This window comes from Coregonus lavaretus (assembly GCF_964263955.1).
Source record: "Coregonus lavaretus genome assembly, chromosome: 37".
Taxonomy (NCBI): Eukaryota; Metazoa; Chordata; class Actinopteri; order Salmoniformes; family Salmonidae; genus Coregonus; species Coregonus lavaretus.
Window position 1 is genome coordinate 28,840,479 of NC_140024.1, and position 58,357 is coordinate 28,898,835.

Genomic DNA, 58,357 nt, shown 5'->3' on the forward strand with positions numbered 1-58,357 from the left:
GGTCTAATGTCCATTGCTCGTGTTTCTTGGCCCAAGCAAGTCTCTTCTTCTTATTGGTGTCCTTTAGTACTGGTTTCTTTGCAGCAATTCGACCATGAAGGCCTGATTCACACAGTCCCCTCTGAACAGTTGATGTTGAGATGTGTCTGTGAAGCATTTATTTGGGCTGCAATTTCTGAGGCTGGTTACTCTAATTAACTTATCCTCTGCAGCAGCGGTAACTCTGGGTCTTCCATTCCTGTGGCGGTCCTGATGAGAGCCAGTTTCATCATAGCGCTTGATGGTTTTTGCGACTGCACTTGAAGAAACGCTCAAAGTTCTTGAAATGTTCCGTATTGACTGACCTTCATGTCTTAAAGTAATGATGGACTGTCGTTTCTCTTTGCTTATTTGAGTTGTTCTTGCCATAATAAGGACTTGGTCTTTTACCAAATAGGGCTATCTTCTGTATACCCCCCTACCTTGTCACAACACAACTGATTGGCTCAAACGCATTAAGAAGGAAATAAATTCCACAAATTAACTTTTAAGAAGGCACACCTGTTAATTGAAATGCATTCCAGGTGACTACCTCATGAAGCTGGTTGAGAGAATGCCAAGAGTGTGCAAAGCTGTCATCAAGGCAAAGGGTGGCTATTTGAAGAATCTTAAATATAAAATATATGTTGATTTGTTTAACACTTTTTTGGTTACTACATGATTCCGTATGTGTTATTTCATAGTTTTGATGTATTCACTATTATTCTACAATGTAGAAAATAGTACAAATAAAGAAAAACCCTTGAATGAGTAGGTGTTCTAAAACTTTTGACCGGTAGTGTATATTTCTCTAATATAAATAAATTAGTGTTAGATACTGTTTTTTGTTTTAAGCCTTTCCCAAACCTTAACCCTTAAGTTAACCACTCGGAATTAATGCCTGAACTATCCCTTTAATCCTATCCCTAACCATTCGAAATGAATACCTACATTTAAGTTTTAGTTTCACCTTTGGATAGTTTGACTGACAGCTAAGATATGGCACCACATAGCAAAATTAAAACGTCATTCTGTTGACGAATTCTGTTGCAGCAGTTTTGCCACCAAGTATCATTTTATTTGGAGATTGTGCTCAATTTTTTTACACACACACACACAATTACAGTACATGTGCATTCCTGAAAATAAAGGATTTACTACACAGCCATTATTTGTTGTTTTTTCATCGACTTTAAGGAATAATTTCTGTAATCTATTTCTTTGTAATCTACTGTATGTTATGTTGCTGCAATAAAATGTTTCATTGTCAAATAAGATATTTATTTCATTAAAACATAAGTAAAAGTGAAACCAGAAAGAACACGCGATCTATATCTACAGCAGCCTACAGATTTGTTCCTTCTTTGGTGGCCAGCAGCAATGGCAGAAGCATACTCATTCTCTCTGCTTGTTGAGCTAGGAAACACTGATGTCCCCAAAGTACAAAACAAGTTGATAAAATATTTCCAGAGTAAAAAGTCCAACGGTGGTGATTGTCTAGTTGAAGTCTCAAATGGACAAAGAGCAGTTGTGCGGTTCCAGACAGAGGAAGGTGAGTTGTTATAAAAGTTCACTTGTTTTTCCACTAATTATAAAGGTTATGTGCATATTGAAATCAGTGTAACTTGGTCACAATAATGTTTTTATTTCACACTTTTTTCACATTCTTTCATAAAGAGCACATGTTCAACTAAAAGAACAAACATGTTTTCCCATCTCAAGAGGTTAAATAAACGACTATAGTAAGTTCCTATTATGCGCCAAAAAAAGTAACAGGGTTGACGATTTCATCTTAAGTCAGCCATGAATGACAGAAGGAATGGAAGGTTGTTATGTGCACAGGGAGGGTTCACCCAAAAAATGTAAATTGTTAAAACATTTCTAGCCTGTCTATCAATGGGTAACAGGGTTGACGTGTTATGCTCGACCTGCACATTTTTTCCACCACAAAACAACCAGGTCACCTGCTTTTACACTTTGATTTGACTATTAGATGTTCAATGGTTCTTTAGATTGGATCACTAATCACATGAAATAAATATGAAATTAACAATAATCTTCAGAAATGACTGTCAAATTAACAAAATAACTAGGGCTTTACAATGATGGTGAAAACCTGGAGAAATGTTGGGGTAAAGGGGTTGAAAATCTTCCTAGAAGTCACAGAGGGTGCACAGAGGGCCATGTCAAAATGCTGAGTTTTGGCTGTTGTAAGTCGTATAAAAAAATCTGATCTATAGAATGTTCCATGTGGTCTATATATTAAAGGGCCCTTCGTTTAATATAACAGGCTTTATTTGTGCACAATTTCTACTTCAAATATCAAAGGGATACATTTCGTGGAATGACCCATTTGCTGTAGAATAAAAAGTTCCATTGTCATATAAAGATAACAACAGTATACAATGTATTGTTATAAAAACATTGTCTACAGATGCAATCAAACATATTGGCACCCTTGCATGAAAACATATTTTCATGGAACACTGGTAACTGGGTGATAAAACATATTTTAGGTTTATACATGTATTTGTTTGATTTACAATTGAACAGGACCAAGTAAAAAAAAGTATAATCTAAACTGAAATGTAGATCTTTTACTTCAAAGTAAAAAATGGCCTGGACTTAATTATTCAGAATTCAAATTAATTTGGTTGGAGGCAACGATTCTCCTTAACTGTGCAATTTATCTCACCTGTGGTAAGTTGCAGCTGCCTACAGGGTAAAAATAGTTTGGAACCCCCCCCCCCTCCCCCCCACCCGGAAGATTCTGCTCCATTGCACTCCATTGTAAAGTGCAAGGGTGCCAACATATTTGACCGCATCTGTGTGTCCAAAATGGCACCCTATTCTCAAGTGCTACTGTTGGACAGAGACTTCAAAATGGCACCTACAGTTTTCCCTCTATATAGTGCACTCAGATTTGCCATTTATTCTAAAATACGACCATTTGCAAAATTAGGTAGTGTTTTTTGTCTTAGTAACATACTATGCTATTATTATATTTGGTTAAGTTATGTAGAATAAAATCATTATGTGATCTTGAAGACATTGATTCAGCTTTGATCTAACTTTATTAAAGGTCCAATGCAGCCGTTTTTATCTCGAAAAGTCAAAAAGAAACAAAAATAGCTTTTTGGATGTCACCATGCTGGCCAAAACTTCACCCCACCTAAACAATTTCAGGCGGTTTTTTCAAACAGCTCTTACACCAAAAAGTTTTTCACAATTTCAAATTAAATCTAATCACATTTTATTGGTCACATACACATATTTAGTAGATGTTATTGCAGGTGTAGCAAAATTCTTGTGTTCCTAGCCCCAACACTGCAGTAATATGTAACAATACACACCAATCTAAAAAGTTAAATAATGGAATGAAGAAATTTAGAAATATTAGGACGAGCAATGTCAAAGTCCGGAGTATATACTGTATATATACAGTAAATCAAATCAAATGTTATTTGCCAAATGAGCCAAATTCAACAGCTGTAGACCTCACAGTGAAATGCTTACTTACAAGACCTTAACCAACAATGCAGTTTTAAGAAAAATAAGTGTTAAGTAAAAAATAGATAAGTAAAAAATAACAAGTAACAAATAATTAGAGCAGCAGTAAAATAAAATAACAGTAGTGAGGCAATTGTGGTGTCCAAGACAACTATGCTGATAATGCTGTGATGATAAGAAGTCCGCTTACACTGTTCTTTGATTATAAAGATTTATTGTATCAAAGTTCACAGTATTAATTTACAGATATCTGCAGTTATATCTGGAGAGAAACGGCCAATCTGTTGATCCAATATGTTGTCTCTCCCCTTCTTTGTTTAAGACATGGTATTTATATCCTATGTGACATAGTATGGCGTGATTTTAATAAACCAATCCCCGGCTTTCACATATCTCCAAATGTCCTCTATTCCAAGAAACCTATGTAGCAATGCTTTTCCAAATGCTTCAGCAAAGCAGAGTAAAGTTCATCTATTACACCATTTGCAAACATCAGCAAAATCAATAGACCTTCATACACTACACTATATACAGGGGGTACCGGTAGAGAGTCAACGTGCGGGGGCACCGGTTAGTCAAGGTAATTGAGGTAATGTGGGTAGAGTTAAAGTGACTACGCATAGATAATAAACAGAGTAGCAGCAGCGTAAAAGAGGGGGTGGGGTGGGGGGGACAATGCAAATAGTCTGGGTAGCCATGATTAGCTGTTCAGGAGTCTTATGGCTTGGGGGTAGAAGCTGTTAAAAAGCCTTTTGGACCTAGACTTGGCGCTCCGGTACCACTTGCTGTGCGGTAGAAGAGAGAACAGTCTATGACTAGGGTGGCTGGAGTCTTCGGCAATTTTTAGGGCCTTCCTCTGACACCGCCTGGTATCGAGGTCCTGGATGGCAGGAAGCTTGGCCCCAGTGATGTACTGGGCCGTACGCATTACCCTCTGTAGTGCCTTGCGGTCAGAGGCTGAGCAGTTGCCATACCAGGCGGTGACGCAACCAATCAGGTTGCTCTCGATGGTGCAGCTGTATAACTTTTTGAGGATCTGAGGACCCATGCCAAATCTTTTTAGTCTCCTGAGGGGGAGAATAGGCTTTGTCGTGTCCTCTTCACGACTGTCTTGGTGTGTTTGGACCATGATAGTTTGTTGGTGATGTGGACACCAAGGAACTTGAAGCTCTCAACCTGTTCCACTACAGCCCCGTCGATGAGAATGGGGGCGTGCTCAGTCCTCTTTTTTTTCCTGTAGTCCACAATCATCTCCTTTGTCTTGATCACATTGAGGGAGAGGTTGTTATCCTGGCACCACACGGTCAGGTCTCTGACCTCCTCCCTATAGGCTGTCTCATCGTTGTCGGTGATCAGGCCTACCACTGTTGTGTCGTCGGCAAACTTAATGATGGTGTTGGAGTCGTGCCTGGCCATGCAGTCATGGGTGAACAGGGAGTACAGGATGGGACTGAACACGCACCCCTGAGGGGCCCCGTGTTGAGGATCAGTGTTGCAGATGTGTTGTTACCTACCCTTACCACCTGGGGGCGGCCCATCAGGAAGTCCAGGATCCAGTTGCAGAGGGAGGTGTTTAGTCCCAGGGTCCTTAGCTTGGTGGTGAGCTTTGAGGGCACTATGGTGTTGAACGCTGAGCTGTAGTCAATGAATATAATTCTCATGTAGGTGTTCCTCTTGTCCAGGTGGGAAAGGGCAGTGTGGAGTGCAATAGAGATTGCACCATCTGTGGATCTGTTGGGGCGGTATGAAAATTGGAATGGGTCTAGGGTTTCTGGGATAATGGTGTTGATGTGAGCTTTGACCAGCCTTTCAAAGCACTTCATGGTTACAGACGTGAGTGCTACGGATCGGTAGTCATTTAGGCAGGTTATTTTAATGTTCTTGGGCACAGGGACTATGGTGGTCTGCTTGAAACATGTTGGCATTACAGTGAAGACACTTGCCAGTTGGTCAGCGCATGCTCGGAGTACACGTCCTGGTAATCCGTCTGGCCCTGCAGCCTTGTGAATGTTGACCTGCTTAAAAGTCTTACTCACATCGGCTACGGAGAGCGTGATCACATAGTCATCCGGAACAGCTGATGCTCTCATGCATGCTTCAGTGTTGCTTGCCTCAAAGTGAGCATAGAAGTGATTTAGCTCGTCTGGTAGGCTCTAGTCACTGGGCAGCTCGCGGCTGGGCTTCCCTTTGTAGTCTGTAATAGTTTGCAAGCCCTGCCACATCCGACGAGCATCGGAGCCGGTGTAGTACAATTCAGTCTTAGTCCTCTATTGACTATTTGCCTGTTTGATGGTTTGTCGGAGGGCATAGCGGGAGTTCTTATAAGCGTCCGGGTTAGAGTCCCGCTCCTTGAAAGCGGCAGCTCTACCCTTTAGCTCAGTGCGGATGTTGCCTGTAATCCATGGCTTCTGGTTGGGGTATGTGCATACGGTCACTGTGGGGACGACGTCATCGATGCACTAATTGATGAAGCCAGTGACTGATGTGGTATACTCCTCAATGCCATATTCCAGTCTGTGCTAGCAAAACAGTCCTGTAGCTTAGCATCTGCGTCATCTGACCACTTCCTTATTAACCTAGTCACTGGTACTTCCTGCTTTAGTTTTTGCTTATAAGCAGGAATCAGGAGGATAGAATTATGGTCAGATTTGCCAAATGGAGGGCGAGGGAGAGCTTTGTCCGTGTCTCTGTGTGTGGAGTAAAGGCGGTCTAGAGTATTTTTCCCTCTGGTTGCACATTTAACATGCTGGTAGAAATTAGGTAGAACGGATTTAAGTTTCCCTGCATTAAAGTCCCCGGCCACTAGGAGCGCCGCCTCTGGATGAGAGTTTTCCTGTTTGTTTATGGCCTTATACAGCTCATTGAGTACAATCTTAGTGCCAGCATCGGTTTGTGGTGGTAAATAGACAGCTACAAAAAATATACGCCGATGTAGCGTATATCTCGCCAGCTGTTTGTTATCCATGTCGTCGTTCAGCCACATTAATGTCACGTTTGTAGGATATCCTTGATCTTAGGTCGTCCATTTTGTTTACCAATGATTGTACGTTGGCTAATAGGACTGATGGAAGAGGCAGATTACTCGCTCGCCGTCGGATCCTTACAAGGCACCCCAACCTAAGTCCACCATATCTCCGTCTCTTTCTCATGCGAATGACGGGAATTTGGGCCTAGTCGGGTGTTTGTAGAATATCCTTTGCGGCCGACTCGTTGAAGAAAAAATCTTGGTCCAATACGAGGTGAGTAATTGCTGTCCTGATATCCAGAAGCTCTTTTTGGTCATACGAGACAGTGGCAGAAACATTATGTACAGAATACCAGTCAAAAGTTTGGACACACCTACTCATTCAAGGGTTTTTCTTTATTGTTACTATTTTCTACATTGTAGAATAATAGTGAACACATCAAAACTATAAAATAACAAATATGGAATCATGTAGTAACCAAAAAAAGTGTTAAACAAATCAAATTATATTTTATGTTTGAGATTCTTCAAATAGCCACCCTTTGCCTTGATGTCACGATCGTCAGGGAGAGAAGTAGACCAATGCGCAGCGTGTTGAACGAACATTGTATATTTATTATCTTCAGTGATAATGTATACAACAAACAAAACAACAAACGACTCGTAACGTCCTTGGTAACAATGACCAACACGGAACAAAAACCCACAAACCCAAAGGGAAAACATACAGTTTAAATATGGCTCCCAATCAGAGACAACCAGCCAACAGCTGACACTCGTTGCCTCTGATTGGGAGTCACTCAGGCAAAACATAGCAATAGACGAACTAGAACCCCCAACATAGAAACACACCACATAGAACAAACACACCCTGGCTCAACAACTAGAGTCCCATAGCCAGGGTGTGACAGTACCCCCCCCTAAAGGCGCGGACTGCGACCGCGCCTCAAAAAGAGCAAAACAGGGGAGGGCTGGGTGGGCATACCTCCTCGGCGGCGGTTCTGGCTCCGGGCTTGACCCCCACTCCTTCTCTAACCCCCCAAAGTACCCCTGGTCCGGTCTGGCCCTGCTGACCAGAGCTGAACTGAACACTGGTGGAGCGGATTGCTCTAGCTCCGGCGTGATGCAGCACCTGACCGGTGCCAGACCCGCCACTGGTGGAACAGGCACGGGCCGTGCCGGACTGACGACGCACACCACTGGCTTGGTGTGGGGAGCAGGAGCGGGCCGAGCCGGGCTGACGAAATGCACCACTGACTTGGTGCGGGGAGCAGGAGCGGGCCGAACCGGGCTGACGAAGTGCACCACTGACTTGGTGCGGGGAGCAGGAATGGACCGTGCCGGGCTGACGACGCGCACCACTGACTTGGTGCGGGAAGCAGGAACGGGCCGGACAGGGCTGACGAAAAGCACCACTGACTTGGTGCGGGGAGCAGGAATGGGCCGGACTGGGCTGGCGACGCGCACCACAGGCTTGGTGCGGAGAGCAGGAACGGGCCGGACAGGGCTGACGAAACGCACCACAGACTTGGTGCGGGGAGCAGGAATGGGCCGGACTGGGCTGGCGACGCGCACCACAGACTTGGTGCGGAGAGCAGGAACGGGCCGGACAGGGCTGACGAAACGCACCACAGACTTGGTGCGGGGAGCAGGAATGGGCCGGGCCGAGCTGGCGATGCGCACCGTAGACTTGGTGCGAGTGGCAGGAACGGGCCGGACAGGGCTGACGAAATGCACCACAGACTTGGTGCGGGGAGCAGGAATGGGCCGGGCCGAGCTGGCGATGCGCACCGTAGACTTGGTGCGAGTGGCAGGAACAGGCCGGACCGTACTGGGAACACACACCACTGGCCCTACGTGGGGATCAGGAACAGGCCGGACCGGACTGGCAACACACGCCAGTACCTCTCGCCGTGCCTCTACATCTTCCACCCCCTCTTCGACCAGTGGCCCCCGTAACCTGGCGGCCTCCTCTGCCAATCCGCTGGGCCGCTCTGCCGCGGTCTCCTGCTGGCCCGTCGTCCACGGCGTTAGCCCCCCCCTAAAAAATTTCTGGGGGTCTCTCTTCCCCGTGGGCCAGGCCTCTATATTTCTCGCCCAACTCTCGCTCTCCTGCTTCCAACTCCAGCCATTCTGCTCCTCCTTTGGCTTGACCCAGTCGAGACTCTTCCTCAACTGTTCCCAAGTCCATCCACTCTGCTCTTTACAAGGCTGGACCCAGTCGAGGTTGCCACGGAGATCTGCAAGCGATTCCCCTGGCGATGGCTCCTGGACACGCTGCTTGGTCCAGTTTTGGTGGGTTTTTCTGTCACGATCGTCAGGGAGAGAAGTAGACCAATGCGCAGCGTGTTGAACGAACATTGTATATTTATTATCTTCAGTGATAATGTATACAACAAACAAAACAACAAAGGACTCGTAACGTCCTTGGTAACAATGACCAACACGGAACAAAAACCCACAAACCCAAAGGGAAAACATACAGTTTAAATATGGCTCCCAATCAGAGACAACCAGCCAACAGCTGACACTCGTTGCCTCTGATTGGGAGTCACTCAGGCAAAACATAGCAATAGACGAACTAGAACCCCCAACATAGAAACACACCACATAGAACAAACACACCCTGGCTCAACAACTAGAGTCCCATAGCCAGGGTGTGACACTTGATGACAGCTTTGCACACTCTTGGAATTCTCTCAACCTCATGAGGTAGTCACCTGGAATGCTAGGGTGATGTATAGATGATTAAAATCATATGATCCACACCAGATGAGGTTATGTGCATATTGGAATCAAATGCAAAAGTCTGTTTATAAGGTACATTATAGTAGTAGTAGAAGTAGTAGTAGTAGTAGTGTGTTGCTAGGTAATGACGTAAACTATGGCACTTTTAATGAATGTACTGGCCACGTGTATGTTGCCTAGTATATCATGGGCAGGATAGGCTCTAACAATGGGAATTCCAAGCCACCCTTTGTATAAAATAGTTTCACATATGAAGATTGAAGATTCAACAAAAGCACATTTGAATTCTGCAATTTAAATGTAAAAATATTAAATCATGTCGGGTTTCTAATATGTTTTCTGTAAATTATTGTAGGCTACAATATTTGCTGTCGAATAAAAAATGACATTGTCCTATAAAGCCCACTACACAATGTATTGTTATAAGAACCTTGCCTATGTCCAAAAAAGGCACCCTATTCCCAAGTGCTATTCTTGGACAGAGCCTTTGAAATGCCACCCTATGTACTGCACGCAGATTGGCCATTTATTCCAATCACGTAAAACTAGCCAGAGGAAAAAGCGAAAGTTAAAAGAACTCATCACACCCTGCAGTAAGATTCTACACTGAGTGTACAAAACATTAAGGACACCTGCTCTTTCCATGACATAGACTGACCAGGTGAATCCATGTGAAAGCTGTGATCCCTTATTGATCTCACTTGCTAAATCCACTTCAAATCAGTGTAGATGAAGGGGAGGATTTTTAAGCCTTGAGACAATTGAGACGAATTGTGTATGTGTGCCATTCAGAGGGTGAATGGGCAAGACAAAATACTACGAAGATGTTTTTAATGTTTTATACACTCAGTGTATATCTGCTTTTATTACTTTATGCCCCCAATGTTCTTACTAAATTAACCTTTGCCTACTTAAAGTTTCCTGCAGTCAACTACCAAAAGCACCCTCTTTGGACTCAAGAGTTTGGCCTTTTATATATATATATATATATATATATATATATATATATATATATACACAGTCCCAGTCAAAAGTTTGGACACACCTACTCATTCCAGTTTTTTTTTAAATATTTACTATTTTCTACATAAAATAACACATATGGAATCATTAAGTAACCAAAAAAGTGTTAAACAAAACAAATATTTTATATTTGAGAGCCCACACGCACAGGCACACAATATAGTTTTTACATTAGTGTTGTAATGATTCTCTTATTTGGTTACATACACTACCGGTCAAAGGTTTTAGAACACCTACTCATTCAAGGGTTTTTCTTTATTTTTACTATTTTCTACATTGTAGAATAATAGTGAAGACATCAAAACTATGAAATAACACATATGGAATCATGTAGTAACCAAAAAAGTGTTAAACAAATCAACATATATTTTATATTTGAGATTCTTCAAATAGCCACCCTTTGCCTTGAAGACAGCTTTGCACACTCTTGGCATTCTCTCAACCAGCTTCATGAGGTAGTCACCTGGAATGCATTTCAATTAACAGGTGTGCCTTGTTAAAAGTTAATTTGTGGAATTTCTTTCTTTCTTAATGTGTTTGAGCCAATCAATTGTGTTGTGACAAGGTAGGGGTAGCATACAGAAGATAGCCCTATTTGGTAAAAGACCAAGTCCATATTATGGCAAGAACAGCTCAAATAAGCAAAGAGAAACAACAGTCCATTGATACTTTAAGACATGAAGGTCAGTCAATCCGGAACATTTCAAGAACTTTGAACGTTTCTTCAAGTGCAGTCGAAAAAACCATGAAGCGCTATGATGAAACTGGCTCTCATGAGGACCGCCACAGGAAAGGAAGACCCAGAGTTAATTAGCGTTACCAGCCTCAGATTGCAGCCCTTTTGCAGTTCAATTAACAGACACATCTCAACATCAACTGTTCAGAGGAGATTGCGTGAATCAGGCCTTCATGGTTGAATTGCTGCAAAGAAACCAGTACTAAAGGACACCAATAAGAAGAGACTTGCTTGGGCCAAGAAACACAAGCAATGTACATGTACATTAGACCGGTGAAAATCAGTCCTTTGGTCTGATGAGTCCAAATTTTTTATTTTTGGTTCCAACCGCCGTGTCTTTGTGAGACGCGGAGTAGGTGAACGGATGATCCAGCCTCTCTCAGCCTATTGCGGACAGTCTGAGCACTGATGTAGGGATTGTGCCTTCCTGGTGTAACTCAGGCAGTTGTTGCCATCCTGTCCCGCACGTGTGATGTTTGGATGTACCTATCCTGTGCAGGTGTTGTTACACGTGGTCTGCCACTGCGAGGACGATCAGCTGTCCGTCCTGTCTCCCTGTAGCGCTGTCTTAGGTGTCTCACAGTATGGATATTGCAATTTATTGCCCTGGCCACATCTGCAGTCCTCATGCCTCCTTGCAGCATGCCTAAGGCACGTTCACGCAGATGAGCAGGGAGGGACCCTGGGCATCTTTCTTTTGGTGTTTTTCAGAGTCAGTAGAAAGGCCTCTTTACTGTCCTAAGTTTTCATAACTGTGACCTTAATTGCCTACCATCTATAAGCTGTTAGTGTCTTAACGACCGTTCCACAGGTACATGTTAATTAATTGTTTATGGTTCATTGAACAAGCATGGGAAACAGTGTTTAAACCCTTTACAATGTAGATCTTTTAAGTTATTTAAATTTTTACAAATTATCTTTGAAAGACAGGGTCCTGAAAAAGGGACGTTTCTTTTTTTGCTGAGTTTATATAAAAGTGTAATATTGGGATGCAAACTCAAAATGTTATACATTTTAACTCTTTTTCTGACATGGTACAGGGGTTTTATTTTTGTAAAGCCCAAAACCATGTGTGTGAGGTGTATACTTTTGTTTCGAAGCAGATTTGTTAAGACTACCAAGAAACACTCTGTGTGACCCTGATTTAGCCCACTCCAGTATTAAAATCACATGATGCACACTAGAAGATGACAAAAGTGTTTCTGTCATTGGCAACACCTATCTTCTTCTATGTTTTTGACTGCAATAAATAAAAACCTGCCGTTTACACCTGTTGATGTTGGGGGTGATGGTGCTGGTGCTGGAGATTATGAATATGACGTTGAAAAGCAGTGACAGTTCCCTTGTTAGGGTTAGTGGCTATTTAGCTGAAATGTTGGTGTCAGTTAGTTGATTATGTACTGAACACCTACAAAGCACCTGTTTGGTAATATACAAATAAAGTGATACCCAAGCTCAAGTATAGAGAAAAGGAATACTTTATTCTGTAGGAAACAAGTGTTGCTACAAAAAGTCCCATGGCTGCTATTTCAGTTGCTGGTTTCAAACTTTGAAGCTTTATAAATTGGTAAGAGTGTGTCATTTCTGTCCCATTCACAGCCAGGCAGAAGGTTCTTGGGAAGCAAGTGCACGAGATAAAGTTGGATCAAGGAGTGCTGAAACTGACCGTTCGACTGCCACCTGATGGGGTCACAAGTTCACAGGTCAGTGGTCCCTGAAAATGTCCAATCATGATCCTTTTACAGCCACAAGACACTGTTGATGTCTTTTGTTTCAAAATCTTATATACAGTACCATGATTTTAAGGGACAGATCAACATTTTCTGGGGGGCAGGGGCTGGTCCAACTCAAGGTGTAATAAAATAGAAATGCACCCCCCTCCCCAAACTAAAAAATATTTTCACATGACCCTCCCCTTGCACTGTCAAATAAATTGAACACCCTCCCCACTCATTAAATTAACTCAAAATAATGTTCACGACCAAAAATAACAATAACTGATTTTCAACAATTTGATGCCATTTTTATAATTATATAAAATATAAGCAACGAATTTTCAACCAACAGGTTTTTGTGACAATGCACCACACAACCAGTAAACAAACATACTGACTTCGGGCACTTCAATATCATGGTTTGCGTTTTCTACACCACAATAAATAGACTATGTCAATCTGGACAAACAGAACATACATCCCACCCTACCTTGTAGTCTTACCCAGTATCGAAGGCTTGGCTTGACAATTTCTGAATGTCATTAAGGTTTTTGGTGTTTTGTAACAGATGTCACTTTCCATTCATCAATTGGCTGCTGCACAGTTTGGATTGATTGATTGATTTTATTTATCAGTAAAAAAAAATACATATATTTACAAAGAATTTTGAAAGTGACCGAATTGCACAATAAAGTCGGGGACTTATTTCCATTGTGGTCCCTATTTTTAACATAAATACAAAAACAATTACAGAGATACAGACACATTACATAGATACAGACACATTACATAGATACAGACACATTACATAGATACAGACACATTACATAGATACAGACACATTACATAGATACAGACACATTACAGAGATACAGACACATTACATAGATACAGACACATTACATAGATACAGACACATTACATAGATACAGACACATTACATAGATACAGACACATTACATAGATACAGACACATTACATAGATACAGACACATTACATAGATACAGACACATTACAGAGATACAGACACATTACATAGATACAGACACATTACAGAGATACAGACACATTACAGAGATAGAGATGAAAAAATGCTCAACCTCCAGATGAGTATGAGGGGGGAAGTTAAGTACAATTCTTACAAGCTTGTTTGGCTGGTAGCTTATTCTTTAGATGTTTGGGGCTGCTGGTAAACCGTGATGTATCAGGCATAATCAAAGTGACACTGGACTAGCACACTTGCCAGAGTCTTAGGGGTGTTTATAGCTAAGTTTCCATCCAATTGACGACAGATTTTAATGTGAATATTCTGAAATATTCATAAAACAATATACCATTTCAGAGTTTCCTTTAGGAAAATTTGCCACTGGACAACATGACAGGGAAGATTTTAATTTACTGGACATTTGTGAAATTTTATGGACATCCATATGCATTCAGATCCGACTTGGCGCAACCAGTGCCATCAATAAACTAGGGTTGTTGGCCAAAGGAGCAACATTTACGTGTCCTTAAAAACAGCTATAACAAAAACACTATTGCTTGTGTTTTGATGTGTAGCATATGCAAAAGTATGTACCCAATTTTTTTAATTTGTTTTTTAGGCTACTTTCCTAAAATAATAATTGTCCACCTCAGGGTTCAGCTGTCAGAGATTTGAGCACTAAACGTGTTGCATGCATAGACCTATAGGCTTTGGTAACCACTGTATGATATTACTATTTTAATAATTTATTAATAATTTAATATAAAGGAAGAGAAGCTTAGAGATGGAGAGAGAGATAGGCCAGTGGCATGCTACGACACCGACATGCATTTCTTTATGTCAGATGGCTACTGCGTCTGCTATACAGATATAGCAACACTGAAGGAGGCTAATTCGTTAATTTTCTATCAGAATAATTTGTATCAAAATAAGCATTATATTGTTAGATTATAGGAGTAACTCTGGTAGGCCTGAAACAAACTTCCTCACCTCAAGTTCAACTGTCGGAGTCAGTTGGAGCTCCGGGGTGCACTGACTTCATATCATAGCCCTGCAGTAGCTAAAGCTTAATAATAGCCACACCACACCAAACCTTTACAAACGTTTCTAAACTTTATTAGGGTAATATCAAAAGTACAGTGCATTCGGAAAGTATTCAGACCTCTTCCCTTTTTCCACATTTTGTTATGTTATAGCCTTATTCTAAAGGATTAAATAAATGTTGTTCCTCAATCTACACACAATACCCCATAATGACAAAGCGAAAACAGGTTTTTAGAAATGTTTGCTAATTTATCAAAAATAAAAAACAGAAATACCTTATTTAAATAAGTATTAACACCCTTTGCTATGAGACTCGAAATTGAGCTCAGGTGCATCCTGTTTCCATTGATCATCCTTGAGATGTTTCTACAACTTGATTGGAGTCCACCTGTGGTAAATTCAATTGATTGGACATGATTTGGAAAGGCACACACCTGTCTATATAAGGTCCCACAGTTGACAGTGCATGTCAGAGCAAAAACAAAGCCATGAGGTCGAAGGAATTGTCCGTAGAGCTCCAAGACAGGACTGTGTCTAGGCACAGATCTGGGGAAGGGTACCAAAACATTTCTGCAACATTGACGGCCCCCAAGAACACTGGGGCCTCCATCATTCTTAAATGGAAGAAGTTGGGAACCACCAAGACTCTTCCTAGAGCTGTTTTTGCTTTGTCATTATGGGGTGTTGTGTGTAGATTAATGAGGAAAACAACAACAATGGAATCCATTTTAGAATAAGGCTGTAATGTAACAAAATGTGGAAAAAGACAAGGGTCTGAATACTTTCCGAATGCACTGTAAGTCAAGCCATTGTATAGAGAAAATATGAATATAAACCAGGGAAAACACACACTACCCTCCCCTGTGTCCAATAAAAAAAACACAGCCCTCCCCAAAGCAAAAAAAAAAAAGTTTGACACCACTCCCCTATTTTGGACCACCCCTTCCCCCAGTACATTTCAATCTGTCCCTAATAGTACATGTGTTTTAAGAAAGAGTAGTTTGGTCAAGCCTAAACATCTCTTCATTTTATTTATGCATAGTCACTTTAACTCTACCCACATGTACATATTAACTAAATTACCTCGACTAGCCGGTGCCCCCGCACATTGACTCTGCACCGGTACCCACCTGTATATAGCCTCCCTACTGTTATTTTATTTTACTACTGCTCTTTAGTTATTAGCTTATTTTTTTTACTTGACACCTTTTAAAAAAAAAATGCATTGTTGGTTAAGGGCTTGTAAGTAAGCATTTCACTGTAAGGTCTACACCTGTTGTATTCGGCGCATGTGGCAAATCAAATTTGACTTGATTTGATTTGATTAAATAGTAAAATACAAAAAACAAGAAAAATAGGAATAACACTTTTTTTTTAGGAAACACCATCTGCTGTCAACTCAGGCAAATCAACTACTGGTAAGTGGATTAAATTACATTTTGTTCCATATGGGAGGGGTTGTTTTGGTAGTGATGGAAAAATGTCTGTAAAGCTGTGCTAAGAACTCTACGCTTAACATAAGGCCTACGCACAAATGTATATTGCTCATGATTCATAGACTAGGTCCAATGTTTGTGAAAGGAATGTTTTGTGTTCAATATCTTGTAATGGTTCACAAACATTTTTTATCATACACTGTTTCATGATAATCAGATTATTGTAAACAATTCCTGTAAAATTGGGATCTGCCAGTCTTGATGTAGTTACCTGCCACTACCACTAGTCTAGCCAGGGTGCTGTTGATCTAGTCCAGCTGCAGGCCCGCAGCAGATGGCCTGTCACTAATCTACTGGCCGTAGTTATTCCCTACCACATACATGTGAACTCATCCTTTTCTTTCCTAGATCCCTTTCCTCCTTTCCTCCTAACCTAGATCCCTTTCCTCCTTTCCTCCTAACCTAGATCCCTTTCCTCCTTTCCTCCTTACCTAGATCCTTCCTCCTTTCCTCCTAACCTAGATCCCTTTCCCTTCCTCCTTTCCTAGATTCCTTTCCTCCTTTCCTCCTAACCTAGATCCCTTTCCCTTCCTCCTTTCCTAGATTCCTTTCCTCCTTTTCTCTTAACCTAGCTCCCTTTTCTTCCCAGCTTTCCCTTTCTTCCTCTCCTTTCCTATCTTTCCTCCTTTCCTTTCCTAGCTCCCCCCTTTCCTAGCTTCCTTTTATCCTTCCCTATAGCCCTTTCCTTAAGTTATTAACTTTCCTAGCTTCCTTTCCTCCTTTCCTAGCTCCCTTTCCTTTTTTACTTTCCTAGCTCTCTTTCCGACTTTCCTTTCCTAGTTTCTTAATTTTTCCAAAATTCAGTTTGGGATTTTCCCGAATTCCATTTTCTTGGTAAATGCCTCCTGGTTTGGTTTTTTTTCTTCTGTTTTTCACTCTCACAATTATGTTCATAGAGAAACAACAACATTGGATGTTCTGAGTCCCTGTCAAAGCCTAAAAGCGCCAACATGGTTCAATTTTGACACCAAGGGGTCATAAACGTCGTAATTTCATAACCTTTTTTTGATCCTTCTGAAATTTTAGGACAACTAGTTTCCGACAGAAAAACACACAATTTACTATGATTTCTGTTAATAGGGAGGAATGAAGCTTTTTCCTTTTTTTTTTTTTCTTGCTTTGTTTTCTTTCCTGACTTCCTTTCCTCCTTTCCTAGCTCCCTTTCCTCCTTTCCTAGCTCTCTTGCCTTTCCTAGTTCCCATTCCTTATCTCCTTTCCTAGTCCCTTTTCCTCCGATCCTTTCTGAGCTTCCTTTCCTAATTTCCTAGCTCTCTTTCCCCCTTTACTTTCCTAGCTCTCTTGCCTTTCCTAGCTCCTGTTCCTTATCTCCTTTCCTAGCCCCCTTTCCTCCTATCCTTTCGGAGGTTCATTTCCTCCTTTCCTAGCTCTCTTTCCTTCTTATCTTCCCTTTCCTAGGTCCCTTTTCTCCTCGAATTTCCCAGCTCATTTCCTTTCCTCCTATCCTTTGAGCTTCCTTTCCGTCTTTTCCTAGACCGCTTTCCCTATTTTATTTTCCTAGCTCCCTTTCATTCTTTCCTAGCTTCATTTCTTCCTATCCTTGCCCCCTTTCCTTAATTAGCTTATTTTCCACTCCTTTCCTAGGAAAGGGAGCTGGGAAAGAAGAAAATGAGTCTAGGAATCGAGAAAATGAAAGAAAGGAATGGGGAACAAGGAAAGGAAGCTTGGAATGGAGGAAAGGAAACAGAAGTAGGAATGGAGGAGGGGAAAGGAAGCTAGGGAAGGAAAGGGAGCAAGGAAACAAGGAAAGTAAAGGGAGTTAAGAAAAGGATTGGAGGAAAGGGAGCTAGGAAAATAGAGGGAAGCAGTGGCGATTTTAGCATGTACATCTTGGTGGGGCAAAAAACTTAGTATTACTTTCTCAGCTACAGTATACATATCTCCCTGGCATATTACATCATTTATGCAGCAGCATACAATACATTTTTGGACTCACCTTTTTGTGCTGTGCTCACTTGAACAGGAAGGTGTTGCGGCGGTCCTTCGTGGGCAAATTCTGTCATCAAACTTTGTCATCAAAGTCTGGCATTCTCTGGATTTATGGTGCTTTCAAGACAACTGGGAACTCAAGAAAAAAAAGGTAGAATCATGATGACGTCAGAGATCTTCAAGTCGTAGCTCTAGAAAGAGGACCGAGTTTCCGAATGTATAATTCCCAGTTGGATGAAAGTACAAAACTTATTTTCCCAGTCGTAGCTTGTTTTTCCTGAATTCCCAGTTGTCTTGAACTCACTAAAGTCCGATTTTGCAGTTCCGAGTTAAGTTCATTGACAGCATGGCTAATGTTGAATGTTTATCATTTTAAACTAGGAAAAGAGACCCTTAATCTTAGACTTGGGACCACACAGACACTCGACTGAATAGCAGGCTAATGATTTATTTTTTATTTGTATTTTATTTCACCTTTATTTAACCAGGTAAGCCAGTTGAGAACAAGTTCTCATTTACAACTGCGACCTGGCCAAGATAAAGTAAAGCAGTGCGATAAAAACAACAACAGGGTTACATATGGGGTAAAACAAAACATAAAGTCAAAAATACAACAGAAAATATACACTGCTCAAAAAAATAAAGGGAACACTTAAAAAACACAATGTAACTCCAAGTCAATCACACTTCTGTGAAATCAAACTGTCCACTTAGGAAGCAACACTGATTGACAATACATTTCACATGCTGTTGTGCAAATGGAATAGGCAACAGGTGGAAATTATAGGCAATTAGCAAGACACCCCCAATAAAGGACTAGTTTTGCAGGTGGTGACCACAGACCACTTCTCAGTTCCTATGCTTCCTGGCTGATGTTTTGGTCACTTTTGAATGCTGGCGGTGCTTTCACTCTAGTGGTAGCATGAGACGGAGTCTACAACCCACACAAGTGGCTCAGGTAGTGCAGCTCATCCAGGATGGCACATCAATGCGAGCTGTGGCAAGAAGGTTTGCTGTGTCTGTCAGCGTAGTGTCCAGAGCATGGAGGCGCTACCAGGAGACAGGCCAGTACATCAGGAGACGTGGAGGAGGCCGTAGGAGGGCAACAACCCAGCAGCAGGACTGCTACCTCCGCCTTTGTGCAAGGAGGAGCAGGAGGAGCACTGCCAGAGCCCTGCAAAATGACCTCCAGCAGGCCACAAATGTGCATGTGTCTGCTCAAATGGTCAGAAACAGACTCCATGAGGGTGGTATGAGGGCCCGACGTCCACAGGTTGGGGTTGTGCTTACAGCCCAACACCGTGCAGGACGTTTGGCATTTGCCAGAGAACACCAAGATTGGCAAATTCGCCACTGGCGCCCTGTGCTCTTCACAGATGAAAGCAGGTTCACACTGAGCACGTGACAGACGTGACAGAGTCTGGAGATGCTGTGGAGAACGTTCTGCTGCCTGCAACATCCTCCAGCATGACCGGTTTGGCGGTGGGTCAGTCATGGTGTGGGGTGGCATTTCTTTGGGGGGCCGCACAGCCCTTCATGTGCTCGCCAGAGGACTGCCATTAGGTACCGAGATGAGATCCTCAGACCCCTTGTGAGACCATATGCTGGTGCGGTTGGCCCTGGGTTCCTCCTAATGCAAGACAATGCTAGACCTCATGTGGCTGGAGTGTGTCAGCAGTTCCTGCAAGAGGAAGGCATTGATGCTATGGACTGGCCCGCCCGTTCCCAATCCAATTGAGCACATCTGGGACATCATGTCTCGCTCCATCCACCAACGCCACGTTGCACCACAGACTGTCCAGGAGTTGGCGGATGCTTTAGTCCAGGTTTGGGAGGAGATCCCTCAGGAGACCATCCGCCACCTCATCAGGAGCATGTCCAGGCGTTGTAGGGAGGTCATACAGGCACGTGGAGGCCACACACACTACTGAGCCTCATTCTGACTTGTTTTAAGGACATTACATCAAAGTTGGATCAGCCTGTAGTGTGGTTTTCAACTTTAATTTTGAGGGTGACTCCAAATTCAGACCTCCATGGGTTGATACATTTGATTTCCATTGATAATTTTTGTGTGATTTTGTTGTCAGCACATTCAACTATGTAAAGAAAAAAGTATTTAATAAGATTATTTCATTCATTCAGATCTAGGATGTGTTATTTTAGTGTTCCCTTTATTTTTTTGAGCAGTGTATATACAGTGTGTGCAAATGTAGCAAGTTAAGGAGGTAAGGCAATAAATAGGCTATAGTGCCAAATAATTACAATTAGTATTAACACTGGAATGATAGATGTGCAAGAGATGATGTGCAAATAGAGATACTGGGGTGCAAATGAGCAAAAATAAATAACAATATGGGGATGAGGTAGTTGGGTGGTCTAATTTCAGATGGGCTGTGTACAGGTGCAGTGATCGGTAAGGTGCTCTGATAACTGATGCTTAAAGTTAGTGAGGGAAATAAGAGTCTCCAGCTTCAGAGATTTTTGCAGTTTGTTCCAGTCATTGGCAGCAGAGAACTGGAAGGAATGGCGGCCAAAGGCTTTGGGGATGACCAGTGAGATATACCTGCTGGAGCGCATACTGCGGGTGGGTGTTGCTATGGTGACCAATGAGCTAAGATAAGGCGGGGATTTGCCTAGTAATGATTTATAGATGGCCTGGAGCCAGTGGGTTTGGCGACGAATATGTAGTGACGACCAGCCAACAAGAGCGTACAGGTCACAGTGGTGGGTAGTACAGTGAGGGAAAAAAGTATTTGATCCCCTGCTGATTTTGTACGTTTGCCCACTGACAAAGAAATGATCAGTCTATAATTTTAATGGTAGTTTTATTTGAACAGTGAGAGACAGAATAGCAATAAAAAAATCCAGAAAAACGCATGTCAAAAATGTTATAAATTGATTTGCATTTTAATGAGGGAAATAAGTATTTGACCCCCTCTCAATCAGAAAGATTTCTGGCTCCCAGGTGTCTTTTATACAGGTAATGAGCTGAGATTAGGAGCACACTCTTAAAGGGAGTGCTCCTAATCTCAGCTTGTTACCTGTATAAAAGACACCTGTCCACAGAAGCAATCAATCAATCAGATTCCAAACTCTCCACCATGGCCAAGACCAAAGAGCTCTCCAAGGATGTCAGGGACAAGATTGTAGACCTACACACGGCTGGAATGGGCTACAAGACCATCGCCAAGCAGCTTGGTGAGAAGGTGACAACAGTTGGTGTGATTATTCGCAAATGGAAGAAACACAAAATAACTGTCAATCTCCCTCGGCCTGGGGCTCCATGCAAGATCTCACCTCGTGGAGTTGCAATGATCATGAGAACGGTGAGGAATCAGCCCAGAACTACACGGGAGGATCTTGTCAATGATCTCAAGGCAGCTGGGACCATAGTCACCAAGAAAACAATTGGTAACACACTACGCCGTGAAGGACTGAAATCCTGCAGCGCCCGCAAGGTCCCCCTGCTCAAGAAAGCACATATACAGGCCCGTCTGAAGTTTGCCAATGAACATCTGAATGATTCAGAGGAGAACTGGGTGAAAGTGTTGTGGTCAGATGAGACCAAAATCAAGCTCTTTGGCATCAACTCAACTCGCCATGTTTGGAGGAGGAGGAATGCTGCCTATGACCCCAAGAACACCATCCCCACCGTCAAACATGGAGGTGGAAACACTATGCTTTGGGGGTGTTTTTCTGCTAAGGGGACAGGACAACTTCACCGCATCAAAGGGACGATGGACGGGGCCATGTACCGTCAAATCTTGGGTGAGAACCTCCTTCCCTCAGCCAGGGCATTGAAAATGGGTCGTGGATGGGTATAACAGCATGACAATGACCCAAAACACATGGCCAAGGCAACAAAGGAGTGGCTCAAGAAGAAGCACATTAAGGTCCTGGAGTGGCCTAGCCAGTCTCCAGACCTTAATCCCATAGAAAATCTTTGGAGGGAGCTGAAGGTTCGAGTTGCCAAACGTCAGCCTCGAAACCTTAATGACTTGGAGAAGATCTGCAAAGAGGAGTGGGACAAAATCCCTCCTGAGATGTGTGCAAACCTGGTTGCCAACTACAAGAAACGTCTGACCTCCGTGATTGCCAACAAGGGTTTTGCCACCAAGTACTAAGTCAGTTTTGCAGAGGGGTCAAATACTTATTTCTCTCATTAAAATGCAAATCAATTGATAACATTTTTGACATGCGTCTTTCTGGATTATTTTTTTGTTATTCTGTGTCTCACTGTTCAAATAAACCTACCATTAAAATTATAGACTGATCATGTCTTTGTCAGTGGGCAAACGTACAAAATCAGCAGGGGATCAAATACTTTTTTCCCTCACTGTATATGGGGCTTTGGTGACAAAACGGATGGCACTGTGATAGACTACATCCAATTTGCTGAGTAGAGTGTTGGAGGCTATTTTGTAAATGACATCGCCAAAGTCAAGGATCGGTAGGATAGTCCGTTTTACGATGGCATGTTTGGCAGCATGAGTGAAGGAGGCTTTGTTGCGAAATAGGAAGCCGATTCTAGATTTAACTTTGGATTGGAGATGCTTAATGTGAGTCTGGAAGGAGAGTTTACAGTCTAACCAGACACCTAGGTATTTGTAGTTGTCCACATCCTCTAGGTCAGACCCGTCGAGAGTAGTCATTCTAGTCGGGTGGGCGTGTGCCAGCAGCGTTCGATTGAAGAGCATGCATTTAGTTTTACTTGTGTTTAAGAGCAGTTGGAGGCTACGGAAGGAGTGTTGTATGGCATGGAAGCTCGTTTGGAGGTTTGTTAACACAGTGTCCAATGAAGGGCCAGATGTATACAAAATGGTGTCGTCTGCGTAGAGATGGATCTGAGAATCACCAGCAGCAAGAGCGACATCATTGATATACACAGAGAAAAGAGTCGGCCCAAGAATTGAACCCTGTGGCACCCCCATAGAGACTGCCATAGGTCCAGACAACAGGCCCTCCGATTTGACACATTGAACTCTATCTGAGAAGTAGTTGGTAAACCAGGCGAGGCAGTCATTTGAGAAACCAAGGCTATTTAGTCTGCCAATAAGAATGCTGTGGTTGACAGAGTCGAAAGCCTTGGCCAGGTCGATGAAGACGGCTGCACAGTACTGTCTATTATCGATTGTGGTTATAATATCATTTCGGACCTTGAGCGTGGCTGAGGTGCACCCATGACCAGCTCGGAAACCGGATTGCATAGCGGAGAAGGTACGCTGTGATTCGAAATGGTCGGTGATCTGTTTGTTAACTTGGCTTTCAAAAACGTTAGAAAGGCAGGGAAGGATGGATATAGGTTTGTAACAGTTTGAAGAGGGGGATGACCGCGGCAGCTTTCCAATCTCTGGGGATCTCAGACGTTACGAAAGAGAGGTTGAACAGGCTAGTAATAGGGGTTGCGACAATTTTGGCAGCTAATTTTAGAAAGAAAGGGTCCAGATTGTCTAGCCCAGATGATTTGTAGGGGTCCAGATTTTGCAGCTCTTTCAGAATGCTTGCAGTTAGCCACCGATTCCTTCCAAACCAAGCATTGTTGAATTTGTGATTTCCAACTTGTTGTGTAATGTTTATTTCCAATAGCTGATGAGCACCGATAAATTGTATCTATAATTTCTCTTCATTATTTCTCTTCATATGATAAGGATTAAAAAGAACATGCCAGTAGATTGTCGACTTGATTCATGATGATGACTGCTAGCCAAGATTTTTAAAGTATGATGTTGACATAATCAGTCCAATCAAAGCTACTATAGATATAATGTGATTTGATTTTATCTGTGGCCAATGACCTTCAGCCTTCTTGGATTGGTCACTTCTAATATAACTCTATGGCAGCACACAAGGGGCTTGAATTTTGTAGCTCTACCCTTAGACTTGGCGGTGACCTAGTGTCCCCCATGAGTGAGAGAACACTGAGCCAATCACAGCGCAACGCTGCCCTGAATGACGGGTCGCCACTGGAAGGGAGAAAAGGAAAAGAAAGCAAGGAAATGATGAAAGGAAATGTAACTAGGAAAGGAGGAAAGGAAGCTAGGAAAGGAGGAGTGGAAAGGAAGTAAGGAAAGGATAGGTGGAAAGGGAGATAAGAAAGCAATGGAGGGGAGAAAAGGATGGAAAGGGGACAAGGAAAGAGAGTTCACATGTATGTGGTAGGTATTCACCATGCCAGCAGATGGAGATAGTATTGGCTTAAAGCAGGGGTATCCAACAGGTTGATCGCGAGCTTGCAGCCCACCTATGAGTAACTCGCCAAACAATTCTGAAAATACATTTTTCACGTGTTCCACCACACTGTCATAAACAAATCTCACAAGTATCGGACAACGCAAGGTCCTACGCTACTTTCCAAACAAAACCACAATTACAGTACATTATCCCACCACTGGTAAGCCAAATATTGGCTTAAAAAGCTAAATGTAATACAATATTTGCCTATTGACCTTCAGCAATGTTGCCCGTATGTGTCTGGTGGTGCGCACGTTTATCTATCCCTTTGTGTAGCCAGTTGGCGATGCTTATGATCTTGTGGGTAGACAGAAACATTGCTAGACAGACACATTCCGCTCTGGTTAGATGGGCAATTAAAGGGGAATTACACACAAAAAATCAATATTTGATGTTTTTTTTTTCCAGACTTAAAAAATTGTCTTCTCATGTGATTTAACCCTAAAAGCGTCAGCATAGTTCTAGGTTTAAAAATAAAAATTGCAGAGACACTGTTGAGCAGTAACACTTTTTATTATTTTATTTTATTAACCTTTTGTAATAATAATAATAATAATATGCCATTTAGCAGACGCTTTTATCCAAAGCGACTTACAGTCATGCGTGCATACATTTTTGTGTATGGGTGGTCCCGGGGATCGAACCCACTACCTTGGCGTTACAAGCGCCGTGCTCTACCAGCTGAGCTACAGAGGACCACTGTAACACAAGTAAATGGTTTAAATTCCCCAAAATAAGCATATATATATATATACACACAGTACCAGTCAAAAGTTTGGACACACCTACTCATTCAAGGGGTTTTCTTTATTTTTACATTGTAGAATAATAGTGAAGACATCAAAACTATGAAAAGGCACATATGGAATCATGTAGTAACCAAAAAATTTCTAAACAAATCAAAATATATTTTATATTTCAGATTCTTCAAATAGCTACCATTTAACTAGATGACAGCTTTGCACACTCTTGGCATTCTCTCAACCAGCTTCACCTGGAATGCTTTTCCAACAGTCTTGAAGGAGTTCCCACATATGCTTAGCACTTGTTGGCTGTAAAAATCTGTAAAAAATGGTTTCACTATAAATGTATGATTTTTTTATATACACACAGTACCAGTCAAAAGTTTGGACACACTTTTACATTTACAGCAATCAATTTGTTCATTCTCAGCTGCTACTGTTCCAAAAGACTTACTTCAGGGTGGAAACACAGCCCCTCTTGAGATTCAGAGGGAGACGGTTAGTGTGAGTGCACCAGCGGACGAGGAAGAGCAGGGGTCAACCTCAGCCTTGTTGGAGAACATTCAGGAGAGTATGGACCAGGAATTATTGGAGATGCTGGTGGAGAATGTTTTAAAAGACTGTCCTTCTGCATCAGAGAACTTCAGTCTGGAGATCCTACCTGACACCTGCTTGGCTGTTGTGACTTTTCAAAATGCAAAAGGTAAACGAATGAAAAAAAGTTTACAGCTTATACAGTGCTTTCGGAAAGTATTCAGACCCCTTCACTTTTTCCACATTTTGTTAAATTACAGCTTTATTCTAAAATTGATTAAAAAATAAATTAAAAAAATACCCCATCATGACAAAGCGAAAACATGTTTTCAGAAATGTTTGAACATTTGCTATGAGAGTCAAAATTGAGCTCAGGTGCATCCTGTTTCCATTGATCATCCTTGAGATGTTTCTACAACTTGATTGGAGTCCACCTGTGGTAAATTCAATTGATTGGACATGATTTGGAAAGGCACACAACTGTCTATATAAGGTCTCACAGTTGACAGTGCATGTCAGAGCAAAAACCAAGCCATGAGGTCGAAGGAATTGTCCGTAGAGCTCCGATGACAGGATTGTGTCCAGGCACAGATCTAGGAAAGGGTACCAAAACATTTCTGCAGCATTGAAGGTCCCCAACCTGACAGAGCTTGAGAGGAACTGCAGAGAAGAATGGGAGAAACTCCCCAAATACAGATGTGCCTAGCTTGTAGCGTCATACCCAAGAGGACGAGGCTGTAATAGCTGCCAAAGGTGCTCCAACAAAAGTACTGAGTAAAGGGTCTGAATACTTATGTAAATGTGAAATTTCAGTTATTTATTTCAAAAAATTCTAAAAACCTGTTCTTGCTTTGTCATTATGGGTTAATTTGTGTAGATTAATGAGGGGAAAAAACAATGTAATACATTTTAGAATAAGGCTGTAACGTAACAAAATCTGGAAAAAGTGAAGGGGTCTGAATACTTTCTGAATATCCTGTAAGTGCCTTATGAGCTTAGTAAAACGTTCGTACCCCATCATAACCCCAAATATCTATTTTTTTTTAAAGCAGACGCTCTTATCCAGAGCGACTTACAGGAGCAATTAGGGTTAAGTGCCCTGCTCAAGGGCACATGGACAGATTTTTCACCTAGTCGGCTCGGGGATTAGAACCAGCGACCTTTCGGTTCTGGCACAACGCTCTTAACCACTAAGCTACCTGCCGCCCCAAATATGTTGTTTTACTCCTTTGTTTATGTGCTTGTTTATGTTTATGTGCTTATGTGCTTGTGAGTCTTTGTAAACAAATGATGTATAGTTTAAAAATAATTAAAAGTATTATGTAGATCCCATGGATGGTCAACCCTTACATCTAGAACTCTATGAAATGAAGAGTGGTTACATCCAGGCTAACAAATACTACCATTTAATGGAAAACCGTAATTTATAAGTGATTTGGGGTATTATCAACAGTAAAATACTGTAAAATGCCACAATACTGCAGCATACTATAAATTATGGTGCATTGTGGGAAGAGAAAATTGCTGTATTTCAAATTGTACTGTATTTCAGCACTGGACCATATTTTTTGAACGGCAAAAACCTTTTGACCACAAGGGATTGCATGTTATTGTTGTTTCTGTCTCATTACCATATTTGGAGGAGTGCCTTATTAGAGGCTATATTTGTTGCACCCGTTAGTGAGAACGCTGTTCCAATTTAACTCCTATGTGGTTCTACTGGTTGAGGATTTTGCTATGTCCTTTTGGTCTGTTTTGTCCTGTAGTCGCTGCCAGTTTGGAAGCCTTTGTTAAGGCCTCTAGAAGTGCAAGTGATATAAAACACAACATATTCATTGATATGCTGTGATGTGTAAAAACATTACCTAACACCCAACCTACTGTAAAATACAAACCCAATCTCCCCTCAATGAATTGCATTCATTCATTCATTCATTCATTCATTCCAATTACAGTAGCATTAACTTTTTTACAGTATGATACAGTCAATTTTACGGTATTGTACTGTGTGTCATTACACAGTATATGCTTTGAAACTGTATTTAGATTACAGTAGATGTACTGCAATATCAAATACACTACAGTAACTAACTTATCTCGAGCTACCTTTAAATAACTGTCAAATTCACAGCAACCCCTTTACAGTGTACAGTCGTGGTCAAAAGTTTTGAGAATGACAAGTATCGGTCTTCACAAAGTTTGCTGCTTCAGTGTTATGATATATTTTTGTCAGATGTTACTATGGTATACTGAAGTATAATTACAAGCATTCCATAAGTGTCAAGGCTTTTATTGACAATTACATTAAGTTTATGCAAAGAGTCAATATTTGCAGTGTTGACCCTTCTTTTTCAAGACCTCTGCAATCCACCCTGGCATGCTGTCAATTAACTTCTGGGCCACATCCTGACTGATGGCAGCCCATTCTTGCATAATCAATGCTTGGAGTTTGTCAGAATTTGTGGGTTTTTGTTTGTCCACCCGCCTCTTGAGGATCGACCACAAATTCTCAATGGGATTAAGGTCTGGGGAGTTTCCTGGCCATGGACCCAACATTTCTATGTTTTGTTCCCCGAGCCACTTAGTTATCCATCATCCTGGAAAAGGCATTGGTGGTCACCAAACTGTTCTTGGATGGTTGGGAGAAGTTGCTCTCGGAGGATGTGTTGGTACCATTCTTTATTCATGGCTGTGTTCTTTGGCAAAATTGTGAGTGAGCCCACTCCCTTGGCTGAGAAGCAACCCCACACATGAATGGTCTCAGGATGCTTTACTGTTGGCAGGACACAGGACTGATGGTAGTGCTCACCTTGTCTTCTCCGGGTCAAGGTGTTTTCCGGATGCCCCAAACAATCGGAAAGGGGATTCATCAGAGAAAACGACTTTACCCCAGTCCTCAGCAGTCCAATCCCTGTACCTTTTGCAGAATATCAGTCTGTCCCTGATGTTTTTCCTGGAGAGAAGTGGCTTCTTTGCTGCCCTTCTTGACACCAGGCCATCCTCCAAAGGTCTTCGCCTCACTGTGCGTGCAGATGCACTCACACCTGCCTGCTGCCATTCCTGAGCATGCTCTGCACTGGTGGTTCCCCGATCCCGCAGCTGAATCAACTTTAGGAGACGGTCCTGGCGCTTGCTGGACTTTCTTGGGCGCCCTGACGCTTTCTTCACAACAATTGAACCTCTCTCCTTGAAGTTCTTGATGATCCGATAAATGGTTGATTTAGGTGCAATCTTACTAGCAGCAATATCCTTGCCTGTGAAGCCCTTTTTGTGCAAAGCAATGATGACGGCACGTGTTTCCTTGCAGGTAACCATGGTTAACAGAGGAAGAACAATGATTTCAAGCACCACCCTCCTTTTAAAGCTTCCAGTCTGTTATTCTAACTCAATCAGCATGACAGAGTGATCTCCAGCCTTGTCCTCGTCAACACTCTCACCTGTGTTAAGGAGAGAATCACTGACATGATGGCAGCTGGTCCTTTTGTGGCAGGGCTGAAATGCAGTGGAAATGTTTTTTTGGGATTAAGTTCATTTTCATGGCAAAGAGGGACTTTGCAATTAATTGCAATTCATCTGATCACTCTTCATGACATTCTGGAGTATATGCAAATTGCCATCATCAAAACTGAGGCAGCAGACTTTGTGAAAATTAGTATTTGTGTCATTCTCAAAACTTTTGACCACGACTGTAGGTCTTATACATGTTTGGAATGTTATGGTTTACTGTTCACCTAACATGAATATGTCCAGTTTTTATTGAGTTTCAGGAACGTTTCATTTACAGTATGTCAAACTTCAAAGAGAAGATCTCCAGGACATAATTCAACATGGTTTGCCTGAGTACATTGATTGAAAAAAAGAATAGATCTCAGCTAGTCTACTTTTATTTTTTGGCAGCGACTGAGCACTTCATTTCAAGCTGCCCCGGGAACAGAAAGTTCATGCAGAAACAATTACGAGTCAAACCCCTGGAGGTTACAGCAAAAGTGAAAGTTGAAAACATTCCGCCTAAATTTAGTTCAGAACACCTCAGCTTATACTATGACAAATATGAGGTTGTGGAAGACGTTGTAATGACTGAAGAGGACCAATGTGCAATCATCACCTTTCAAGATTCGAAAGGTAAGTTATTGGTATACAGTATGCCTTAGAAAAATGTATATTTTAAAATGATGTATTAACAAATATTTATTGTCTTTTAGCTGTTGACAGAATCCTAAAACAGAAAAATAAAGAGATGAAAGTTTTCCCATTTTATGAATCTCTGGGAACAGCCCTGTATGGCAAAGATAGACCCACATTGAAACTCCCTGCGGCCTTCACTGAGAACATTGACCAGGCCATTTGGAGATACCTTTCTGACAAGAAAGGAGTTGCAGAGACCATCCACAAGAATATGGCTGATCACTTCTGCAAAGTAGACTTTCAACAACCTACCGTCCAGTTAAGCCCTCTGCCTTCTCTACTCCAGCAGAAGGATGTCGAAGCCAAGCACATCAAGAAGTGGAAGACCACTGCCAAGGCTGTCTTCATTCAAGCCTTGTCTAAATTCAAGTCCTTGGAGCTCCAGATCCAGGCCAACGCATGGGAAGCATATGAAGGTGCAATACACAAGGCGATGTCAGGGGAAGCGGTGGTTGTAGTTCCTGATCAGCCTGGAGGTATTGTGAAAGTGGTGGGATTGGAAGAAGATGTGGATAGACTCAAACAAACACTAAATGGGATCATGGACAGGATTGCCAACAGCATTGAGAGGGAGAAGACGGGTATAACAGAGGAGTTCCCCCTGACACCCTCTACCTACCATATACTTTTGCAAGATGGCCTACATGACAAAATTGCAGGTGAATTTCCAGAGCTGAAAATGACGTACAATCATCAGAACCAGAGTGTGATCTTATTTGGCCTGACACAAGAGGTTTTGGGTGCTAACAGGAAGTTTATAGAAAGAGGGATGGCAGTGAAACGGAGGATGGTGCAATTAGACAACTATGTCTTTGAGTTTCTGCAGAAGAGCAATGAGGGAGATGAGGAAAAGCTTACCAGTTCCCTTTTCACTTCACAAGGGATTAATGCAGCACTAGAACTAGAAAGAAAGGGAGTTCAGCTCCTGGCTGTCTCAGAGGAGGTCCTGAGCGAAGCAGAAAACCAACTAGATACCCTTTTGATTTCACAATACATCGATGTTGAGGACTCCAATGTCCTGAAGATATCAGAGTGGCAAGACATTGTCACTGATTTGGAGAAAGATTTCAACACTCCATCCAAGAAATTCATAATCAGGACAGCTGGTGTATATCCAAGTCTAAAAGTGGTAATATCTGGCTATAAGCAAACTGTTGATTCAGTTCGGAAAAAACTTGAAGACTACTTATGTCAGAATGCTCCAGTTGATGAAACTCTTGAAGTCAAGTCTAAGGCCATTGTCAAATTCATCGAGGAACACAACAAAAATGCTTGGTCTGATAAGGTTAAAGACACAGTAAACGTGTCTTTCAAAGATAAGGCCATTTGCCTTAGCGGCATCAGGGTTTATGTCAAGGACTGCATGGACTTATTTCAAAACTTAATATCCTCAACATCCTTTGATATTTTGAGAGTCTCCAAGCCTGGTGGAAAGAAGTTCTTCAAGGAAAAGGAGGCCATGTGTGTTGAGGAAGTCTTGAGACAGACAGGCTGTGTGGTCCATCTGGTTGAAAAGGATGACCAGACGGTCCAGGCTATGGAAATCGCAGTTCAGAAGGGGTTTGGGAGTGATGGAAAAAGTAATCAGCAACATAATCATCCAACCTTCTCGACACAGAACCAGCATAGACGGATTCAGAGTACGGATGGTTCTGACAGAGTGCAGACCAAAGAGGGGTTGACAATCATCCTGATGAAAGGGAACATCCAGGATGCTACGGTAAATTATCACTAGTGTGTCCTGTTCCTGGCTTTTGTCTCAGTTGTCTTAGTTCAACCTTCATTCAATATAGATTCAATCAAAACAGGATATACAGTATCAGAGATTACCCTTTGGGCACTTAAATGATATGCACTAATAATTGTCATTGAATTAAATCCACAACACATTTAAAACTAGCCATTAACCATGCAGTGCAACTAAAAGATCTATAAAATATTTGTGTTTGTCTGTTACAGACTCAGGTGGTTGTGAACACAGTGGGTCTAGACCTGCTACTTCATAGTGGAGCGGTCTCCAATGCCATCCTAAAAGCTGCCGGACCCCGACTTCAAGACCTGATAAAAGAACAGGAGGCCGCTGGCAGTGCTGCTGCAGGAGCAGTCATCATCACTGATGGCTGCAACCTTAAGAGCAAGCTGGTGTTTCATACCATTGCCCCTAAGTGGGATCAAGGGAAAGGTGCAGCACAGAAGGTAGAAAGCTGTCTACGTATCTCACTGACTTCTTAGATCAAGTAAAATATACTGTCAAATGCTGCTATAACCTTTCCAAGTTAAGATGGTCATTTTGAACACCCCATTGTTGTCTCAATCAATTTGTATCGTACATTTCTTTTTTTTTTCTTTTTTTTTTTTTTTACAATTCAATATTTTGAATGGAACCTGTATCCAGCACAGTATTGCAAAAAAAGTTGCAGTCCTAAAAGGCTTGGTGGTGGACAAAATCGTAAAAACCTACAGTGCCTGGTCCCCTAATTACCAATTATAACACATTTGCTACAATTTATTTATAAAGGTAACATAAAACAAACAACTTGTGCCTGACATCCCACAGTTGTTGAGTGGAATTGTGGAGGAATGCCTGGTGGCGGCAGAGCAGCAGAAACTAGTCTCGATGACCTTCCCTGCCATCGGCACAGGAAACCTGGGCTTCCCTAAGGATCTGGTGGCTTCACTTATGCTGGATGAAGTCCTCAAGTTCAGCAGTAAGAAGAAGCACAAACACTTGAAGGATGTTGTGTTCATCCTCCACCCAGGTGATCCAGGTACTATCCAGGTATGGAAAGCAGAAAAACATGCAATACTGTAAAAATAAGCTTTTAATGCCTTAGACTAAATAACCCCCTAGAGTCTAAAAGCCCGGGGGTTTCTAAGCTGTCTGGAATTGTTTTAAATACCAAGGATCATTTAGCTATTTGATTTTGAATTTTAGGACCCCTGTATAAATATAAACGCAACATGCAACAATTTCAAAGAGTTACAGTTCATATAATGAAATCAGTCAATTGAAATAAATGAATCATTCCCTAATCTATCGATTTCACATGACTGGGCAGTGGTGCAGCCATGGGTGGGCTTAGGAGGGCATAGGCCCACCCACTTGGCAGCCAGGCCCATCCAATGGGGAGTCAGGCCCAGCCAATCAGAAGGGGGTTTTTTCCCCAAAAAAGGCCTTTATTACAGACAGAAATACTCCTCAGCATCCCACCCACCCCCCCCCTCAGACGATCCCACATGTGGATCTGGCATGGTTACAAGTGGTCTGCAGTTGTGAGGCCGGTTGGATGTACTGCCAAATTTTCCAAAACGACGTTGGAGGCAGCTTATGGTAGAGAAATTAACATTCAATTCTCTGGCAACAACTCTGCCAATTGCACGCTCCCTCAAAACGTGAGACATACAGTTGAAGTCGGAAGTTTATATACACTTAGGTTGGAGTCATTAAAACTTGTTTCAACCACTACACAAATTTCTTGTTAACAAACTATAGTTTTGGTAAGTCGGTTAGGACATCTACTTTGTGCATGACACAAGTAATTTTTCCAACAATTGTTTACAGACAGATTATTTCACTTATAATTCACTGTATCACAAATCCAGTGGATCAGACGTTTACATACACTAAGTTGACTGTGCCTTTAAACATGATGTAATGGCTTTAGAAGCTTCTTCTAGGGGCAGCAGGTAGCTTAGTGGTTAAGAGCGTTGTGCCAGTAACCGAAAGGTTGCTGGTTCTAATCCCCGAGCCGACTAGGTGAAAAATCTGTTGATGTGCCCTTGAGCAAGGCACTTAACCCTAGTTGCTCTGGATAAGAGTGTCTGCTAAATGACAAAAAAAAATAAAAAAATCATTTGAGTCAATTGGAGGTGTGGATGTATTTTAAGGCCTACCTTCAAACTCAGTGCTTCTTTGCTTGACATCATGGGAAAATCAAAAGAAATCAGCCAAGACCTCAGAAAAAAAGTTGTCGGGTTTACAAACACCTTAGCCAAATACATTTAAACTCAGTTTTTCACAATTCCTGACATTTAATCAAAGTAAAAATTCCCTGTCTTAGGTCAGTTAGGTTCACCACTTTATTTTAAGAATGTGAAATGTCAGAATAATACTAGAGAGAATGATTTATTTCAGCTTTTATTTATTTCATCACATTCCCAGTGGGTTAGAAGTTTACATACACTCAATTAGTATTTGGTAGCATTACCTTTAAATTGTTTAACTTGGGTCAAATGTTTCGGGTAGCCTTCCACAAGCTTCCCACAATAAGTTGGGTGAATTTTGGCCCATTCCTCCTGACAGAGCTGGTGTAACTGAGTCAGGTTTGTAGGCCTCCTTGCTCGCACATGCTTTTTCAGTTCTGCCCACAAATGTTCTATAGGATTGAGGTCAGGGCTTTGTGATGGCCACTCCAATACCTTGACTTTGTTGTCCTTAAGCCATTTTTCCGCAACGTTGGAAGTATGCTTGGGGTCATTGTCCATTTGGAAGACCCATTTGCGACCAAGCTTTAACTTCCTGACTGATGTCTTGAGATGTTGCTTCAATATATCCACATAATTTTCCTTCCTCATGATGCCATTTATTTTGTGAAGTGCACCAGTCCCTCCTGCAGCAAAGCACCCCCACAGCATGATGCTGCCACCCCCGTGCTTCACGGTTGGGATGGTGTTCTTCGGCTTGCAAGCTATCCCCTTTTTCCTCCAAACATAACGATGGTCATTATGGCCAAACAGTTGTATTTTTGTTTCATCAGACCAGAGGACATTTCTCCAAAAAGTATGATCTTTGTCCCCATGTGCAGTTGCAAACCGTAGTCTGGCTTTTTAATGGCGGTTTTGGAGCAGTGGCTTCTTCCTTGCTGAGCGGCCTTTCAGGTTATGTCGATATGGGCCTCGTTTTACTGTGGATATAGATACTTTTGTACCTGTTTCCTCCAGCATCTTCACAAGGTCCTTTGCTGTTGTTCTGGGATTGATTCGCACTTTTCGCACCAAAGTACGTTCATCTCTAGGAGACAGAACGCGTCTCCTTCCTGAGCGGTATGACGGCTGCTTGGTCCCATGGTGTTTATACTTGCGTACTATTGTTTGTACAGATGAACGTGGTACCTTCAGGTGTTTCCCATGATGTCAAGCAAAGAGGCACTGAGTTTGAAGGTAGGCCTTGAAATACATCCACAGGTACACCTCCAATTGACTCAAATGATGTCAATTAGCCTATCAGAAGCTTCTAAAGCCAAGACATCATTTTCTGGAATTTTCCAAGCTGTTTAAAGGCACAGTCACCTTAGTGTAAGTAAACGTCTGACCCACTGGAATTGTGATACAGTGAATTATAAGTGAAATAATCTGTCTGTAAACAATTGTTGGAAAAATTACTTGTATCATGCACAAAGTAGATGTCCTAACCGACTTGCCAAAACTATAGTTTGTTAACCAGAAATGTGTGGAGTGGTTGAAAAAAGAGTTTTAATTACTCCAACCTAAGTGTATGTAAACTTCCGACTTCAACTGTACATTATCTCTATCTTAAACAGACAGATTGTTGTATTATGCTAATTAGATTTCTACGGGGGTGTGGACATTAATCACTGATTATAACTGATTAGGAGGTCCTAGCCCAGCATTAACACACCTGACACACAAAGAGTAACTGCATCAGGTGTGTTAATGCTGGGTAAGAACAAACCCCTGTGGATCCTCACTCAGGACCAGGATTGAGTAACATTGATAGCCAGGACATATTGGTAAGTGTTCTCTAGGAAGGAGGGTTGAGTTGGTGCTAGCAGATTGATTTATGATTTTCCATTTAGTGTTTTTAAAGCTTTAGATTTTATTTTCAGGCTTTCAATGATGAATTTAACAAGAGGTTCACAACCAAGTCTGCAACTTTAGGGGGCTCAGAAGCAGTGTCTACTCAGCAGATTAAAGGTATGTTTACAAATTATGGTTTCCCCAAGTATACTGTATGACAGTGCCACGTTGAAAGTCATTGAGCTCTTCAGTAAGGCCATTCTACTACCAATGCTTGTCTATAGAGATTGCATGGCTGTGTACTTGATTTTATACACCTGTCAGCAACGGGTTTGGCTGAAAATGCTGAATCCACTAATTTGAAGGGGTGTCCACATACTTTTTGTATATATAGTGTATGTGTCAATGACTATTACCAATGTGCTATTGTGAGAATGATACAGTGCATTCGGAAAGTATTCAGACCCCTTCCATTTTTCATCATTTTGTTACGTTACAGCCTTATTCTAAAATGGATTAAATAAAACATTTTCCTCATCAATCTACACAAAATACCTCATAATGACAAAGCGAAAACAGGTTTCTAGAAATTGTATTAAGAAAATAAAAAAAACAAAGCCATGACATTGAAGGAATTGTCCGTAGAGCTCCGAGACATGATTGTGTCCAGGCACAGATCCGGGGAAGGGTACCAAAAAACTTCTGCAGCATTGAAGGTCCCCAAGAACACAGTGGCCTCCATCATTCTTAAATGGAAGAAGTTTTGGAACCACCAAGACTCTTCCTAGAGCTAGCCGCCCGGCCAAACTGAGAAATCAGGGGAGAAGGGCCTTGGTCAGGGAGGTGACCAAAAACCAGATAGTCACTCTGACAGAGCTCCAGAGTTCCTCTGTGGAGATTGGAGAACCTTACAGAAGGACAACCATCTCTGCAGCACTCCACCAATCAGGCCTTTATGGTAGAGTGGCCAGACGGAAGCCACTCCTCAGTAAAAGGCACATGACAGCCCGCTTGGAGTTTGCCAAAAGGCACCTAAAGGACTCTCAGACCATGAGAAACAAGATTCTCTGGTCTTATGAAGCCAAGATTGAACTCTTTGGCCTGAATGCCAAGAGTCACGTCTGGAGGAAACCTGGCACCATCCCTACGTGAAGCATGGTGGTGGCAACATCATGCTGTGGGGATGTTTTCAGTGGCAGGGACTGGGAGACTAGTCAGGATCGAGGGAAAGATGAACGGAGCAAAGTACAGAGAGATCTTTGATGAAAACCTGCTCCAAAGCGCTCAGGACCTCAGACTGGTGCGAAGGTTCACCTTCCAACAGGACAACGACCATAAACACACAGCCAAGACAATGCAGGAGTGGCTTCAGGACAAGTCTCTGAATGTCCTTGAGTGGCCCAGCCAGAGCCCGGACTGGAACCCGATCTAACATCTCTGGAGAGACCTGGAAATAGCTGTGCAGCAACGCTCCCCATCCAACCTGACAGAGCTTGAGAGGATATGTTGAGAAGAATGGGAGAAACTCCCCAAATACAGGTGTGCCAAGCTTGTAGCGTCATACTCAAGAAAACTTGAGGCTGTAATCGCTGCCAAAGGTGTTTCCACAAAGTACTGAGTAAAGGGCCTGAATACTTTTGTAAATGTGATATTTCCGTTTTTTATTTGTAATACATTTGCAAACATTTATAAAAACCAGTTTTTGCTTCATCATTATGGGGTATTGTGTGTAGATTGATGAGGATATTTAAAAAAAAATCCATTTTAGAATAAGGCTGTAACGTAACAAAATGTGGAAAAAGTAAAGGGGTCTGAATACTTTCTGAATGCACTGTAATTGAGGGATCTCCACTTTAAAACGAAATAGGTTCACTGTTGCTATAAACCTTCCAAATTGTAGGTTTAAAGGGCTAGTTCAGCTGAATTGCAAAATGACATTAGTTTCCTTTATCTGTAAGCAGTCTATGGACAAGGTATTGTGGTGTCGAGACAACCATGCTGATATGCTGCGTGGACAAGGAATCCGCTGACACTGAACTTGATTATAATGGGTTATTACATCAAAGGCCACAGCATCAATTTACAGACTTCTGCAGAAATCCGGAGAACAACTAACCCAATCTCTAATATGTTATTCTCCCAGTCCTTTGTTCAAAACATGGTATTTATCCTATGTAACATAATATGGGTGGATTTTAATAGACCAATCCCTAACCTCCACATAGCAAACTCTCCTATGTTTTAGGGGGCCCCTATAGTAATGCTTTCCAGATGTTTCAGCAAAGCAGAATATGCAAACCTCAGCCAAAGTCATAGAATCTTCAGATACTACATATTTCCCCCCTTCGAGACTAATTAAGTCTCGAAAACAAAAATAATAGGATTATGACAAATAACAATTTTTATTACATCAGACTTCTTGTGTAACTTTAGCAATAAACCAAAATGTATGGAGTGTAAACACATTTCTATGGAGTGTAAACAAATCTTTATGGAGTGTAAATACATTTCTATGGAGTGTGAACAAATTTCTATGGAGTGTGAAAGCGAAAAACCTATCTGGCAGCTTTCTTTCCAAATATCCATCAATCAATCAAGACAGGAAAATTCTCTCACGGCCCCTCTGCCCCAGGCGACCACCTAAGTACTCCAGATCAATTTATAAATCTTTATCAATGCATTTTAAACTATGATGCAATTGAATACACATGAAAGCCTCAAAAAACAAAATACAATCAAAAATGTCCACATTCAGGCTGGTCGACCCATCGGACCCTACTGTGGATTCTCTCTGTCCCTGCCTAGACCCAATATCCCTAAGCTTCAACGAAAAAAACAAAAACATCTGAGGTTCCCACATGTACCCAACAACATAAAACATCATTCTTCAAAAAATTAACACAGAAAGAATATAACACTGGAATGTAGTCCACTACACTGCAGCTCCTCCGCAGTGTCGACTTTCAATGGAACGTCGATGATGGAATCTGAACATTTCCACACCATCCTTGTTCAACTTCCTCCAGTCCATTCATATTGTCCATGTTTGAGTCTTTGAATCCCAATCTACACATTCCCCTATGCTCCTGGAAGAAAAGAAAATACCAACCAGTATCTTTTTCAAAGCAACACATGAAAATTAAAACATCAATATCAAAATAATATAAAATGATATATAAATGATATATAAAAATGAATCACATTCCATTTCCCCCCTTTGATTCATAAGAAAACACTAAATATCACAACAATATGCAAAAAAAAGTAAAAATTTATCACACAATCAGATATTCCAAATTTCCTAGAGTTACTTCAACCCTAGTTTTCCTAACTTTTTGGTCTGACTTTTTCCCCAATTTTTGCTAAATCAATTTCACTGATTTATTCACAAAACTCTTTCCCATTATTTGAGGATATTCGATCGGGAAGTCCCCACCTGCTTATGACTTCTTTACACAAGAACTTTGCAACCGACTGAGCATCTTTTCACTTAGTCGGACAGGCCTCCTGCCATCATTATTTTTCAGACAGATTGTGCACCTACCTATAACATAGTCAACCTATTCAAGCAAATATGGTACCCAAAAAACATACTTCTTTGTGATCTTTCTCCTAACCTCCCCCCTTGCAACAGTAGCTAACCCATGTGCTTCCTGAATCATCAGACCTAATAGGTCTAGAGGCGCTACTATCAACCCCTCATGGTTTCTCCAAAGACCAGTAGTATCTTTGACGGCACCTCGGTCTAGCCATAACTATTTATCAATCGTAGAAGCAGCTTCCTGCATTAAAATCACATCCCTAAGCGTAATTTTATCTTCCAAGTCAACTCCATGAGTGACCAGAAAAACTTTGCCCAATTTATCCACTCCTTTGTTTCCTTGTGTGACTCTTGACACATCTATTTTATAAGATGCACACTTAGCTATCGCTATCTCTTTAGGTTTCATCATAGCATTCAACAGTTTCATTATTTGCTCATGATGTTGTATCGGAGAACCATCCGTTTTCTTAAACCCTCGACCTTTCCACACTGCTCCAAACAAATGACATACACTATGTGCATATGCTGAATCAGTACATATCGTCACTCGCTTTCCTTCTGCTAACAAACACTCTTCTGTTAGCCCCACAAGTTCAGCAAATTGTGCAGACGCAGACTGTGGTATTACTTCAGCCTTTTCAACAACAGATCCAGTTCCATGAGCTTTAACTACAGCATAGCCAGCACACAATTTATCTCCCACACGATAACAAAATCCTTCAATTTGTGGTTCGATCCCTTGGATTGCTTCATCTTTCAATGGATACTGATTCTTCCAAGGAGGTCTGGTTCCTTGTCGAAGTCCAATATCGGTACTATGTTGAGACCACAAACCTTCTGGAACTTGTTGCAACATCTCCTCTTTCATAGGGTTTGAATCCATCTTTGCACTGCAAATAGATATGCAAACCTCAGCCAAAGTCATAGAATCTTCAGATACTACAGTATGACAGCAATCCATGTTTTGGTTTAGCTTCCCTGGCACTGTTTCCAAATGCTAACATTTTAGCATTTGTGTCACAAATCTCATTCAAGTCCTTGTACCAATATTAACATTTTTCGGCAACATGTCAGTGTTCGTGAGAGTCTCAGCTTTCCATAGTGGGGTCATATTCGTTTGTAGCTCAAACCACTTGGACTTTACAGACGTTTTTGTGAGAAGGCTGGTTTTCGGGATTACTCCAGAGGCTGTATCCGCAAAGCGTCGTTTTAGGATGATGTTGAGACACTGCTCAGACAAACTCTGTGTCAGGAATAAAATCAACTCATAAAAGTTTATCTCAGCTGGTAATCATGACAGTTTGAGGTACCGCAAAGGAAAGATAGTGATGATGCTCATTAACCAATCGCAATGAGGCATTGCCAGCTATGAATTCTATAGCACGCTTCAGATAACCATGGTGAAAGTGACTGCAATTGTAAAACGTTTTATATAATTTTCGCCTGACATGATCACTTTGCCTATTCTTAAATCTTGCCTAATATGTTGGCATGCATAACTTTTTCTTCTTTTAACCAATTCTAATATTTTGAATAATGTGATAGGCGTATTGCACTGAATCATACAGTGTGCTGGTATGTTAAAAGTGGAATTTTTATAATATTACCTTTATATCAACACACTCGTCAATCCTGTTGAACAACTCTAAATCGCTTTGGCCCAGTAGGCTAAGCATAAAGTCACTTGCCGATAATGTCGCATAAAACATTTGAAAGGTCTATCATTTTCACCGAACACAATAAAAGTTAACATAGGCCCTATGCTTTCAATTTCCCAATTTATAGGCAACTTTTTTTTAACAACGTGCGCTCTAAAGGGATAACTTGAAATAACATGATGTACATTAATGAAATAATCGAAATAAAAATGTGATTATACACAGTATTAGCCTAGTGGTTATATGTATTTAGGCATATCATGTGAATTTGGCCTCATGTGAAATAATTATGTTTCATGTAGGCCTAGATTATTTATGGGTTGATCATATAGGAATATCAAAACATTTTTTCAACAACTCCAAAGCAATTTTCTGTCTATGGCGCAGGAACCTCTGATTCACTTCCTTTTTCTATTATGAAGACACCTGCTGGTAACTGTTAACTGGTTAGGATAGCTCATGAGACCTCCTAAATATCTGTCAACTAAGTGGGACTCTTGTGCCTAAAGAGGATTCATGCATAGCTTTTATTTTTACCCATAAGAGTAGTAGAAAAATTTCTCTATTCTCAGCACTTACCACCAATTTTCTACTCTGAGACGCTTTGTGGACACGACCCCTGGTCTGACAAACAGCGCTATACCTCAGCCGCCTTCCACCACAGATGTGGAAGTCCGACATTGGCGGATGCGGTGGATTGAGACGCAGCTTATGTAAAACCCCGGAAGTCTCTAGCTTCAGATGGATTTTGATGAATAAAATGACGATTCTGTGCGGATGTCGAAAACAGAGCAAATTTACCACATCAATATAATCATATTTATCAATTATACTATTTAGGCCTACATAGCATTTGCTATAGTCTGATTTGATGCTTAGTCTACTGTGTGAAAAGTCACCAACAGCTATTGTTTCAATTTAACCCAGGATTCAACAAAAAATTGGCAATACTTACATGTATAGGCCTAAGGTTTCAAGCTTTGGTTGATTTTCAACTTAATCTACAGTTTGTCTAAAAGGTAATCATTTATATGTTAGATTCCCAACACCATCTTAACCAAAAATCTAAGTTAAAGAATAGGACTAAGCCAGTTGTACAGATGGAACTATCCAAGCGGTAGGTACATCTCCTTCAAATGTTGATATTTGGTTGTGTTGACAACCAAACACAATTCAATACCACTTTTGTAATACAGTAAATAGCCTATTAACTCGTCGACAAGTTAACAAATAATATGGGATTCACGTCTCCAACTCAACTAAAAATCGAAGTTAAAGAATAGGACTAAGCCAGATGGAACTATCCAATAAGTAGATACATTTCCTTCAAACGTTGATATTTGTTTGTGTAGACAACTCAATATTAATTTTATGATACAGTAAATGGCCTGAAGATTATCTTCCAAACATGTAACAGTATTTATTCAACCTTAAAATGAGTAAAACATCCATGGCCACAATTTGGGGTTACTTTAACTACAAAGTTCTTAGACAGCGTGTATGTTCAGGACAGCATGCAAAGGTGGCAGGTCTGTGGAGATCTTCACAATTGCTATAATAATCTGTGCAGAATCTCAAACAGCATTCACCACCACTTGCATCATGTAACCTCAACTGCAATTCAGTTAATTTGGCTATCAGATGAAGTACAGTGATAACACATTCAATTGTTGTATAAATAAACAAAATATCTGGCATTGTTTTCCAATTTGAACTTTGTTGTGCTTGTAAATGGTTGAAAGCACAGTGATAACACATTTGGGAATTCAACAAACATTTAGCGGTCTTTTTGAGTGGGTGAATATACTGTGGGTTGTAATGTCATTTATCAACATCTCAACCAAATATTACCCAATTGTCCACATTGAAATGACATAGTGTGCCCAGTGGGTAGTTCACGGTCCAGGAGAGACATCAGCATTTCGGATTTGTTTCAAAAGCCACTGCTAACATTAGCCACTGCTAACCAAAAAACAACCAGAGTCAGTCATGTGTGTCCAAAAAAGTAATTTATTTTATTTGATGTAATCTGAATTTGGTCATCAAGTTTGAACATGTTGAGCTTGCCCCCTTTTGTATAGCAGTGTTAACCCAAGTTAGCAGTGGCTATTTAAACAAATCCGAACCGTGTATGACAGTTTCTCTGTGGATGACGGACTACTTTCAGGGTAAGTGGAAAAAGAAAGGTAAGTTTAAATAAGTGAAGATATCCTTTAATGTTAATGTTGTTTCATAATTATGGTGACCTGAACTATAATAAATTAGGCCCAGAGTGTTTCTTGACCTTGTGACCTAACCAGGAAAAATGTATCCTAGTTGATAGTTATTCAGCCACCATCATTTCTGATGGTTATTGCCACATACTCTGTGTTTCATGCTGTCTTTGCAAGTTTCTATTACTGCCAGGACACTCCCATCATTTTGATGGTCCATAGCTTTACTTTTATTCTCAACTGCTAGATTCTTCCTCAAGCTCAGCAATGTATGAGATAAAGATTGCAGGAGTGGTTGTACAGGCCATCACAGGGGACATTACCAAAGAGACTTCGGACGTCATTGTCAACTCCTCCAACTCCTCCTTCAGCCTCAAGTCAGGTACTCTTACCTCTATTTAAGATCATACACTTGGAAACGTAGCAAATAATAGTAAACAAAAAGGTACATATGGGTTAGTTTTGGATAAAAAAATATTGTCATATAACTGATAAGAGTATCAAACCTGACATGTCTTCACGACTGAATATTGTATTAACCCATTGAGCTAGCTTTAGCCAGGCATATTTTAAAATAAAAATGAAATATCCCTACTGTACACTACTCCAGGGGTGTCTAAAGCCATTCTGGACGCGGCTGGTCCGACTGTGGAGACTGAATGCCAACAACTCGGTAAGAGCCTCTACCCCTGACATCATAACACAATATATGACAATCACAGGGTTACACTATACTTCTCTTTCATCTGGGTATTTTCCTCCTCCTGGTTTTCCAGTGGTAAACAACATTAACTCTGCTTTAGAAAGCAGATTCACATGGCCTGGGGTGGCCTAGCTAGCTGTCTAATGCACCTATTTGTAAGTCGCTCTGGAAAAGAGCGTCTGCTAAATGACGTAAATGTAAATGTAATGCTCCGTCTTCACACAATCAGGCAATCAAACGCAATGTTTAGCTCTGCCCGCTCCCAGTTGGGTGATACATTTCGAGTGAATCACGAGCAGAGTGGTTTTGGTAGCGCGTGGGACTTCCTCGTTCAAACAAACGACTAGGAACAGCTACAAACCAAAACCATGTTTTGTATTAGAACTATCATGAAACCTTAATTATGCTACAAACAGTGTCGGTGGCGTTTACTGTGAGAAGCTTGCTAACATTAGCTTCTAAAATGGATAGCTGGCATAAACAGCTAATCTAGCTAGATTGATAACTTGTACATTACAACCAAAGAGAGTGAACAAGAACAGTTCCATGAACTGCCACGCCAATTGTCTTCTTCTTCTTCAATGAGGTTTAACGGCGGTTGGCATCCAATTTGTTGCATTACCGCCACCTACTAGACTGGAGTACAACTCCCTTATCTTTCCTTGAAAAATAAAATAAAACAAAGCAAAGAAATATCCTACCATGTAACACTACACTCACAACTTCAAAACTAATAATAATAATTAACCCCACCCTTCTCCACTATTTAAATGTACTCACTCCTACCTCATGCCCTCAACCTGAAATGATGGCACATCACCACTTAACACTCCCTGTAACTCTTCTGCTGTCAAGTCTCGCACACCCAAATATCTCTCTGGAGCTGCCACCACAACCTCAATTTTCTTCGATATGCGTTCCATCCCTGCAATACAATTAATAACCATTGCTATAAATGCTAAAAACCCAATCTTACTGAAACATATATCACTTGCTTGCCTATCCCACTGTACTGGTACATATCTCCTACTCTCACCCCCCCCCCCCCCCCCCCCTTGACCCCTCTTCCTCTACTTTCTTCACTGCCTCCGCATATGACAACTTCTTCTCTACTCTTACCCTGGAAACCTCAACCTGCTTCTCTTGCACTGGACATGTCTGATCCCCAGCCCCATGGCCACCCCTACAATTAGCACATACCACCACTTTCCCCACTGCTTCACACTCCTTAGTCTCATGCCCTTCTGCACACTTCTCACACCTTGGAATCTCCCTCCTACATACTGCTGCCACATGTCCATAAGTTTGACACCTGTAACATCGTAATGTACTCGGCACATGAGCTCGCACAGGATAACTTATATATCCTAACTTCACTTTATCAGGCAAAGACTCAACTTCAAAACTCAAAAGAACAGACAATGACTCTTCTGTTTCAACACTCTCGCCACCCTCTTTACGTCGCACCAAACGACGAGCATCACACATACCGGGAATCATCTCCTTCAGTTGATCCACTTTTATATTTACTGCTACCCCAGTAATCACTCCTCTCAATGGTGCCCTTTTCTTAAGAGCGAAACAATTCACATTTCTTTCCCCCATTTGTTTAACTCTGAGCACCTTCTCCCTCTGACCAACAGAAACACAAACAATTCTCACTAGACCACTTCTGGTTACCCTCACCGATTCCACTATACCCAACGCTTTTTTCACCCATCTTGAAACCACAAATGTATCAGCCAAAAGGCAAGGATCCACTTTTTCCACAAACTTCACTCCTACTGTCACAGACTCATCTTTATCCTGACCCTCTGCGCAAGCCTCTGGCTCCGAGCACTTCAACACACCTACCACCTGTCTTCAGCTCACTTTGCTTACATTTCCTACCACTCTTCTTTAACAAACCTTCTCCCTTTTTCCCGCCATTTTTTACAGACTCAAACTCAGTCTTCCTCCCTCTCTCTCTTAGACCTCCTCTGCTTCTCTTTTCCCCTCCATTCCTCCTCATTCATCCAAGTATACGTCTCCTTATGATAATACTGCATTTCTTCTGTTTCTTGCCTTCTCAAAGGACTCCATTTTCCCCTCCTTTCCCTTCCGGCGTCCATTCTATCCTCGGCCTCACAGTCCACAATGACCTCTTCATTGCTTTCCTCTTCTGATCCGCTGTCCTTCTCTTCTGAATCACCATCGTCTTCCAATCCCTCATCCGAGCTGTTATCCTCACTTTCAGCTGGATTTTCTCCCATTCCAACTGCTTGTCTTTTCGCTGAAGAAGCCATGCTGCCAAAACAGATACCACGCTTACGGGGCTGCCTACCCTCCCGTGGTATCCGACTCATTCCATATCTCTTCTAACCAGCATCCACCGCAATTCACCCCCACTCCAATTGAAATCCCCCGATCACACTTGTAGGTGATGTCGGCGACGTTACCTAGCAAAGCTCATGCGCAGAAACATATCATCCGGTCTACTGCTTGTCCACAAAACATACAGCGTCACATGACCTACACTTTACATTTACACTTCACATGCAGGCAGTCAAATCAAAGTCACTCCTTCGATATAAAGCTTTTTTTTGATGAAAATGAAAAAGTGGCAGTTAATAACTTTTACGAGGTTGTAGTCATGACATGTTCAGCTACTTAACGCATTGGCTCAAATCTAGGTTGTGCATTTAGGTTTCTAGTAAATTCACAACTAAGGAAGATTATTTTCACTCTCCCATTGAAACCCCGGTCTGGTCTGTTTGGTCTGCTTCGCGTGCAGTAGCGGTGCATGGGTCAAATCAGCCAATCCAGAAAAAAACTATCCAGAAAAAAAAACATATGACAAACTACACTGTATGTGTTGTAATAATTGCGTTGTTTGCTCAATAACATGTTCGTTCATATGCCTTGCGACATTTACATTTACATCATTTAGCAGACGCTCTTATCCAGAGCGACTTACAAATTGGTGCATTCAACTTATGATAGCCAGTGGGACAACCACCTTTTTATTTATTTTTTATTTTTTATGGGGGAAGAAGGATTACTTTATACTATTCCAGGTATTCCTTAAAGAGGTAGGGTTTCAAGTGTCTCCGGAAGGTGGTCAGTGACTCCACTGTCCTGGCCACCTTCCGAATAGCTTTGACTGGGCTGAGCGGGAACTGTGCTTCCGTAGAGGTAGGGGAGCTAGCAGGCCAGAGGTGGATGAACGTAGTGCCCTCGTTTGGGTGTAGGGTCTGATCAGAGCCTGAAGGTAAGGAGGTGCCGTTCCCCTCACAGCTCCGTAGGCAAGCACCATGGTCTTGTAGCAGATATATAGGCCTAAGGTCGAGACAATAAGAAGACACAGTGGCAGAATATATTCAACCACACATTTGTTTCATTACAAACAACATCTGTCCGGTGAAGTCAACAAAATATATTGCATGTAACAAACAGTTACATGACCTACATCATGGTCAAGGAAGGTAATGTTTCCGACATTTTCGGACTACGAAACAACTATTGATTTAGAATCACTGAGAGTTATCGCAAGTTGCAAAGAAAACAGGAGCTGCCTCCACTATTCCAGCACCATTTCAACTTCAACATTTCAACATCTAATCACCTATGCTTAGTCTAGTACAGTGACAACTAAAAGATACCAAAAACGATTTAGTCCAATCAACGTAAGCTAAATATGGTGGCTGTCCTTGGGACTGATTCCTGTGTAAATGGTGCGTGTGTGCGTGCGTGCAAGCAGAAAAAACATGTTGACTCACCCTACTTGTAGAGAAATGCCAATGCCATCCCTCCTTTGTCATGTTGCCTAAACAGTCTGTGACTCTGTCATACGGTACACGCTTTTAGTTTTTGTTGTTCTAGGCTAACTGGCTAAAATACTTTGCTTGCTAGCCTTTCATGGGCAACGATACGCTAGGCCAGCTAGTTAACATTAGCATACTACATCTAGTTACATGTTAAACTTCCATCCTCTCAGGCCAGGGGCACAATGTATGCATTTATGGTTGGATCAGAATCACCGTTATAATCATTGGCCAGTACGGAGAATTAAGTAAAACCACAAGTCAAAATCCCTATCTCCATCCATGGTTAATTTAGGAAAGGGACGATTTTGGCTAGCTATCTAGCCACCGGAGGACAGCAACACAACGAGATGCAACAATTCAAGTTTTTTTAATGTCAATGATGACATTTGGCCTGTGATGTGATTAGTCTGACGCCAAATCCAAAATGGCTTCCCTTGATACCTTTTTTTGGTGTGCCAGGACCATTCACAGCTGAGCTCACTGGGCTTAGCTCAACGCTGATTGGCTATTATTTATATTATTTATTCCCTTGGAAGCCATGAATACACGCCACTGTTCGTGTGCATCCCTGGAAGTATTGGCCGCTTGAACTTTGGTTTTAAACTCTGTGTTACAATTTAAGCTAATAGAGTCCCACAGTGGAGGTGTCATAATACCCATAAAACCTAGCGGTCAAACAGGGAAATGGTGCCAATCGTTTTCCACCATTCAATTTTCCCATAGAGGATTTTAGAAACACTTAAAATAAGGGCTGTGTTTCATGTAGGCTTACCCTGGGGTGACGTTTTGATAACCATGTAAATCTCTCTCGGACAAGGTAACTTTTATGAATTTATTCAGCTTTATTTACTCTCATGTTCGAAACTTCCAATTAGCGTCAAAGTAGAAATCATAGAAGACTACAAATGCCTGCAAGATCGTGCATGTCAACTCTAGCTGACACCTTTGCTAACAGGTATTGTGTCAATTTAAAACTTGCACAAGACAGTTCACAGAATTGTCAATTTAAAGAACTTTTGCCTATTTATTAATTACTACATTTATCTAACATTATATTGTTAATCCAGAGATTCTTACCTTTGATTCTGCAGTTTTATCCAGATCATAATGGCATTTGTAGTTTTTATGACAGCCAAATTAGCAGCTAATTAGCATTTCATTTTTGGGGGGTAAATACAGGCGAATATTTCAGAAAGAGTTAATTAGTGCATGAGATTTAAGCAAATTTCAATCCATTGCTATTCTAGTACACTATCTTCACCTAATTTTCGTCAATCTTTCACTGTCCTATTCAATAAACATGAAATAAGCAGGAAATTATCGATTTGCTCAGTTTTTTACAATAAAATCTACAATGTATATTTTCAGGAGCCCAGCCTAACAAAGGCATGATAATGACAAAGCCAGGCAACCTGCAGTGTAAGAAGATCATCCACATGGTTACCCAGACAGACACTAAGAATATCCAACAGTCTGTCGAAGGTGCACTCAAAATGTGTGCAAAGAATAACTTCACATCCATATCTTTACCTGCTATTGGCACGGGTAAGTTACGAAAACAGAGGGAAAGAGAATGTGAGTTACTGAAAGGAGACTTTAGTCTTTATACATTAGTCAATGACAAACTTTACAGTAGACATAAAGCTGTTAAGATTGTTCAATCTCAAATCCATATTTGCAATGTGTGCCAACTAAAGTGTCCTGTCATTCAAGGCCAAGGCAACATACAGCCGAGTGAAGTGGCAGACGCCATGTTGGATGCTGTTGTGGAAGTGGTGGGCAAGAAGTCCCAGAACTCCCTGAAGCTTGTCCGAATGGTCATCTTTCAGCCTGCCATGCTTACTGATTTCCACACAAGTATGCTTAAAAAGAAAGGCACTGACGTTCAGGAAAAGGAGGGCTTCTTCCAAAAGTTTATATGTATGAGCTACTTTATTTTCTAAACTTTGATCTACAGTACATCATTTATGGAAAATAAAGTCAGGTTTACCATTGTACTTATTGTAATATTTACTGTCATTTAGAGCTGTAAAGACGATTGGATGTAATATACTGTAATTAAGTTATCTTCATATTCTTACAGCATTCCTTACCGGTAGTAAAGTTGATAATGCACAACAGAATGAAGTCATCGAAATTGAGAGCCATGACATGGATCCTGCTTGCTTTCACATCTGCGGTGTGTCGCAGGCCCATGTAGACAACGCCAAGCAAGTGATCAAGGGCCTGATTGTGAAAGAGCAAGACTCCATCCTCATCATTGACAAAGCCCTCTTCAGCCTATCAAAATTGGACCTGCAGCACATCTTTGACATGCAGACCGCCATGGACGTGAGCATTAGTCTACACAACTCTTCCCAGAAGGAGGCCAAACTCACCGTAGAGGGCCTCAGCAAAGACGTGCTCAAGGCTTCCAATGAGATCCATGAAATGCTAAAAAAGGTCCGGCCAGAAGAGGCTTTTAAAGATTTACCCCAGCACTGGGATGAAATGCCAGACAACACTCCATGTCTGTCAATCCCCACTCAACCTGAAACCCAAGAGCATATTGATGTCCTTAAACTTTTTGAGGATACTTGCAAGAAGAATGTTCTAAAGGTCTCTCTTCTCCTATTTTCCCTAGTAGTTACATGTATATTTATTTATTGTACAACTATCTTGTACATGTCTGTTGAGATGTCATGGTTGGGTCTGGAGAATGGAATGGTTTGTACATACTCAGGAATGGGTTGATAAAGTACAATAACCTTTTCAATGTAATTGAACTAGATAGGTTCAAGCATCACAGCTTAGCAACATTATGTTAGGGATTCTGGGGACCTCTTTATGGTAGTGAAAGATCTTTATCACAGTCTAGCTAGCCAATTAATGTGTAATGCAAGGTTGTTCTTCACTCAGATTGAGAGGATCCAGAACCCAAGCCTATGGGGGGCCTTTAAGATCAAGAAGAAAGACATGGAGGTCAGGAACCGTCACCAGAACAATGAGAGGAAGCTCTTCCATGGAGCCTGCCACACAACCATAGATAAGATTAACGAGCTTGGCTTCAATCGGAGCTACGCTGGGAAAAATGGTAAGTAATGGCCAACACCAAAAGAGAAAAGCTAACACGACTCAGGATATGACCCAGATGCAGACACAGGAGACGGAAGGTTCAATACACAGAGTAGTTTATTAAACCACAGGAGGCAGACAAAGGGCGGGTCAGGGCAGGCAGAAGTTTGTAAACCAGGTCAGAGTCAGATAGGTACAGGATGGCAGACAGGCTCGGGGTCAGGGCAGGCAGAATGGTATGGCAGGCGGGGTCAGGGTCAGGGCAGGCAGAATGGTATGGCAGACAGGCTCGGGGTCAGGGCAGGCAGAATGGTATGGCAGGCGGGGTCAGGGTCAGGGCAGGCAGAATGGTCTGGCAGGCGGGGTCAGGATCAGGGCAGGCAGAAATGGTCGGAACCAGGAGGACTAGAAAACAGGCACTAGAGAAAACAGTAGTATGGAAAAACACGCTGGTTGACGAGACAAGACGAACAGGCAACATACAAACAGAAAACACAGGTATAAATACACAAGGGATAATGGGGGAAGATGGGAGACACCTGGTGGGTGGGTGGAGACAAGCACAAAGACAGGGGAAACAGATCAGGGCGTGACAAAAGCCAACAATTTGAGGTTTATTTCTGTTTTAATGTTTGAATTCTCATACTTTCTTGTGTCTGAATTATTGCATTCCGATCATAGAGCTCTACTAGAGAGCTCATCTCCTATCTTGGCAATGGCCGCTTCTGTGACAGCATGGGCAGCGCCATTGAGGGCTAATTCCATTTTAAAGTATTGTCTGTTCATAAATAAACTGAAAAAAGGTGCATACCACCACTGTGCTGGACTGTAAAGTCTTAAAAGGTATAAAGCCAAGTTTGGTGATTTACTGTCTGGCACCTGCACTTATGGAATATTTGCTCAGGAGTGTAATTTATTGGCTACTTCTGGGTGGGACTATGCTGAAACAGGCTTTGGACCAAGTGCATCCTTTATCCAACTTTATGATTCTGATCTAGCTATTGGCATGATGTTTTTGCACATTTCTATTGAAATGCAATGAGCTTTCTCCTGCTTTTAGGCATTCTATTTGTACGAGGCAGTACTCTAGAGTCTGCAATGATTTAAAGGTTTAGAGAATTTCATAACTATTCCAAAATATTTTTTGCAGCTGCATTGCATGGAGACGGCACCTACTTTGCTGTCAATGCAAATTACTCTGCCAATGACACATACTCAAAACCGGATCCCCAAGGGCAGAAGTACATGTACCTATGTCGAGTTCTGACTGGAGATTTCACAACAGGAAAACAGGGAATGAAAGTACCTCCATCTAAAGACACCACAACTATTCAGCTCTTTGACAGTGTGACAGATGGTGTGTCTCCACCATCCATGTTCATCATTTTCCATGACAATCAGGCATATCCTGAGTACTTGATCACTTTCAAGTAGGGGTAGACGATTTGGCCAATACATTCTATCTATCTTTTACTACTTTTTTATCATACCGATACATAATAAAGAAATATCAACATGTAATTTGTTTAACTGTAATTTATGAGGTGTAGCTGAATTGTAATATTCGAAACCAAAATCCCACTGGGCAAAAGCTGGTTGAATCAACGTTGTTTGCACGTCATTTCAACCCCAAAAAACTTTTTGCACCCTACTTTTAACCTAAATCCAATGACATGGTGTCATTTGTTGTTGATTTCACGGTTAGTTAACAACTTAACCAAATGTAAAACTAGACACTTAACTGACATCTGTGCCCAGTGGGATCTGTCAGGTTTTGGCCATGACTGTTCGGGTTTTGGTCACTAGATGTCCCCATTGCACCTTTTTTGTACCTTTTGTTTTTTCTTGATCTAATTATTGTTTGCACCTGTAGGTCATTCCCTTGTTAGTATTTAAACCCTGTGTGTTCCTCAGTTCCTTGCTCAGTGTTTGTAAGTTAGCACCCAGCCCCAGCCCAAGCCTTGTGTTATATGGATATTTCTCTGGTGGGATTTTTACCACTTTGTGGAGTTTCCTTGTTTTTTTGGAGGTTTTCCTCTTTGTGCCTCTTGGCTTTATTTTTGGACATTGTGGATTTAGTTTCTTTGCCTGAGGATTTTGTTCTTTATTAAACCACCATCTCTAGTACTGCTGTGTCTGCCTCATCTTCTGGGTTCTGACAATTATTAGTGACTGTTTCTCGCACCGGGTCGTGACAGAAACACTGAGCCTTCACTAAGCTTGACCTTCGGAACGCATACCATCTTGTGCGGATCAAACCCGGGGACGAGTGGAAGACCGCTTTCAACACGCCTACTGGTCACTACGAATACTCGGTGATGCCCTTCGGCCTGACCAACGCTCCGGCTGTGTTCCAAGCGCTCATAAACGATGTGCTTAGGGATATGCTTAACATCTTCGTGTTTGTGTACTTGGATGACATCCTCATCTTTTCGAGCTCCCTTCAAGAACACACTAAGCATGTCAGACAAGTGCTCAAACGCCTCCTAGACAGCCATTTGTACGTTAAGCCGGAGAAGTGTGAATTCCATTCCTCTCGAGTACAATTCCTGGGATTTATTGTGGAACCCGGACGAGTCCAGATGGACCCCAAGAAGGTAGAGGCGGTAGCGGATTGGCCCACCCCCAAGTCCGTTAAGGAAGTTCAACGTTTCCTGGGCTTCACCAACTTTTACCGCAAGTTCATCAAGAACTTCAGCTCGGTGGCAGCCCCTCTCTCGGCGGTAACCAAGGGTGGCAACACAAGGTTTCTGTGGGGGAGAGAAGCTGAGACGGCCTTCCAAGGACTCAAGCAGCGCATCCTCTCTGCTCCCATCCTGACACTACCAACGGCGGAGGAACCTTTTGTGGTGGAGGTAGACGCATCAGAGGTTGGGGTTGGAGCTGTCCTGTCTCAGAGGGGTGAAGACAAGAAGCTTCATCCTTGCGCCTTCTTCTCTCACCGGCTTACCCCGGCCGAGAGGAATTACGATGTGGGGGATCGTGAACTCCTAGCGGTTAAGATGGCATTGAAGGAATGGAGACACTGGCTCGAGGGGGCTTCTCAACCGTTTCAAGTGCTTACGGACCACAAGAATCTGGAGTATATCCAGCAGGCGAAGCGGTTGAACGCCAGACAAGCTCGATGGTCTCTTTTCTTCAGCCGATTTCAGTTTATCCTCACCTATAGACCCGGGTCGAAGAATCTGAAACCGGACGCCTTGTCACGAATCTACTCTCCTGCCATTCGAGAAGATACTGACATGACTGTCCTTCCGGCCGCTAAGATCGTGGCTCCGATCTCGTGGCAAGTGGAGGATACCGTGAAACAAGCTCAAGCCATCGAACCGGGCCCTGGTGGAGGTCCTGCTAATCGGTTGTTTGTTCCCAAGGCAGCAAGGTCCCAAGTCCTTCGGTGGGGGCACTCCTCTCGCCTCACCTGTCACCCGGGCATAGGCCGCACCTTGGAGTTCATCCAGCGTAAGTTCTGGTGGCCCACCATGAAGGAGGACGTTGCCACTTTCATCAAGGCCTGTTCCGTGTGCTGCCAGGGAAAATCTTCTCACCTTCGCCCTCAAGGACTCCTTCACCCTCTATCTATTCCCCACCGACCCTGGTCCCATATCTCATTGGACTTTATTACTGGCCTTCCTCCGTCCCATGGTAATACTACGATCCTAGTCATCATCGACAGGTTTTCTAAGGCGGCCAGGTTTGTTCCTTTGACCAAATTACCTTCTGCCAAGGAAACAGCTGAGTTGGTGATTAACCATGTGTTCCGAGTCTTTGGGATCCCGCAAGATATGGTTTCCGACAGAGGTCCCCAGTTCGCCTCAAGGTTTTGGAAGGCCTTCTGCCAACTCATAGGGGCCACGGCCAGTTTATCTTCCGGGTACCATCCGGAGTCCAATGGCCAAACTGAGAGGATGAATCAGGAGCTGGAAACCACCCTCAGATGCATGGTTTCCAACAACCCGTCCACTTGGTCATCCTTCATTGTTTGGGCCGAGTACGCGCACAACACCTTGTGCTCCTCCTCCACTGGTATGTCCCCGCATGAGTGTCAGTTTGGCTATGCACCTCTATTGTTCCCGGACCAGGAGGCAGAAGTCAGAGTGCCTTCAGCCTCGAGGTTCATCAGACGCTGTCGGCTTACGTGGAAGAAGGCACGTCTTAATCTTCTGCGTTCCTCTCAGCAGTACCAACGACAAGCAAACAGAGGTCGCCGTCCCGGTCCTACCCTGTACCCCGGCCAGAGAGTATGGCTCTCAACTAAGAACCTACCGCTACGGGTGGAGTCTCGCAAGCTGTCCCAGAGGTTCATCGGTCCCTTTAAGATTGCCAGGAGAGTCAATCCCGTTACTTTTCGCCTGCACTTACCCAGATCCCTTAAGATCAATCCAACATTTCACATTTCTTTATTAAAACCTGTTGTTTTTTCTCCCCTTATTCCGGCAGGCAGACCTCCCCCTCCGCCCCGTGTCATCGGTGGCCAGTCGGCTTATACCGTCCACCGGATACTGGATTCCCGCCGGGTGCAGCGGTCCTGGCAGTATCTGGTGGACTGGGAAGGCTACGGTCCCGAGGAGCGCTCCTGGGTTCCTGCCAAGGACATACTGGACCCTGACCTCATTCGTCAGTTCAGGGCCCTCCACCCTGAGAAGGCTGGTAGGAACGTCAGGAGCCGTTCCTAGGAGGGGGATTCTGTCAGGTTTTGGCCATGACTGTTCGGGTTTTGGTCACTAGATGTCCCCATTGCACCTTTTTTGTACCTTTTTGTTTTTTCTTGATCTAATTATTGTTTGCACCTGTAGGTCATTCCCTTGTTAGTATTTAAACCCTGTGTGTTCCTCAGTTCCTTGCTCAGTGTTTGTAAGTTAGCACCCAGCCCCAGCCCAAGCCTTGTGTTATATGGATATTTCTCTGGTGGGATTTTTACCACTTTGTGGAGTTTCCTTGTTTTTTTGGAGGTTTTCCTCTTTGTGCCTCTTGGCTTTATTTTTGGACATTGTGGATTTAGTTTCTTTGCCTGAGGATTTTGTTCTTTATTAAACCACCATCTCTAGTACTGCTGTGTCTGCCTCATCTTCTGGGTTCTGACAATTATTAGTGACTGTTTCTCGCACCGGGTCGTGACAGGATCTGCTTTATAATTAAAATGCTTCTTTTTTTTTTTACTTGTGACATGCTCTATATTGGAATAATCAGTCAAATCAAACTCAAAATGTTTAGATAGTAACAATTTGAGCCTAGGTTTTGTGATTTTCACTGATTTCATGTCCACTTTGTTTGAATGTCTAATACAGGGTTTCCCAGACAGCACAGATTAAGTAAAATCCTAGACTAAAAGGCTATTTAAATGGAGATTCTCCATTGAGCATGTTTTTTTTTTGTCCAGGACTAGGCTTAATCTCTATCTGGGAAACCAGCCCTTAGTGTTTTCACTTGAACAGTAAGTCATCAGGTTTTGTGAAAGTTCACTTTAAGAAAGTAATCACCTTTGGCTGTTCTCAGAGAACACAATTCTTGCAAAGTGGGTCATAAACCATGGTCTTTACCTTGTTGTATGCATATATATTGGGATTAACAACCTTTCGGTTAATGAATAGTGAATTTGTCTGTTCTGCTAAATCGTGTGATAATGATTCTCTGTTGGCCTACAATAAATGTAAAAATAAAGTGAAAATAAATATATTGCATTAACATGCTGTTTTCCCCCATTTTTAAAAATGTGTTGAGGGACGTGGCAAAGACAGGGGTATTTAGTGTGAACTCATGTGAACTGCTGTTATTGTACAGAGATGGACTCCATTCAGTTTAAACAAATGTTTGCACCTGAACTAATTTAGATGTGGTACAGAAATACTAATGCTATCAAGACATCTTCGATTTTTTATTATTTCAATTATTTCAATTTAAGGCAAAAATGTCAACTGGGCAACTTGTAAAAGTTTAATATATTTGGTTCAGGAAAATGACAACCAACAATGGCAAATGTATTGCACCTTTGGTGTGAATCACTACACATTTCAGACCCTGAGAGGAATGAGCATAAAAATAGATACTGTGGAAAGAGCCTGATTCCATGTCCCTCCAGTCTTGTTGAAAAGCTTCATAGTGTCTGAATCCACTGCAGTTATTTTAATGAGGACTTCTCTCACACAGTCATGCCGTCATTACTGCTGTTGGGTGAGTAAAGGTCTTCCCTCTAGATCACGTGTCAAACTCATTCCACGGAGGGCTGAGTGTCTGTGGGTTTTCCTTCTTCCCTTGTACTTGATTGATTAATTAAGGTAACTGATTAGTAAGGAACTCACCTGGTTGTCTTAATTGAAATGGAAAACCAGCAGACACTAGGCCCTCCATGGAAGGAGTTTGACACCCCTGCTCTAGATGGTTGTCTTCAGCCTGGATAGAGTGAGTTCATACCTGTGGGGGAGAGCGAGAGATCCCAGAGAGACTAAAGGCAGATAGCTTAGCGAAGTTAAAACAGTTTAGTATGTTCAGTATCACATCATTGTAAAACTACACCCACACGCACAATTACCTCTGCATATTTATTGCCGACGTTTCGGTCAGTAACCATCAAGACAAGACAGTCAACAGAAATGTTGACAATAATCATCAGCAATGAAAGTGCACATAGGTCCTGTGTGCATGAGTAATCTTTTACGATGAACTGAACTGTAATGGGGCTGTTATTCCCAGTATCACAAACAAGAGAGACAGACAGTATGGAAATGTACAGTGCTATGAAAAAGTATTTGCCCCCTTTCTACCCTTTCTAATTTTCTCTACTTTTGCATATTTGTGATACTGAATGTTATCAGATCTTCAACCAAAACCTAATATTAGATAAAGGGAACATAAGTGAACAAATAACACAACAATTACATATTTATTTCATAAACAAAGTTATGCAACACCCAATTCCCCTGTGTGAAAAAGTAATTGCCCCCTTACACTCAATAACTGGTTGTGCCACCTTTAGCTGCAATGACTCCAACCAAATGCTTCCTGTAGTTGTTGATCAGTCGCTCACGTCGCTGTGGAGGAATTTTGGCCCACTCTTCCATGCATAACTGCTTTAACTCAGTGACGTGTGGGTTTTCAAGCATGAACTGCTCGTTTCAAGTCCTGCCACAACATCTCAATTGGGACTAGGCCATTCCAAAACTTCCAATTTGTTGCTTTTTAGCTATTTTCATGTAGACTTGATTGTGCGTTTTGGATCATTGTCTTGCTGCATGACCCAGCTGCGCTTCAGCTTCAGCTCACAGACGGATGGTCTGACATTCTCCTGTAGAATTCTCTGATACAGAGCAGAATTCATTGTTCCTTCTATTAAGGCAAGTCATCCAGGTCCTGAGGCAGCAAAGCATCCCCAAACCATCACACCACCACCAACACCATGCTTGACCTTTGGTATGATGTTCTTACTGTGGAATGCAGTGTTTGGTTTTCGCCAGGCATAATGGGACCCATCTCGTCCAAAAAGTTGACTCAAGTTTGCCAAAAAGCACCTGGATAATCATCAAGACTCTTGGAAGAACCAAACACTGGGGATGCTTTGCTGCCTCAGGACCTGGACGACTTGCCTTGTTTATGAAATAAATGAAATAAATATGTAATTGTTGTGTTATTTGTTCACTTATGTTCCCTTTATCTAATATTAGGTTTTGGTTGAAGATCTGATAACATTCAGTATCACAAATATGCAAAAGTAGAGAAAATTAGAAAGGGGGCAAATACTTTTTCATAG

General features: G+C 42.0%; 1 protein-coding gene across 1 annotated transcript; it reads left to right on the forward strand.

Moving 5' to 3' along the window:
• Positions 1–1,398: 1,398 nt before the first annotated feature.
• Positions 1,399–52,423, forward strand: LOC311111584 (protein mono-ADP-ribosyltransferase PARP14-like; the record flags this gene model as incomplete). Its single annotated transcript, XM_084154347.1, has 16 exons — positions 1,399–1,570; positions 12,600–12,703; positions 16,124–16,163; positions 25,593–25,865; positions 29,594–29,818; positions 29,899–31,601; positions 31,841–32,077; positions 32,439–32,660; positions 35,728–35,815; positions 43,301–43,435; positions 43,664–43,726; positions 48,931–49,107; positions 49,276–49,482; positions 49,646–50,160; positions 50,461–50,635; positions 51,767–52,423. 16 exons carry the CDS (start codon positions 1,399–1,401, stop codon positions 52,048–52,050), a joined length of 4,620 nt encoding a protein of 1,539 aa, XP_084010473.1. The 3' UTR covers positions 52,051–52,423.
• Between the last annotated feature and the right edge of the window lie 5,934 nt (positions 52,424–58,357).